A 72,089-nucleotide genomic window follows, 5' to 3' on the forward strand; every position below is an offset into this window, starting at 1 on the left:
CTAGCACTGGGGCCTCGGTTAAATAAGTTTTAGTCGATCGAAACTTTCTTGACACGTTCACCACTTGAACTTAACATCTTTTAGAGTAGTTTCGTCATCGGTGCAACTATCACCGAAAAACCTTTCACAAATCGTCGATAGTATCCGGCAAGCCCCAAAAGCTCCTAACTTCGCAACATTCCTTGGAGGTTTCCAATCGACTATGGCCGAAATTTTGTTCGGGTCCACCCTGACACCCGATGTGGACACCACGTGCCCCAAAAGCTAACCTCCCTCAACCAAAATTCACATTTACTGAACTTTACGTATAACTACTTATCTCGTAAGATTTGCAACACTAGCCTCGGTGTTCAAATGTTCGATTTCATCTCTCGAATAGACCACAATGTCATCGATAAATACAACTACTGAACCGATCCAAGTATGGCCTAAAAATTCTATTCATTAAATCCATAAATACCGCGAGGGCATTAGTGAGCCTAAACGGCATCACTAAGAATTCAGTAGTGACCGTACCTCGTTCTAAAAGCGATTTTGGGCATGTCCGATTCTCGGACCCTCAACCGATAGTACCCGACCTCAAATCTATCTTTGAAAACACCGAGGCTCCCTTTAATTGATCAAACAAATCATCAATTCGTGGCAGCGGATATTTATTCTTTATCGTCACTTTATTCAACGGACGATAGTCGATGCACAATCTCATAGTTCCATCCTTCTTCTTCACAAACAATCTTTGGTGCGCCCATAGAGAAAAAACTCGGTCGAGCGAAACCTCTATCCGTCAATTCTTGCAATTGAACCTTCAATTCCTTTAATTAGTTAATGCCATACGATACGGGGCTATTGAGATTGGCGTAGTACCGGTACAACTTCGATGTCGAATTCCACCTCTCGAACCGGTGGCAATCCGGTAACTCCTCGAAAACACATCCGAATACTCACAAACCACTGGTACCGATCCGAGTTTCCTTTCCGTTTCTTTACTTTCAAGCACATACGCAAGGTATGTTTCACACCCTTTTTCACATATCTCCGGCGGTCATAGAAGATATTATCGCTGCACTCCTTTTAAATCGAGAGACTCGACTCGGACTACCTCATTATTTGCACTCCTCAAATCAATGGTTTTCCTTTTGCGATCCACCAACGCATTATGTACTGATCACCAATCCATACCAAGAATAACATCGAATTCATCAAATGGTAGAAGCATCGATCGGTGGAAAACAGGATTCTCGAATTATTAGGGGCATCTCTTGCGCACTTTATCAATGAGTACGTATTGACCCAAAGGGTTTGACACTCGAATTACGAACTCGAGAGACTCAACAGTGAGAGTCTTCTTTGGATGCTAAGGTTTCACATACATATGAATGAGTAGAGCCGGGTCAATCAATGCAATCACACTAGTATCAAAGAGAGTAAAAGTACCGTGATAATGTCGGGGAGGATGCCTCCTCTCGTGCTGGGTTGGCATATGCTCTAGCAGAGCACGGGTCTCGATCGAACAGCCGTATCGAGGCTCCTCTCGATTACCACCCCTACCTCCAGAAATTCTCGGGGGCCTACCTCTAGCCGTCGTTCCACTAGGTCTTGCACCTTGCGTCTTATTACTCTCATCTAGCTCCGTGCAATCTCTAATGAAGTGGTCCTTGAACCGCATCCATAACAGCCCTATTAATGACTTACCCCAACATTCACCTAGGTGTCGTCTTCCACATTGGGGGCATTCAGGTTTCTCTCGACGATTATTGCCCACACTAGCTACCGAAGTAGCTCGGGAGTCCGTCAATGGTCAGGCTCTGATGGAAATTCCCGCAGTCGCCCTCGACTTATTAGTGTCCTCTCTGAACTTCTTTACAACCGAGAACGGAGCTTTACTCGCCAATCTTTTACGATAATCTCTTGTTTCAAATTCAGCCTTCTTGTTCTCCTTTCCAAGTTCTTCCGCCTTGCAGGCTCGTTCGACTAGTGTTACGAACTCCTTTATCTCCAAAATACCCACTAGCAGCTTTAAATGTTCATTCAATCCTTCTTCAAATCTTTTGCACATAGCAACCTCATCAGCCACACACTGCCGAGCATACCGACTAAGTCTTACGAACTCATGTTCAGTATTCGAGATCTGATCATACGGCCTTGCTTGAGTTCCAAGAATTCCTTACGCTTCGATCGATGAACTGTTGACTAATGTATTTCTTTCAAATTCGATTGAAAGAAATCCCAAGTAACTCGTTCGTTTGGGACTATGGAAATTAAAGTCCTCCACCAATAGTAAGTGAGTCTCATAACAAGGATATAGCACACTTAAGACATTCATCGGTGTGCATGATAGTTCATCTAACACTCGAATAGTGTTATCGAGCGAACTTCGGCCTTTTCGGCATCATTAGTAACTATGGCCTTGAACTCCTCAGCCCGAGCTTCCTAATCAGGTCTCTGGTGGTTTACTCGACCTCACGGGATCGAATCGGAGGCATTGTGGGCTCTTGGGTGCGATATTTAAATTCGAGAATGGTTGGACAATAGGATTGGTTCGGGCATATTATGCGACCCACTCATTCATCATGGTGAAGAAGGCTTGTTTTGCCCTTCATTTTGATTATTCGCGGATGACCGAGGCTCAACAGTGGCGTCCCTTGCGCGGGAGCAGCCGCTACACTTTCAACGTCATCCGCCAAGGGTCTCTACCGGGTTCCATTTGTTAATCAAAACAAAAACTTCAACCGTCAAGTCATCACCTTTTAAGCACTAACAATTTGGCATGTATAGCTAGACTACTTACGCTATGGTAGTCCTAGAACCGACTAAACCATAGCTCGATACCAATAAATGTAATACCCCAAACCCGTGACCGTCCGGATTTGACCACGTGGTGTTATCGGGCTTACTTCCTTATTTCTCTCTTGGAAATATTTAATTTCATCCCAGCGAGACTAGCTAATCTGCGTCCACATGTCCTCTTAAAATCATATCTCGAGTTCCAGAACTCGAAAATTAGTTCGTAAATTTTCCTGAAACTAGACTCATAATCCCATCTACACATTTTTCTAGAATTTTGGTCGAGCCAATTAGTACAGTTTATTAGTTAAAGTCTCCCTGTTTCAGGGTTCGACTACACTGACCTTTGTGCACTACAACTTGGATATCTTCCTGTACAGGGCTCCAACACTTATGTCGTTTGTTTCTAGAGAAACTAGACTCACAAGGAATCTGTACATATAGAGCATGACTTCTAATTCTCTCTGGTTAATTTATAGTAAATTTTCAAAGTCAGAGTAGGGGATCCGAAACCGTTCTGCCCTGTTTCATGAAAACCTGATTATCCTTAAAATACAGCTCATATGGTCGTTTCGTTTCGTCCATATGAAAATAGATTCATCATGGTTCAATTTCATAATTTATTCACTATTTAATTCTACTTCTACTATTTTTAGTGATTTTTCCATCTCACCTCACTTCTTCTGGCAGCATCTGTTACTAAAGCAAACAATGACTATTTCATAATTCTTCCATGGCCAACTATTTCATCATACATAATACAAACTATGGCCACCTTATCAAAATTAAGGTTTCTAAGGCTCGTGCCTATAGGTTTTAGATTCACACTCAACCGACCACATAGGCCATTTTCGCATGGCTTAAAGTTTACAACCGAAATTCAACAAAACAAAATAGCCTATACATGCCAAATGTTCTCCTAGTTCAACTACGAAGACAATACCAAAAGATTCCCAAGGTGTGATGACTTCAACGACGGTTACGAGCACGCAAATGATACGAGTCCAAGAGACCTAAAATGGGTGACAAGAAAACACCGAGTGAGTTTATAACTCAAGAAGTCATAAGCACTTCACAACCATCCGTTACTAAAATTATCATAAAATGAAATAATGAAACAAGGCCCAGTTTCGACCATATCGAACTACCATAGTTCCTTAGACCTTTCGGATCAATGTCATACCAAGTCATACATTTACATTTCATATACTATTCAATAGGATATTTGAAGCAATTTCCATTCATCATTTCATTTCCGCAACAATCATGCAATTGAAATCATCACATAGATTTAAAACTTACCGACTCAACCCCGAGCATGAACATAGTATCTATTAGCCACGAACTCAAGGTACTTACTCTTTCCGCTGTCCATACTCCACTCGATGAAGACACACCCTCCATATAATTGTTCGATCGGAGATATATATATATATAGAGAGTACGCACACACAGTGCTTGATACTCGATTTCGCACACTTAGTGCCATGTGATTTAAGCCCGCACACATAGTGCCATACCCTTCGAGCTCGCACACCCAGTGCCGTAAATTTCCAGCATGCACACTTAGTGCCATATATTTCCAGCATGCACACTTAGTGCCATATATTTCCAGCATGCACACTTAGTGCCAATCTCGTCACCGTACACACGTATTGCACTTCAAGACACTTAGTGCCGAAAGCAAACTTTCTACACATTTCACTATTTCTTTTACATTCAACAATGTCATCATTCCATACACATACATTTTCATTTACATATCATCTCATTAAACACAATTGCATAGATATTATGATCATTTAAAACAATACCAAATATATGCTTAATGACTTACCTTATATTGGATGAACGATTTCCAATCGACTACTCGATTATCTTTGCTTTGCCTTTGTTTGATTCTCCCCTTTTGATGTCTTGATCTCCTAGTATAAATACATTTAGTAGTTAAATTTCTTGCTGGATACTTATGTGTATAATTTAATGGTTTTCACTCCATTCACAACTATCCTTGTTCTAAATATCAAAACCTTAGCCAATATTCAATTAATGCATCAAGGCCGAATGTATTATCACTATTAAGGTAACCTAGTCTCAAGTATTTTCAATTCTAATGTACAACATCTCAAATTCCCATGACCGATCACACCTATTCTTACTTTCCAATATTCGAAATAATCAAAATCACCTCCTAAACACAATAGTCATGGACAATGCCGAATCCTCAAGTGTTTGAACATAAATTATTTTACTAATATAAACATTCACGAATCATATTCATAGGAAGACCGATTCCTTTCCATAGCACATTCATCATCCATACTTAGATGAAACAACCAAAATCCCTTCCTTTATACCTAGCCGAATGCTCCAATCATCCATACAAATCACAAATTTTGCATGGCTAAGTAGGAGCCATTTAACATGCAAGAAAAATAATCATAGGAGAAGAATTTATCATTCTAAGTAAGCTCCTATCTCCAACACTAAATCATTCGGCATTTTGCCTAGACACACACAAGAAATCTCAACTTCCTTGACCTTACCAAGAGTGCATCCACCATTCAACTTAGCATATTACAAAACCAAATCAACAAACTCAAAGCTTACCTCCTAGTAGCCAAAGGTACTTGCCGAATTGACTTGAGTAAATCTCCTTCTTTTCACCCTTTGTTTGGCTATAGCAAAAGAAAGAAAACATGAACACTTTTTTTTCTTCTTCTCAAGCCATGGCAATTGTAACAAAATGAGAAAGGATGAACAACAAAATTTTTTTCTCCTTTCTTTTCCTCAACTCACGGCAACAAGGGGGCATCCACACTCTTTTTTTTTTGTTCATCATTTCCCTTTTTCTCCATTTCTTTATTCTTTCTAACATGATCCATTAACTAGACATGTTTGAAACATGTTCCCTTGCCCATGCTCTTTATTTTATTATTTCTAACATCCACCATTAGCAAAACATGTTCAAGACATGTTTTCTTTTGCCCATCTTCATTACCATGGCCACCACTTCCTATAGTTGGCTAAATTGACATGCAAATCCTCATGTCTTTACTTCATGCATTATTTGGCCACTTAAAATTCACCTATCACATTTTCAAGTCCTAACACATGGGTCCTTTCTTATGAATTAGCACCTAATTAATAAAATCAAGGCACGAAATATTTACGCATACAAATTCCACATACAATAAGCACAGAATATAACACCTAATTATTCTTGTGACTCGGTTTTGTGGTCCCGAAACCACTCTCTGACTAGGGTCACATTAGGGGTGTCACACGAATGGTGGACTCTTGAGGAGCAAGAGTTGGCCGGCCAAGGGGTGCTTTAGGGGGGCAAATTTCGGCTAGGTTAAGTGCCAGTATAAATTCGGCACTAGGGGTAAGTTGTGCCATTTCCTGACTATTCTCCTCTTCTTTTCTTTTTCTCCTCTCTCCATCAGCTTTTTCTTTTTCTTCTTTTCTCTACAGTCGAATCTTTCTATCCTCCTGTTTATCTCCATCTTTTTCTTCAGACGATCCTAAACCTTTATAGCCATTTGCCATAAGAAGAGCCGAAATCCCGAAAGCCATATTTCCTTCTGTGCCAATTTCTCCTAGCCAATTCTCTCATCTTTTTCATCATTCTTGACCGATTCTTTAGTTCTCTAAACCTCAAGTTTCTGTCGACAAGACCACAGCAAAACCCTCCTATTTCATCTTTCGTTACACTGTTGCAAGGAAAAAATACCGAAAACTCCACACTCCTAGGGACTTAGCCGAATATTGAGATCACTGAAGGCTCGACTTTTGCTATCATTTGAGGGCTTAGAACTGCATCAGAATCGAGTGGGGATTAAGAGGTATTGTTGACTGAAGGAATCGGTGGTAAGTCTTTTCAACCTAGTCTTTATTTCGTATTTTAGAAAAAGCCGAAATCCCTAAAGGTTAGGGAGGCTGTCGTTTTGGACTTGTAGCCCTAAGGGGTTGTGATAACTGTTTTATCTTGATGATAGTGTGATCTAGAGGCTGCTGATCAAGGGCATGGACAAGGGGAACAACGGGATCTAAATCTAGTCGTTAATTCCAGCAAAGGTAGGATTGCTAGTGCCTAAGGTGTTATTGGCCGAATAGGGTAAGGGGGTTAATATGTAGTTCGTTTCTGTAGTTAGATTAACGTGGTAGTAATATAATTGTAAGTAGTTCGTAGGTGGATCTCGTCAACGAATCGTTGCAAACAGGTGTGTAACTAACACCCTCTCATAGACTAGATCGGTAAAAGTCGAAAAGCTGAAATGTCGAAAAGTCAGTATTTTGCGAACTTGCGAGTGTGTGAATGCTCGTAAGATAAGTGGGTTAATATTTTTGGTAATCTAAAGTGATAAAAATGCAGTACGTGCAATTTCGTGCATTAATGATATTTTGGGCTTAATAGGCCGAAAACGGGTTAATGGGCCAACGGGCCCAATTCGGTAAGAAAATGCGCTAAGTGTTTTTAGTCTTATGAAAATGGCTATGCTATGCATGAAAACCCTAAGAATAGTTAAATTGCTTGAATACCGCTATATATGGAAATTACTGATACACCCCTAGATGCAAAATTACCATTATACCCCTAGGGTTACTTTTGACTGAAAAGCATGATAATTTAATTCTGTATGATGTATGCCATGATTGTATATCTGTTGCATGGGGACACGGGTTATATTATGGAGGAAGCGTCCTGGTGGCTATGCCACATTTATCTGATCTGGTGTCTCTGCCACATATATCTGTTTTGGTGGCTCTGCCACAATTATCTGTTCTGGTGACTCTGTCACATTATCTGTTCTGGCAGCCATGTTGCATATTTCTGTGGCGTGTAGCGGTTGGGTGGGTCGAGTAGTCTCCCCACATGGTGAAAGGTTGGTATGGGGGTGCATGTGGTTGAATATGGGTTGGGTTTTGCATAGACATGTAATATCTGTTCTGTTCTATTATGGGCCTATGGGTACGTATTCGACTTACATTGCGGGCTAAGGCCAACTTATTCATTCTCGTGGTTTAAACCGATATAGGCTATGGTTGGGTTAATTTACACACTGAGTTTCCCTAAACTTACCCCTTTATTTTTCATCCACGCAGGTAATCCCCAACCATAGTGGGCTTGGAGCTGTGAGGGATTCGGAGTGGCCACACGTTCTGCAAGTTGATTTTATTCTGGTGAATTGGACTTTTTTTTTTATTTACGTTTAAGGTTTTGGGTTTTTAAAATGTAATAAGGCCGCTTAATTATTTTCTTTGATGGGTTTTATATGTTTTATTAAGATAGGTACTACTTATATTTAACTGTTGAATTTGGATAGCATTAGGGCGCGTTTTCAAAAACGGTAATTGATTTCAAAATAACACGACAACAAGCAAAGCTTCCACAATGAGAATATTTTTTTCCAAAATTAATCACTTCTCCTAAAAAGGACTTAATCAAATTGGTTTCTGAAATATACACGACGTTAAGGTGTAGTAGCGGCGTGTGCATGTCTAGGATTGGATCCGAAGGAGCTTGGTACTTAAGCGGTCAGAGGACTCACCTCCTCTTTTCGGTTTCCTACAGTGCGCACTTCCATTCACTTTAACTTTGTATTGAAATTATCTTTTAAAACACTAAGTAAGTTTTTCTAGAACAACAACCTGAAATGTTTTGAACGCTTCGATGTGGCATGTCAGATCCGGCCATAATGTCTGGGCCGGGTTTGGGGTGTTACATTTAGCAGAGGTGGCGTGTGATGACCAAGTGTATACGTCGAACAATTAATAAAGTGATGAGTGATATCATCTCCACAGGGATTACATAGGTGTAACTTGGTCGAGTTATTATAGTTAAGTTTGATTAATGCTAAAGCAAAATAAGAATAAAAATGCTGTCGAAAAATGAGAAAATGATTATGTATAAAATGTGTACAACAAAACAAGAAAACAAATCAAGAATGCCATGTCAAAATCACTATGAAAAAGGGTTAAGGAACTACAATTTTTATTAGGACAGCTAAGATTACTAATTAATCTAACTTCATTACCTATTAATGTCACAGCAAAGTCGTGAATATTCTACTGCTCGATAGGTTTCTACAATAGTCTGCTTCTCTTGAGAGTAAGACCTTGGGTTATCTCCCTTAGGACACTATATGTCTATAGGCCTTAAGTTCGGCTACCACTAATATTTCCTACCTTCTTTCGTACGAGGCAAGGCTCTATGTTTAGAGGTTGCTACGAATAAGTGATTAATTATTCACTCATATTGTCCAACTCCTATCCAGTTAACCTCACCCTATCAGAATTAAGTTTTTCTTGTAAACCTATCGCATATTCGTCAATATATAGCCTGCATATAACATGAAATACCATTCAATAAAATAGTAAAACAAACCAAACTCAAACTTTAAATATTAATAGAATTAAAGGTTTCATCAAAGTAATCTTGAGCCTAAGAGATTTAGCTCATGGTTGGGCAAATCAAGTTTGAGTTTAATACAATAACCAAAATCATCAATAATAAATAAGCTTTTAAAAAAAGCACGATAAGAAACAAGGGAGTAAATTGATATGATAGCTTTTGCCTATCCAACTCTTAATACAGGTAACGCAATTTCTTGCAGTTGCTAAAGATTATTCCAGTCGTTTTCTCCTTCTTCTGAAGCCATTGTTTTGGCCCCTACTTAATTTCTTTTTCATCCAAGGTTGCTATCCCAATCTGTTTCCCTGCTTGGATTTTATAAGTTTCACCTTCTAGGGTAGGTCTATCAATCCATGATCCTTCCTCTATTTGCCAGATAGATATATTTGGTACACGTGCATGTGGGGCCATGAGTGGTAGCGTCTTCCTAGCATTGGCGCAGCATTTGTGTTGGCAAACTATCCATACTTTGCCACGACAAACCATCAACCTTTGATCTACACTCTACACCTGCAAATAACGCCAAACAAATCCCTCCAACAAGTGGCTAAAAGCAACATGTAATCACAATTAAGCGCAATCCAAACTCTTCAATACGATGCTTTAAAAGTGCCAATGCAATATCCTAAAATGCAACTAACAACACTTAAGTACAAGCAATTAACTAAGTTTCAAGGGATGAAATATAACTCTTTTCAAGAGTTATTACTATATAAAATGAATATACAACACTTAGGGCACTAGATCCAACATATATGATGCTTGTTGTATGCGTTATATTCATTTTGAACTCCTTTGTTAGTACATTTCCTTGTTTTCTTAATATGTAAGCAAAACTTGTTGAGCCATGTAACATCTCTTACCTGTATTCATTGCCAAAATAGGGTTACGAAGCATTATAGGACTTATTACACAAATAAACATACATTTCTCATACATTTTTCCATTTCAAATACAAACCATTCACAATCAATCACAATGTCCCTAATATGAGCCTACGAGGCCCAAATCATGTATTAGGAGTGATTCGGGACTAAACAGATATCTCAGGAAATTTTTGGAACACCTAGAAAAAGTTTACAAAATACAGGGGACACATGCCCGTGTGGCCCAGCCATGTGTCTCACACGGCCAAAGACACGCCCGTGTTATAAGCCGTGTGGACATTCGAAATGGGATCACATGGCCATGTCCCAACCCGTGTTTGACCCGTGTAACTCTCTAACATGGGTCACACGCCCGTGTACCCTTCAAAATAGCCTCACACGCCCATGTGCCAGGCCGTGTGCTAGGCCGTGCCAAACTTGTAGGGTATACTGACTTATGCCAAACGGCCAAGTCACACGCTCGTGTGCTGGGCTATGTGGAGCATACTGATTTGATTTTTAATTAAACACCAAGGGACACACAACTGTGTCACTTGACCGTGTGCCACACACGACTGAGGCACACGCCCGTGTCTTTGCCTGTGTGGACAAAAATAGGCTATTTACCAAGCCATCTTTCTCACCCAATCTTTCAATCACCTACATAAACCAAATGGTATGTATAATGGCATAAATAGGCATTCAAATCAATCTCAACCAAGCCTAATTCATGCAATTCCATACCATCATCCACAAAACACACAAATATCCAAATAAGTCATTCAATTCATACCAATTTCACATTTTCAAATCACTTAAATGGTCACTTTCAATTATGCAGTAATTGGCCTAAAACCACAAGAATATCTATCTCAAATTTTAACCATTTGGTATCCATAATGCCAATTCACAACAAGCTTCACATAGCAATTATACACAACATATCAAAAGGCCATTTACACATATATATACACAACCAAATCAACTAAAATAAGCCAAGTCACATGGCTATATACATAACTAACCTTTCATCATTTACAAGCCAACTCAAATGGCCAAATCCATTACCAAACTATATGCTAAAATGACCATAATTCCCATACATGCCATATAACCAAATACATAAGTTCAAAAGTACCAAAGTACCAAAGTGATAGCTTGATAGTGTGATGAGATCTTCGATGACTCCCAATCTGAGCTAGCTTCAATAATCACTATAAAACATGAAAAAGTAAACAGAGTAAGCTATAAAGCTTAGTAAGCTCGTATAGTTAATAAGTAAAGCTTAACATTCAATCACCAATCAAGTAGCATGATCATAATATACAACAAAATCATTAAATCATAAGGTTAACATATATTCAATCACATAAATAATCATGAACTCACAAGTTTCATAGGTTCAATGCTTATATAGTTTTCCTACATACCTATACTGATACATATCTATTTCTCACCATTTCATATCTTCAATATACCCATTGAACCATTTGAAATAATATCAGATACATGGGAATCTCGCACCCTAAATGCCAATACATAGCCGAAGCACGGTGTTGCTCACACAAGCTAGCGAGAATCCACAACACATGTCAGATAACTCAGCCACTGGTAGGACGTACGGACTAGCACCCTAAATCACATAACCCCTAATGACATGTCATTCGTATCCTAATCTATTCCTAAGGTTCAACCAAGATTTCTCATTACCGAATCTTCGTCAAACATTTATGTACAATCATATTCATCAACAATTCAAATATAAAGCATTTAAAACACAATTAAAATAATGCTTATTAACATATAAACTTACCTCAATTGCAAAAATGACAAAATAGATCGATTAGTCTAAAACTTTATTTTTCCCCCGATCTAGATCCAAATTTTACTTTTATTAATCTATATGTAATCAAATTTAGTTTACTAAATTTTCATTCTATTCAATTTAACACATAAATCATATTATGGAAACTTTACACTTTTACCCCTAATATTTCAACATTTTTACAATTTAGTCCTTAGCTCATAAAAACAAAAATTCATGCAATTACGTCCCTACCCATGCTAGTTGAATTTCTCTTGTTATCAAAGCCGCCCATATTTTTCATTTATTTCACATTTCCACCACATAATTTACACATTTCACAATTTAATCCCTAATTGGCAATTTTACCAAAAATCACTTTACAAATGTTGTTTATCTAACAACAACCATACATTTTCTATCATCAAACATCAAAATACATATACATTCATTAATGGCAAAACCCTAAACCTTTAACATTTTTCAAATTAGTCCTTGGGCTAGCTAGATTAAGTTACAACGATCTCAAAAACATAGAAATCATTAAAAACGGGACAAAAACCATACCTAAATGGACAATGGAAGCTTGGCCAAATGAAAATCCCTAAAAATGGCTTCTTCTCTTGTTAAATTCAGCTAAAAGAAGATGATGGACCCCAAAATATGATTTTTTTATTTATTTAACCTTTATTTACTAAACACCAAAATTAACCTTTAAAATCATCACAAATTTCAAAATTACCAAGACATTATCATCCACTAACATATTAATGGGTCAATTACCACATAAGGACCTCCACTTTAAAGTTCTATAGCTATTAGACACCTTTAGATAATAGAACTCAAGTGTACACTTTACGCGATTTAGTCCTTTTTATCAAATTAAGCACGTAAATGATAAAATTTCTTAACGAAATTTTCAAAAAATCATATAATCATAATATAGACTTTAAAATAATAATAAAATAAATATTTTTACCTCAAATTTATGGTCCCAAAATCACTGTTCCGATTTGACTAAAAATAGGCTGTTACAGGCCATGTTAAAGGGAATACCCCTTTTAGGCAAGGGAAGTATAGTGACTTCCAATTGAATTTACTAAGTATTTTATGCTTACGTATTGTCATTTTTTCATGTAGATTCTTTCTTTCACATCCTTAAAGCTAGACTCGACTCAGAATCATCACACTAATAACAAGACCATCAAGAGATGAACTTAGTACATTTGTGACTTGTGCCATGTACCTAGGGGGTCAACATGTATCACTGTGCTAGTTTCATTTGCTACTTAGAATTTTAAGCTACTTCTTATTGAGTTGTTATGTTGGAGGCTCTAATGGTTATCTGTAACCATATTCTGTCGAAATTTTACTTAGCATTCATAGTGCCATTTCTTTACTTGGGCAATATTTTGAATGATATTAAACTTCCTTTATATGAGTCTTTGAAGTATGGTTGAACATGTTTTTGGATGGTTTTTTACTTGTTTTGGGTAAACTTAAAGTAAGTCTTTTATGCATGCCACATTTGGAGGTGATTTTGGGACAATTTGGAGTTTTTTTTAGGTTGCACAAAAAATGACATTGTGACCTTGCTTTTATCACGTCACGACTTCACCCAACTAGTAAGTGATGTCATGACGTCACATGGCCTAACTTTCGACCTCGCGCATTGTTCCAACATTTTGCACCATTGCACTATTTTAACTTGTTCTAGCTTTCAGGGATTCATTCTTAACCCCTTATCACTCCCAATCACCCCCACTATGATTTAAGTAGTTTTAAAATATTTCTAAAGCTCTACAATGATTTTAAATGATATTTTATGATTTTATAGAAATTCTTTAATAATCAAATTTATCAAAGAGTTTCGAGATTTTGTTTTGTACATTTTCTAGTAGCATCTCCTATTCATACTGTCCGTTGGGATGGATAAGGGGTGTTACGTAAGTGGCGGCCCATTGAATAAAGTTGTAAATAATGAATTGGGTATTACATCCATCCAAACATAATATTGTTACTTATTTATGCCATTCCCACCACATAATTATTATATTACTATTAGATTTCATTTAATCGAACCAAACATTTCGCAAGTGAATCTAATGATATAGTTCTAAAACATTAATGTAGATACTTTTGTTTTTAAGTTAAGGAGATGAGATTATTTTGGTTTGCTCACTACTATATCAAATATTTGTTGGTATATCTCCATGTAATTTGTATAACTTTTAAAGGCTTAATATAACATTCAAGTATATGAATTTAACACATTTTCTTAATTTGGTAACTAAACTTTTCAAATGTTCTAAAAAATCAAATACTAACATTGTTAATTTTTTAAGGCATAGAAATAACTAATGTATGATCGACATATGGCAAATGACATGAAATTTAATGATAAGAAAAATTACATTTATTTGGAGTTTCATCTTATTAGTTAAACAACATGCTTATATTTTAGTTTTCATTGGTATTAACATCACTTTACTATTAATAACAAGAATAATTCAAGAAGGATCACATGCTTAAAGCATGATTTGATTTTCACAAAACTCTCGATTTCACAATAATATCATCAAGATGAAAGGAAATTTGTGTTCATAGTTTATGTTTTGAGCTATACTTGAAAAATGAATATTAAAGAAGAAAATAAAGAGTTTTAAAAGCCTTTTAACATATTGAAAAATTCAAACTTTGGAGAGATTTTATTATCATTTAAGAACTAAAGAACATTATTTTTGAATTTTTATATTTTAAAATTATAATTCTTATATTTCTAAGGATTTGAGTAAAAATCAAATAGGTAAAAATTATAAAAATTGAAAATTAAAAAGGTTTTTTTGTAATTACAAAATTAGATGAAAGAAATGTTTTTTTTAATTGGATTGGTGGTCAAATGGGTCAGACCATTGGTTCGTCGTTTCAATTGGTACGATCGGTCCAATTAAAAAAAATTTAAAAATTTAAAAATTTAAAAAATTTAAAAAAAAACCTCGATTCAACTGGTTTTTAACTAATTCGTGCCAGTTCCTGATTTAATCAATTCAAAACCACTCTTCAAACCGATACCTTGATCGTATCTCGACATCAAATGAAAGTATTAAAATTTTTAAATAAAAATAATACAAAGACTGAATGTTAGTACATGAGTTTGTGATTAAATTTTATATTTCAACCAATTAAAAACCAAGCAAAACAAATAAGATTTAGCTAAAGGCTTGAAGGAACCATTAATCTCCCAAAATGCCAAGCTTTAGCTTTTTTTATTGCCAAACTTAAGCTTTGGCTATCACCAAAACCCGACAAAAATAAATATTTTGTAAGCCAAGCCGTGAGCACTGAGCATTGAGCACCCTGCAGTCTTCGTAGCAGCCGCTGTTTGTTTAAGTGTGTTGTAGCCAAAAACCCAAAAGCCAGACACCGAATAAAACCCTAAAAGAACACCATTTTCACTGTAAAAATGAGCATTAAAGCCATGGATTTTTCTCTCAGAATCAACCCATCCATTTGCTTTACACAAAACCTACCAAAACCTTCCTCCAAGCTTAGGTTTCTCACTGTTAGATGCTCTCTCCCTCTCACCTCTGACGATGCCGCCACTGGTGAACACTTTCTTTTTCTTTAAGAAAAACTTTTCCTTGTATTTATTCTTTACTTTTCATCTTTTTAGTCTTTAAACTAATGCGGAAAATCTTTTGTTCTGGGCGGCTTTTAGGGTTGGCGGAGAGGCCATGGAAGGTTGCGGATGCTAGGCTGGTTCTTGAAGATGGTTCTATTTGGAAGGCTAAATCTTTTGGTGCCTCTGGGACCCAAGTTGGTGAAGTGGTTTTCAACACTTCTTTAACAGGGTAAGATGATTAGTAATTTGAATTTTAGTTTCTTTTAGTATTTAAACTAAATTAACGAAGTTTTCACTGTATGTCGATGTGTAATGTGGGGGTATTGAATGATGAAATGCCGAAATAAGGTGAGTTTGGGTAAATCTAAAGTTCTGGTAACATTTTGAAATTGAAATCTTATTCGATAAGATTATGTAGAGTTTGCACAATAAAGGAATAATTGAAGCCACAGATTTTAATTCATTGTTAGTTTTAATTTGTACTTGTTGTCAAAAGATAGTATTAGTTCATATTGTAGGCTTTCTTATCTGTTATGTCTTTGTTTCATTGCCTCATTGTAGAGAAAAATATATGGCCTTTGGGGATAGAAGTTTATTATCTGTATGTGAATTCTAATTCATGGCCAAAATAAATTGTTTTGCAGGTATCAGGAAATTCTAACAGATCCTAGTTATGCTGGTCAGTTTGTCCTGATGACCAATCCACATATTGGCAATACCGGAGTAAATTTTGGTTTGTGAACTTTAACTTTCTAGTCATTGCAATTATGACTTGTTGAAAACCATATGTGATCTGATGTTGATGCCTACCCTATCAGATGATGAAGAATCGAGGCAGTGCTTTCTTGCCGGTCTGGTGATCAGAAGTCTAAGTATCACGTAAATTTTTCTCCTTTTAATATTTTTGGTATGCAATTTACGGATATGGAGCAAAATGTTCGCTCATTTAGTTATCGACTGCTCTTTAAATGCTTTGCAGTACTTCGAATTGGAGATGTGTGGAGACCCTTGGTGATTATTTAGCAGAAAGAGATATTATGGGAATTTGTAAGTTGTATATACGGCACTGAACTGAATAACTAGTTTGTGGATTGCTTAACCTTAGAAGACATGCTAATGACAAATTAGTTTGTTCTTTGGGCATAGTTTCTAACCTCCTTACCTTGATGCTTTCCTGTAATGTGCCAGACGATGTTGACACGCGCGCAATAACCCGCAGATTGAGGCAAGATGGAAGTCTTATTGGGGTTTTGAGCACTGAACAATCTAGAAGTGATGAGGTACTTTTGGAAATGTCACGTTCCTGGGACATTGTAGGTAAGAATAGCTGTATCCTATCTGAAAGATATAAGCATTTTCAAATGAGAAGGTCAGCCGTGTCCCTATGTATCCCTATTCTTCTTTTTATTTTGTAGGAATTGATTTAATAAGTGGTGTTACTTGCAATGCCCCTTATGAGTGGGTTGATAAAACAAAATCAGATTGGGACTTCAACTCCAATGGAAGAGATCAGGAGACTTACAGAGTGAGAAATATTTTTGAAAGTTTATGTCAGTGCATTTAGATCCTTGCCTTGTGACTGCTCATACACTTCTTTATGTTCTTTCAAATTGAAGGTCGTTGCCTATGATTTTGGGATCAAGCATAATATACTTCGGCGCTTAGCATCTTATGGCTGTAAAATCACTGTTGTCCCATCCACATGGCCAGCTGCTGAAACCCTTAAAGTGAAGCCAGATGGAGTTCTTTTCAGCAACGGTCCTGGAGATCCATCTGCAGTTCCTTATGCTGTAGAAACAGTAAAGGAAATACTGGGAAAAGTTCCTGTTTTTGGAATTTGCATGGGCCATCAGTTACTTGGGCAGGCTTTGGGTGGTAAAACCTTTAAGATGAAGTTTGGTCACCATGGAGGAAATCATCCTGTTCGCAACCTTCGCAATGGTCGTGTTGAGATTAGTGCTCAGGTGTGTTCAATCTAGCCAAATGTTTCCATTGAATAATTAGTCCGAAGATGCACGCAAGTATTAAAATTGAAGTTTTGATATATTTGCTGATTATTACTATCCTTTTTGTATATTTATTGTCAAAGTTTTAAATTGTAGTGTCTTTCGGGTTGTCATCACCTTAGGTTTTATGATATGGCAGAACCACAACTATGCAGTTGATCCGGCATCACTCCCGGAGGGAGTAGAAGTGACTCATGTTAATCTTAATGATGGAAGCTGTGCTGGTTTAGCTTATTCTGCTTTAAATGTTATGTCTCTTCAATACCATCCCGAAGCATCCCCAGGGCCTCATGATTCAGATTGTGGTAAGAATTTCTTTCCTACATCTCTTGATTTTTGTCTTTTTACTTGAACAAAGATTACAAATATGTATGATTCTTAAAAAGGATTTCTCTTGCTTAAGACTAGTCGTTTCTTGCTACAGCTTTTAGAGAATTCATAGGGCTTATGAAATCAACAAAACAAGCTGCTTGAAGGAATCTGTAGTATCCCATTGTTCGAAGGATGGCAACATCTTAGAATGGGCTTCTTCTGAGCTATTGTTTGGTCGGTATTTGCTTTATTTTAAAAATGTCAAAATTTATCACTTTTTTAACTTATTAAAAATTTATTTAAAAATATGTGACACACTATATATAAGTGTGGATCCAAATGAATCAATAAATGCATGACAATCATTCAAGAGTTGATGGAAATTCGCTACTTTCTTTCATAATCTCAGTAGTTTAGTAACAGTTAGTGTTTATTAGACTTGTCTATGAGTTGGGCTGAATTGAGTTTGGCGTGTCTACTTGGCTCTAGTCTTGCCTGAATATTTAGTGGCCAAGCTTAACCCGAATTATTAAAAGAGGCCTGACTCACAAAGTCAACATCCTTGCTAGGAGCTATAAACCGAAAATGTTTTGCTATAAAATTTTAGTTTTAGTTTTAGTTTCAGTTTCATATAAGTTTTATGTATGTGGCAGTAAGCTTTATGATGTTTTTAGCCCTTGCCTTTTCTAGTTTTAGTATATACTGGGAATCGACCAGTTCTGAAATAAGAAAAAAATTGGTTGCCTGGATTAAAAAAGCAATTGAACCAATGGTTAAATCGTATTTTATAATTTATAATTATTTTTTATTTTTATAAATTTTTAATAATTTATTTTATTTGAATTAAATGAACCAGAAATAAATAATCTGACTGATTTTCCTAACATTGGTCTGCCAACTCGTAACACAATTACTAAAATCGGGAATCTTTCTATTAGTAATTACAGCTCATTTAAAACAAAGTATTGGTTTTGCCAGCCTGTGCAACCCCACCTTACCGCGTATACCACCTATTCGTAAGCCTTTTTTGTTTTGGTGAAATATTCGTAAGCCTTTTGTGCGCGAGTGTTACATGTTTAAATTTCAACAGCTTCCCGCAATCTACGTGGATATGGTCTAAAAAAATTTTCATAGATAATATTTATTTTTTTAAATAATAATTGAAAGTAAACAACAAATATTTTACATATAAAATTTATATATTAAAAATGTTTATATGGAAAATCATAGTTATTTTTTAAGAAAAAAAAGGATAATGAGAATTTATTTAAATAATAGTGATAATTTAATTCAGAGTTAAATTTGAGCGGGAAAATATGCCAAATAGGTTGTTTATTTTTTTTTAATTAGGTCTTTAGGCCGACTAATTTACTCAAAAAGGCCCATTTTCAAATGAAATTATAGAAATGGGCCAATTAAAACATTATTTACGAAAAAGGGTCAGTTTTGGCAAAACGCGGCAAAACGTGCCTACGTGACCGCGTTTTAGGGGGAAATGCAGCAAAGCGTTTCCCCAGGAGTGCGCTTTGCTTCGTTTTTTTATATTTAGGATATTTACATGTTTAGTCCATAGGGTTTTTAGGGTTAGAGTTTTGCTAAAATAAGTTAGCGTTTAGTGGTTTTTTTAAAAATAGGTTAGGGTTTAAAATTTTAGTAGATTTTTAAAATAAATTAGGATTTAATTTTATTTTATAAAAAATATTTAAATTAGGGTTTATGATTTTTAAATAAATTAAGTAAATTAGGGTTTTAGGGTTTTAAATAAATAAAATTAGGGTTTTAAAGGAATGAAACTAGGGTTTATGGTGTTTAAATAAATTAATTAAATTAGGGTTCTATGGTTTTAAATAAATTAAATTAGGGTTTAGGGTTAAAATTAATTAAATTAGGGTTCAGTTTTTTAAAAATAACATTGTGTTTATTTTTTAACAAGATTGACTATTTTGACCCTGAAAAAATAATATTGAAAAGATGTTCTGAACAAATAGTGTCAAAAACGCTTCAATAAGGATGCACTGTCAGCAAAATTATAGAAAAAAGCTCTCATGTGAACGTTCTTTTTCTACAGTAATTCTTGAAAAAATAATTTTGAGAAAACGTTTCTAAACAAATATTGTCAAAAACGCTTCAAGCAGGATGCATTGTCAGCAAAATTTCTAAAAAAAGCTTCCACGTGAACACTCTTTTCCTACAGTAATTCTTGAAAAAATAATTTTGAGAAGACGTTTTTGAACAAATAGTGTCAAAAACGTTTCAAGCAAGATGCACTGTCAACAAAATTTCTAAAAAAAGCTCCCACATGGATGCTCTTTTTCTACAGTAGTTCATGCTTGGCCTTAGGCTATAAACGAGGCAAATATCATTCTCAGGTTGTATAAGTTACAGTAAGAAAAATAAGAGAGGCTAAGCAGAATAGAAATTGAAGATGAGTGAACATATTAGTGGTATTATTTACTATGATGGTAAGGTCCGTGACACTAAGAACGGTGTTGTTTTTTTATCGGAGAACACAGTGTGAATGGTTTTTAACCAGAGTATAGATTTTACAGAATTTCGTAAAAGAATTAGGCGCAAAATCTTCAAAACGATACCAAGTAGGGTTTCTTCTATTAAGTATCGATTTTGTGCTTCGATTGATCCCCGTGACATATGATGCATTTGATATCAAAGGTGTTCGTAGCTTTGAGGTGATGGTGCAGACTCATCTCGCTAGTGGATCACCCTATATTGAGATATATGTTCAATTTTCATCGCCAAATGAAACATTTGCGACTTCAACATCAACTACTATTTAAGAGGAATACACGACCCCTAGTCGACACTCCGTTAGTGGGAGGCAGAACACGAAAGCGCCCGTGTTTGGTGGCAGTATGGAAAACACAACTCCTGCATGACACTCGATTAGTGGATGGGACATGCACATCAGTGGGTTGATATTCGATGCTGGAAATACGTATTGGGGAATGACATCAACTTTTAGTGGTTGGCAATCCATATCTGATGGGGGAAATTATGAAACATTCACAAGAAGGGATGATGTACTCCCTATAACATCCACCGGCGAGGGGACCTCGTATGTTGTAGATCATGGTGAGTTGGATGATGAGTCTGATGTGGATCCAACTTGAAAGCCCGGCCCTGATAGTGCAGAAGTTGCTTTATTTTCTGAACCGGAGCCTGTTCCATTTGAACTTGAAAATGTTGAAGGGGGTTCAGATGAAGAAGAAAAAGATCCGCGATTCAGGGCGTACTCGCCTCCACCCTACATGCATAATGTCAACATATTGGCAAATGATGCGTTGGAGTTTCTGGAGCTACCACACAGAACCCATGACTGTATAAGTTTGTCATTCGATTCGGGTGATTTGGAAGTTGGTAAGGAGTTTTCCAGTAAAGATAGTTTTCTTGATGCTTTGAAATAATATAGTATTAATTATGGGGTTAACTACAACGTGGTTAAATCCAAATCTAAGAAATTCGAGGCCAAGTGTGCAGTGCAAGATGGTACATGTTCATGGAAAATCATGGCTTCTCTTAGGAAAAAGACAGGCTTGGAGGAGATAAACAAATACAAAGGTCCACATACCTGTGTTGCCGGTACAATATTACTAGTTGTTTAGGGTTTTGAATAATAATGTTATTACTTAATGTTGCATTATTTAACATATTTCATTGATAAGTGTTTTACAAGACCATCCTAAGTGGATTCAAGCATGATAGCTACCTTAATACTACCGATGTTGAAGGCAGATCTCAGGACTTCTGTGTTATGCATAATTGCCAATATTCGTAGCCAATTGAGGTACATGCCCTCTTACCGCAAGGCTTGGATAGCTAAGCAAAAGGCGTTGGAAAAGATGCATAGTGGGTAAGACGCTTCATATAATGAGGTTTGGCAGTGGTGTCAGGTGCTGGAGAGGTACGTCTCAGGTTGCATAACAGACCTTGAAACGGTCCCTGCGTACTCCGTAGATACCAAGTGTTCAAACGTTTGTTCTAGAGCTTTAAGCAATGTTAGGATGCATTTGTGTACTACAAGCCATTGGTACAAATTAACGGTACATTTATGTATGGTAGATATACCTATCGGCTATTGCTAGCTGTGGCACAGGATGGCGGTGGGAGAAGCCTTCCAATTGTGTTTGTAATAACACCAGAGAAGTCAGCTGATGATTGAGATTTCTTTCTTTCTAGGTTAAGGAGGCATGTATGCCCCCAACCTGATATCTTCATTATATCGGATTGGGGCATTGGAATACTAGCCGCAATTGAGCAACATGGAAGCCTATGGGATTGCACACACCATCGGTGTTGTCTAAGGTATGTTGCGTCTAACTACTATGGGTAATATAGGTCTACGACTGAATGAAAACAAGTGACCAACATGGTATTTCATCTCTATTAATATACTTTTGGTTGTAATATTCAATTTATTCTGAATGGAATATTGGTATGTAATTTTCACTATCAACTTATATTGGCAAGGTACGATATCAATAAGGACCGTTTTCAAGAAATGTTGGGGAATTTGCGTTCAGTTAACGATCAATGCGCAGACTACCTCTGTAACATACCTTTTGAACAGTGGACACAAGCATACGACGACAGCCTACGATATGGTCATATAACCACAAACCTGGTTGATTGCATAAATTTTATTCTAAAAGGAACGCGTCATTTGCCCATAACCTCGGTTGTACAAGAGACATATTTTCATTTGGGAGAACTATTTCCAAAGTGAGCAGTGAGATATAAAGGCCAAATGCAATGAGGTCATGTATGGTCCCAGAAAGTATTGCAAGAAATTAACAAGGCGAAGGCGCGGGCCAACATCATGCATACAGTGTGTAACAATCATGACAACCTATGGCTTCGTGTGACGGAGTTTGATATCGTATACACCTGATAAATAGGACTTGCGACTGTGGGACGTTTGACGCACTTCGTTATCCATGTGCTCATGCAATTGTAGCTTGTCAGAATCTCCATTTGGATCCCATGAGATATGTCAACGAAGTGTACAAAATAGAAAACATGTACAGTGTGTGGAGACACGTATTCCCACCAGTCCTAGATAAACGTAAGTGGCCGTCTGTATCGCTTGCTCCATTTAAGCTGTTACCGGATAGAGAATTGCATCGCAAACCGAAAGGTCGACCTTGCTCGAGTAGAATACGTAATAATATGAATATCCGAGAAAGAACGAACCAACGGAATTTGTATGCATGATGTAGGAACCTAGGTCATACAATTCGATCATGTCCAAACCGAAATAGTTGACAATTGTTGTAATGAAACAATGTTGCATTATTTCTATTCTGCCTTATTCAAAAGAACTTATATTTTATTAAAAACATAAAATTAATTTACAATTAAAATATTAAAAAAAACTTTTTTATTAAATGAAATAATATAGAAACAGCATTTACAAATATATTAAAAATAAATTAATATATATGCTGGTCGAAATTAGTGCCACATAGGGGTGGACGACGATTACGCGCTGGATAACTCCTTGGTTGCTCCAGTGGGGGTTGTGGTTGCTGATACAACCACACCTCCCGAGTTGTCGACTGCCAATGAAGATCCTCTCGAATTGCCCGTAGGACTGATCACCCGAGCTCGAGCAAAGAGATTCAAAGACGCAACAACAACCTTAGTTGATAGAGTTTGGGGTGAAACCGTTGCTGGACTTCTTGAAAGCTCTTGGACCAGCAAGCCAAGCAAACCATGCATACTCCTTCAAGCTCAAATCAGCTCAAATCAGCTCAACTTCAACTTAACTTAGCTCAACGAGCTCGTTTCACTCATTTCATTATTGCGTTTATTATCTTGGAATAAATCATTTAAGTTGTTGTTAGTTTTATTAGTTATTTGTTTTAATAATTAATTTGTCATAATCGGACATGTTTTAATTATGTTCTAAATTAAGTACTTAATTAATTAGGACCAATTAAATTTTCTTAACTATTACAAAGATTAATTATGTCCACCTAATTTATGGTGCAAGATTTATTTGTCTATGTTGCGAATTTAATGTGTCTAAAAGGGATTTAATTTGCTGAATTAAATGTTGTAGGTACATTACCCTTGGACGTCATAGGTGCATGGATGATTTAAAATTGGTGTGCTGATCTTTGGTGTTCCCTAAGTGACCATTCAGCCAAACCTTACAACTCTTCAAGAAGACCGATTGGTGCCCAAGACAAATTAAGGCATTCACACCCACCCGATTATTCCTTTCACACCAAGGGCTGTTCGGTTTTGTTTGTTCACACATGTGTGGCTGTTCAAATCGGTTTGTTCACATTCTAAGACTATTGAAGTGCTCTAGACAGCTCCTTAATCACATGAACATTAATTTGAATCAAGCGGCGACATTAATTCCAAATTCAAGCATTTGGCGAACCTATTGATGGCATTTCAGCTCCCAAACAATTCATTCAATTTTTCTATTGAACCAAGGCATCTAGAAGCTGCCCTTACCGTTCTCCATGCACAAGAAACTTCAAGGAAGCTTCATCAAAATTCGGAATTTTCGAAACCATTTAGCTACCTCAAAAGCCTATTCGGCTACCCTTGCATTCACTATAAATTGTGGCTTGTGTTACTTTGTAAAGAACTTTTGGACTTTTGTTAATGTTATCTTGCCGAATTTGTTAGGCAAAACTTTTCTCCAATTTCGTTCAAAGATTCGATTGGCTTCCTAGCGTTCTAGTGTGTCAACCGTTGCTCTTTGTTGAAACTGAACTTATCACTACTCGTAGTGTGCCGTTCAAACATACCGAGGTTCCTATCTTGTTAGATAGTGGGTCGAGGTTTTTCCTTTACCAATTCCAAACCGAACTAAAGAGCTTATAAACAACGAATTGGTACCAAATCGGTATTGGTTCTTGTTTGCACTTTTGTTCAACCCCATTTCTCCATTTACCTAATTGAACCAATTCCTTCATCTATACCTATTCGGACTCCAAACCCGAATTTTCAAACTCTTCTTACCTATTCTAATCCGAACCCAAAACCAATACCCTTCTTTCCTTCATCTGACCTTTTCAATTAAACCTAACGTAACTTCTTGTTGACGATCGGGCACACTAATACGACTCGACTCTTCCGAGGCGGATCGTATCATCTGGTATCAGAGCTACTTAAAATGAGAAGCTTAGACGTTTGAAGCGGAGCATCCTCGAGGTAGGGTCAGAAAAAAAAATAAAAAAATAAAAAAAATAAAAAAAAAAGTATAGAAAAAAAAATTTCGTATACCGAAGTTTTCTCATTTTGATTGGTTTGTTGCTGTTATTATAAAAACAAAAATTCACGCAGCCGGAGAAAAAAAAATCGTGTACAAAAGTGCTTCTATTGTATTTAGTTTGCTGATATAGTACAAAAAAAAAAGTTATACAAGTTTAAAAAGAAAAAAAAATTCCGAAAAAAAAATCAAAAAAAAAAAGTGATTTATGCAATTCAATTGTTAGTTGATCGTCAAGCTTTGAGTTGATATAGTTTCCGATCCATCTTCTATCCTACTCTTCCTAATACGCCACACTTTTAACCCAATTCCTATTCTTTCACCTACCCAAACCGAATACATCAATCACTTGTTACCCTTTTGAACCGACCACCTAGACCAAGGACTAAGCCTTAACGAATCTGCTTACGAAATCACGAGAAAAGGTTAAGAGAGGTAAAAGGCACGAGAGTTGTAAGTGCAATAGAGTGGAGGTAAAAGCCTAATTTCGAGTGTAAACACGAGTGTGAGAGAAACAACTTCTTTTCCTTTCTGAGAGATTGTGAGCTTTTGTGGTGAGGTTTACTTTAACAACGTTTTAATGTCACAAGAGTCAGATCACAACGTGGAAGATCGTCCGGCAAGACAACCCATTCGCAACGTCCCCGACTTAAACATGCAAACCTTATTACAAGAAATGGAGCGACTTCTAGATCGAAGGCTCAATCCCATCGAAGACCGTTTGTTCCAAGTTGAAGTGAATGGCCAACGTGAAAGAGCACCCGAGGGGGTTAGACCAAGACGGGAGAGACCAAATCAGAACCGGGGAAGACGAAGGGTCCAAGACGATGAAGCAAATGACCTTAGTGATCTTGAAAGTGAACAAGAGTCTAATGCTAGTGATCGACGTAGGCAACACCGACAACGAGGTCGAAGACGCGAAGATGATGATCTCAAGAACATTAAACTGACTATTCCACCGTTTCAAGGTAGATCGGATCCGGAGGCCTATCTTGAGTGGGAAAAAAAGATAGAGTTGGTGTTCGATTGTCACAATTACTCCGAGAATAAAAAGGTGAAACTAGCCGCAATAGAGTTTTCGGACTACGCCATGATTTGGTGGGAACAACTAACCACTAGTCGGAGGCGTAACGGTGAACGTCCTATCTCTACATGGACCGAAATGAAGGCGGTGATGAGGCGACGATTTATCCCTGCGTACTACCACCGGGAGTTGCACCAAAAACTCCAAAATCTCACACAAGGGTCCAAAAGTGTCGAGGATTACTACAAAGAGATAGAAATCGCGATGATTCGAGCGGATGTCCAAGAAGATCCCAAAGCAACGATGGCGAGATTCTTGGCTGGTCTAAATCGAGATATAGCAAACGTAGTGGAATTACAACACTACATTGAAGTGGCTGATATGGTCCATATGGCCATCAAGGTGGAAAGACAACTCAAGAGAAAAGGCCCAAGTCGAGGGTTTCCCACTTCCAACCCTGCAAGGTGGAGCCAAGGATCAAGCAAAGGACCTACCAATCCTCAAGGGAAGGAGACCACGGTACCTCCAAAAACCAACAAGCCCATCGCCGAAATGAACAAAGGCAAGGCACCCGAATCGTCATACAATCGAAATCGGGATATTAAATGTTTTAAGTGTCTCGGAAGAGGCCACATAGCAAGCCAATGCCCAAATCGAAGGACCATGGTATTGCGAGCCGATGGCGAGATCGAAACGGAGGATGAGGAGGAGAAAGAATCTGAATCAGGTTCTGAAGTCGAGGAGGACGTGGAACAACCCATGGAAGGAGAACTACTTGTTGTAAAACGAAGTCTAAGTCTCCAAGGCGCGGAGAATGATCTCCAACGAGAGAATATCTTCCACACTCGGTGCCAAGTCGGAGGCAAAGTCTCAGAGCGTCATTATCGACGGAGGCAATTGTACCAATGTAGCAAGTACCATGATGGTTGAAAGACTTGGTTTACCTACTACTAAGCATCCGAGCCCCTACAAACTACAATGGCTCAATGACGGAGGAGAGCTCAAGGTAACGAAGCAAGTACTTGTCTCTTTCAACATCGGCAAGTATTCGGATGAAGTTCTTTGTGACGTTGTACCGATGCATGCGGGCATTTGCTACTTGGCCGACCGTGGCGATTTGATAGACGAGTTCAACACGACGGGTATGCCAACGGTATACATTCAAATTCATGGGAAAGAATGTGGCGTTAGGCGCCATTGACTCCCAAACAAGTGTATGAAGACCAAATTAAGCTAAAAGCTTCTATTGAGCAAATGAGAGAAAAGAAAAGAAAGTTGTAAAAAATAAAAGAAGAAAAATAAAAAAAGAAAACAAAAGAGAGTGACAAGAAAAATATCCAAGAAAAGAAGAAAAGAAAAGAAAATCGAGAAAATGAGTGTTTTTGCAAGAGTTAGTGATGTGAGGAAGGCTTTGGTGATGAATCGAATGTTCTTGTACTTTTGTACAAGGAAGCATTAATTTCTACTAACGATTTACCCGATACCCTACCCCTCCTATTTTGTCTTTGTTGCGAGGATTTCCAAGACGTTTTTGGAAGAAACCCGAGTGGTCTTCCACCACTTCGTGGAATCGAGCATCAAATTGATTTCATGCCGGAGCGGTTATTCCAAATCGACACGCTTAAGAGCCAATCCGGAGGAGACCAAGGAGTTGCAAAGACAAGTCAATGAGCTGATGGAAAAAGGCTACATTCGAGAGCCTAAGTCCTGTCTTTGTTCCGTATTATTGGCACCAAAAAGGACGGAACATGGCGCATGTGCGTGGATTGCCGAGCCGTTAACAAAATAACAATCAAATACCGTCATCCCATTCCTCGCTTAGATGACATGTTAGATGAGCTTAGTGGGGCCAAAGTGTTCTCAAAAATCGATTTGAAGAGTGGCTACCACCAAATTCGGATGCGAGAAGGAGACGAATGGAAAACGACATTCAAGACCAAGCACGGACTATCTGAATGGTTGGTTATGCCTTTTGGCCTTACCAATGCTCCAAATACGTTCATGAGACTAATGAACCATGTCTTAAGGCCTTTCATCGGTAAGTTTTGTGTGGTATATTTCGACGATATATTGATTTACAAAAATCTATGGAAGAACATGTAAGTCATCTCAAATCTGTTTTAGAAGTTTTGCGAAAAGAGACCTTATATGCTAATTTAAAGAAATGTTCATTTTGTTCTAACAAAACTGTTTTTCTAGGATTTGTAGTTAGTGCGGATGGTCTTGAGGTAGACCAAGAGAAGATTAAGGCCATACGAGATTGGCCAAGGCCTACGAGCGTTACGCAAGTTCGAAGTTTCCATGGCCTAGCAAGTTTCTACCGACGATTTGTTTCGAATTTTAGCACAATTACTGCTCCACTTACGAGTGTTATTAAGAAAAATTCTTCTTTTATTTGGAATGATGAACAAGAGAAATCATTTATAAAAATCAAAGATTGTCTCACTAACGCTCCTTTGCTTGCCCTTCCAGATTTCTCGAAGACTTTTGAGATCGAGTGTGATGCTTCGGGCATTGGAATCGGGGCCGTGTTGACACAAGACGGACGTCCTGTGGCTTACTTTAGTGAAAAACTCAATGGAGCCGTACTCAACTATCCAGTGTATGATAAAGAGATGTACGCGCTCATACGAGCCCTTGAGACATGGCAACATTACTTGTGGCCTAAGGAATTCGTTATTCATTCCGATCATGAAGCCTTGAAGCACATTAAAGGCCAACATAAGTTGAACCGACGCCACGCGAAGTGGGTTGAATACCTTGAGTCGTTTCCATATGTCATCAAATATAAGAAAGGTAAAGATAATATTGTGGCTGATGCGCTTTCAAGAAGGTATACTCTGTTATCATATTTGGATTCTAAGATTCTTGGTTTTACATTATTAAAAGATTCCTATGTAAACGATTCCGATTTTGGAGAGATATTTGTTTCTTGCGAGAAAGGTCCTTTTGAAAATTTTTATAGGTACGAGGGCTATCTTTTCCGAGAAGGTAAACTATGTATTCCTTGTGGATCTGTTCGAGACCTATTAGTGCATGAGGCGCATAGTGGCGGGCTTATGGGACACTTTGGAGTCAATAAGACACTAGGCACTCTCCATGAACATTTTTATTGGCATGGATGCGAAAAGATGTGGAGTGAGTTTGCGAAGGTGTATAGCCCGCAAAAGGCTAAATCAAAGGTTCAACCCCATGGCTTGTACACACCATTGCCCATTCTCAAGCACCGTGGATTGACATCTCCATGGATTTTGTTCTCGGACTTCGCGCACAAAAGCGGGAAGGATTCTATTTTGTTGTTGTTGATAGATTTTCAAAATGTCTCATTTTATTGCTCGTACTAAGGCGACGATCTTTGTTCATGTTGCGAACTTGTTTTTAGGGATATCGTTAGACTACATGGCATTCCTCGTCGATCGTGTCGGACCGAGATGCAAAATTTTAAGTCACTTTTGGAAGTCTTTGTGGGGTAAATTAGGGACCAAACTTCATTTTCGACCACCTGCCACCCCCAAACCGATGGCCAAACGGAAGTTGTCAATAGAGTTCTATCTACTTTGCTTCGGGCCATCGTTCGGAAGAATTTGAAGACGTGGGAGGATTGTCTACCCCATATTGAGTTTGCGTATAATCGTTCTGTCCATTCTGCGACTAAATTCTCCCCATTTGAAATTGTTTACGGTTTTAATCCCTTGACTCCTTTAGATCTATTGCCTTTACCTACTGATCAGTTTGTCCATGTAGATCTGAAGAAAAAGCGATTTTTCAAGGATTTACACAAGGTGCGGGCCAATATCGAGGCTAGGATGAGTCCTATGTGCGTAATGCTGAACAAAGGCCGAAAACAGTAGTTTTGAACCGGAGATTGGGTGTGGGTTCATATCGAAAAGAAAGGTTTCCGGCTCGTGAAAGTCGAAGTTATTGCCGAGAGGAGATGGGCGTTTCAAGTTTTGGAGCGAATAAGCGATAATTCTTATAAACTTGATCTCCGGTGAGTACAATGTAAGTGCTACCTTTAATGTAGCTGATCTCTCTTTCTATGATATAGGTGACGATTTGGGGCAAATCGCTCAAGAGAGGGGAATGATACAACCACACCTCCCGAGTTGTCGATCGCCAATGAAGATCCTCTCGAATTGCCCGTAGGACCGATCACCCGAGCTCGAGCAAAGAGATTCAAAGACGCAACAACAACCTTAGTTGATAGAGTTTGGGGTGAAACCGTTCTTGGACTTCTTGAAAGCTCTTGGACCAGCAAGCCAAGCAAACCATGCATACTCCTTCAAGCTCAAATCAGCTCAACTTCAACTTAACTTAGCTCAACGAGCTCGTTTCACTCATTTCATTATTGCGTTTATTATGCTGGAATAAATCATTTAAGTTGCTGTTAGTTTTATTAGTTAATTGTTTTAATAACTAATTTGTCATAATCTGGACATGTTTTAATTATGTTTTAAATTAAGTACTTAATTAATTAGGACCAATTAAATTTGTCTTAACTATTACAAAGATTAATTATGTCCAGCCTAATTAATGGTGCAAGATTTATTTGTCTATGTTGCCGAATTTAATGTGTCTAAAAGGGATTTAATTTGCTGAATTAAATGTTGTAAGTACATTACCCCTTGGACGTCATAGGTGCATGGATGATTTAAAATTGGTGTGCTGATCTTTGGTGTTCCCTAAGTGACCATTCAGCCAAATCTTACAACTCTTCAAGAAGACCAATTGGTGCCCAAGACAAATTAAAATGTTCACACCCACCGATTATTCCTTTCACACCAAGGGCTATTCGGTTTTGTTTGTTCACACATGTGTGGCTGTTCAAATCGGTTTGTTCACATTCTAAGACTATTGAAGTGCTCTAGACAGCTCCTTAATCACATGAACATTCGTTGAATCAAGCAGCGACATTAATTCCAAATTCAAGCATTTGGCGAACCTATTGATGGCATTTCAGCTCCCAAACAATTCATTCAATTTTTCTATTAAACCAAGGCATCTAGAAGCTGCCCTTACCGTTCTCCATGCACAAGAAACTTCAAGGAAGCTTCATCAAAATTCGAATTTTCGAAACCATTTAGCTACCTCAAGAGCCTATTCGGCTACCCCTTGCATTCACTATAAATTGTGGCTTGTGTTACTTTGTAAAGAACTTTTGGACTTTTGTTAATGTTATCTTTGCCGAATTTGTTAGGCAAAACTTTTCTCCAATTTCGTTCAAAGATTCGATTGGCTTCCTAGCGTTCTAGTGTGTCAACCGTTGCTCTTTGTCGAAACCGAACTTATCACTACTTGTAGTGTGGCGTTCAAACATACCGAGGTTCCTATCTTGTTGAATCTTGGGTCGAGGTTTTCCTTTACCAATTCAAACCGAACTAAAGAGCTTATAAACAATGGGTCGATACCAAATCGGTATTGGTTCTTGTTTGCACTTTTTGTTGAACCCCATTTCTCCATTTACCTAATTGAACCAATTCCTTCATCTATACCTATTCGGACTCCAAACCCGAATTTTCAAACTCTTCTTACCTATTCTAATCCGAACCCAAAACCAATACCCTTCTTTCCTTCATCTGACCTTTTCAATTAAACCTAACGTAACTTCTTGTTGACGATCGGGCACACTAATACGACTCGACTCTTCCGAGGCAGATCGTATCAGTTGCTTTGGTTGTAGGTGTTAGGAGGATGACCCACCTTGGTAGAATAAAGAATGTAGATGTGTTTACATTACCCACGGCGGAGATGTTTGAATCCCATAAGGCAATGGGGAATGGTAATGAGATGAGCTCGCCGACGGTGTCTCGTGTGATCCCTCAGACGATGATGGCCTATATATCATCGGTTGAGTCGTCGGAGTCATCGGGAAAGGAGATGCACCGGGCCATACGTTCCAACCTACCATAGGACTAGGAAAAGGAAACATATAAGGGTTAGAATATATATAAGGGTTAGGATACGCACCTGGCATAATTTGAAAGGGCTGTGATGTGGGTGTCATCGATTGAGGCATTGGGCCTAGTGATTGTGTAGATACTTTTGATGGGCCCGATGATTGTGTAGGCACTATTGATGGGCCCGGTGATTGTGTGGGCGCTGTTGATGCGCCCGTCCCATCATCCCTTCTCTTTGGATTTAAAGGGCCTCGTCGTTCCTTTTCTACACGGATTTGCTGACGCCTCTACTCTTCCGACAGCAAATATGGCTTGCCATGGATCCTAAACCATGACATGTAATCGGGGTGCACACTAACTCTGGGACGATGCGATCAGGTATATGATCGTACTAGTTTAGTTTTCCTAAATTTTGATATGTTCCAACCAGAATAATGGCCAATTAATATTCGTTAGCATTAAGTTGATTTTGTGCTGCTCATCGAGTAGCTCAGGTTCCTCAGGAATCGGTTGTTGGAACCCAATTGTCGTAACACTCTATCCGTCTGGTGCATCTCGAAAATAGAATAGTTTACCAATAAGACCTTAACATGCCCAATATTCAGATTTTGAAAGAATTCTTCCAGAATTACTGCCTGTATTGTCGAATCCTCGTATGGTGTCCATTGAAACTATATAAACGGGATTAAAATATTAGTTATATACATAATATTAAATACTAAATACTAAGTACTAAATATGAAACGACTATTTTATGTATATATATTATTTAATACTTACTTGCGCTTCCGGCCATTAGTCTAATAGAAGCCGTATATCTTCAAGAGCAGTAGGTGTTCTAATATAACTCGTCAGATGATTCCACCTAATTAAATAATTTTTTAGCATGCAATTGTATTTTAAATCTATGGAATAATTGTAAAATTAAATAAAAATTTTACTTCGTTATGAGTGTAAATGTATATGGGTGGTTCACTCGAGGTCATAAAAATGGAATGCGAAATCGAGCCCATGATTGTAGTAGTGATAGGCAACCTCCGATTTTGGCTTTATTGTGGTTGCGTCGCCCCTCACATCTCCCGGTACAATGTTGCCAACACGGCAGACGCCCAACTAAGTTTGCCAGCTGATCTAAAATCAATGAGTTTCAACAGCCACCTCAGATGTACGAGGTTTTATAACAAGTCCGACATCAGATAACCTCCAACCATCTCAAGGATGTATGCCCAAGCATATCGTATTCTTTCAACTTCAGTTGAATCATTCCCCGACTCTGGGAATGTGTCTCGTAACCAGCCCATCCTAATCCGACCTCCGTAAATATTATCCAAAATCGCACCCAAAAGATCGTAACATATGGCTCCCCAATCAGCAGATTGAAAGGACCTGCTGAGTGCGGACCCATCCACCGGCAATCCTAACTGTAACTGGACATCCTCCAAAGTGACAGTACACTCTCCGCATAGAAGATGGAATATGTGCGTCTCGAATCTCCTCCTCTCCATTAACGTGCTGATGATTTTCGGGTCCATAGTGGCCGCGTGCCAAAAACTCGCTTCCCTCAAGTAAATTTTTATCAATGGTGATGGCGAACCGGACATATTACGAATATAACATTGTAACACCGATCTACTGATTGTTATAAACAATTATAAAATACAAATTAATTAAAATTACATAAATGAAAAAAAATTAAATAATATTCAAAAATTAAAATTAATTAAAATTACATAAATGAAAAAAAATTAAATAATATTCAACATTTAAAATAAACCGTTACCATTTTCGTTTGTTTGACAGAGATATGTTTATGATCGAGACGAATTAATTTCCCGGCCATTGCGAACATGATCAAATATTTTTGAAATTATAAAAAAATACTATTAATTTAAAAAAATAAAGTAAATAACTAATTATAAAGAGCTTTGAGAAATTTTAGAGATTTTTGGCTAAATTTTGAAGAAATTAAGTGTGAAATATAAGAAGGGGAGTTTTATAGTTTTTTTTTGTTGGACCTCCCCAATGGTCAAAAAAATTCAAAAAAAAATAGTCGTTGGTGCCAGCAAAGCGCGCATGTTTTGCTAACGTAAATAATGTTTTAATTGGCTCATTTCCGTATTTATTTGAAAATGGGCCTTTTTGGATAAATAGGTTCTTTATGCTGTTTTTAATTGGCAATTAAGAAAATAAGTCGTTTTTAGATAGAGTATAAAAGCATGTCTAGTTGGGTGCGCTTTCTCTTTAAGTAATATTTTTGACTTTTTAAATATAATTAATTATTTTGATTAGATAGTTAAATACTAGTAATTTTATCCTTTAAATCTAAGTTTCAATTCTTTCCTCAATCTCAAGTTGAATTCTTTCCTACTCATATTTTTATTTTTATTTCATTTTGTTTAAAGCTTTTATATTTTTCATTAATGTTTTTAACATATTAACTCATTTGGTTAAATGGTTAAATAATAATGATTTCATCTTTTAGACTCAAATTTTATTCCTCTCTTTTAAACACATTTGTAATTTTTATATAATGTTGTTTTAAGTTTTTTTTATAAATAAAACATTCTTTATCATATGTGCTTAAACTAGGTCACTTTTCACCCAAAACTAGATTTTTTTTTTTATATTAGTCGACAAATTATTTATATACGTGGATGCAATTACAATGCAACAATAATATGGAGATTCTATGCTATGAAACAAAACAGGTATATCAGATTTTTTTCTTTTATATTGATCTGATTATTAGAGTTGAAAACCCAATACTCAATCAACACATCACAAAGTTATTATCGATTCCATTCATTTAATTTTTTAGTTTTCTTTTATTATTGTTTCTGTTTTTAATAAGTATATATGTAGAAATATACAGCTCATTCGGTCTATTGAATTTTCAGTCCAAATATGTCATTTTCATTAATCTTTTTCACTTGCAGATATCATACCATAAAATGAAAACATTTCATAATCTTACCAACTCTACTTGTCAGCCCCAAAACAATAGTGATAATAATAACATTAATTAAAAATAAAATAGAGATTAAAACAACCTGAAATAAAAATTACTGTGTTTAAAAGAGGAGAATAGAACCTAGCTTTGAAGAATGAAATCATTATTATTTAACCATTTAACCAAATAAGTTGATATGTTAAAAATATTAATGAAAAATATAAAAAGTTTAAAACAAAATAAAATAAAAATATAAATGTGAGTAGGAGAGGAATTAAACATGAGGCTTATAGGATAAAACTACTAATATTTAGCCATCTAACTAAAGTAATTAATTATATTAAAAAAGTCAAAAAATATAACTTAAAAGGGAAAGCTTACCCAACGAGACGCATTTTTTCACACTCTCTCCAAAAACGACCTAAACGCCCAATTAAAAAGAAGAAACCTATTTAGCCTATTTAGCTTATTTAGCCTATTTGAGCGGATAGTTTGTAGGTTTTAGAAAGACATTAGTAGATATTTATTCTCTAGAGAAATAGATAAATTTTAAATATATTTTTATAAAATTTAAAATAATTAATTGTTACTACTATATTAATGAAAACATTTACGGAATAAATTTATTAAAAATTAATAGAAAAATTAAATGTGACCTTCATTAACATGATAAAGTTGAGATCAAATCTTATCTTTTCCATTATGTTTATCTATTATTATAAATTTATCAAAATAAAATATATATATATATATATATAGATAGATAGATAGATAGATACCCTCTTACTTTGATTTTTGGTAATTTTTTCAATTTCTTGAATTGAAACATGGTTGATGAGTAATGCCCATTCAATCAGCCTCTTGATAATAACGACATATAATTTAACTTTTTTTATTTTAAAATTTTATTAATTTTTCTTTTATACTTTCATCAATTGAGTGGGAATTACCTAACTCGTGATAGCAAACTACACAATTAAAAGATATTTCATACAATACCTGGAATCCAAGTCTTCAGCATATGTGGAACGAACCCAGGCCTTCCAGTGTGGAAAAAGAAACCGATATCTTCATCAAACTATTCAAAACAAACCCATACCTTCTTCCCCAACAAATCCATAATTTCAAATCCTTATACTTCTCTTTCCTAATGATTTCCTACACCACCAAATCCAATTTTATCTCCTATCCACTTAATACAACCCATTTTCTTACCACAGAAGCGTATGTACAACAATTCAGCAAAGATGCCTTTGAAGCTAATCATTATGCATCCACTTCTAATGCTCTCCCATGACACCTGAGCTGATATAATTATCATTCTAAGGCATGCATCGACAGAAACCACGTTCACCACCATTAAATACAAATATTCCAATGGACCCGACGATGAATTCAGATAAAAATGATTCACATTAAGAATTCAAAACCAAGTATTAAATATAATTCCCATCGAATTTTAAAATTTCTCGTACAATAGCTATTGACATTAATGTTTGAAGGGGGGGGGGGGGGGTAGCCTTGAATATGAAATTGAAGAAAAATAGAATAAAGAAGCAACACAATCTCTCCAGCTACATTCTATTCAGCAACATGGTTGAAAGATGCATGGAAAGGATGGAAATAAGCACCCACTGTCTGCCGACCACCAGCTCCAAAGACCCATCATCTCTATCACAGTGACACCAGCGGGCATCACAAATCACAGCAGAATGAAAGGCTAATATTACATCAAGATCAAAGTACAACCCTCTTTCAATAATCCATTTCCCACATCAACCAGACCTTGAGTTCACTTGACACACGACACGAAAAGCCAACTAACAGAAAATGTAACTCACCATTAAATGACTTGTAAATTTAGAAGCACTTCCTGTGGACAATGGATGGACCCGACTCATCATACTCACCCTTGGAAACCCACATCTGATGCGAAAGGTAAAGCAAGAATGTCAGTCTTGGACAAGCAACAACTTAGAATAAAGGAAAGCATGAGCCAAATATGAGCAAAAATATTTCACCTGCTGGAAGGTGCTGAGTGATGCCAAGATAGATCCTCCGATCCAGACACTGTACTTTCTCTCTGGTGGTGCAACAACCTTGATCTTCATGCTGCTTGGGGCAAGAGCAGTGATCTCCTTGCTCATACGGTCTGCAATACCAGGGAACATAGTTGAACCACCACTGAGCACAATGTTACCGTAGAGATCCTTCCTGATATCCACATCACACTTCATGATAGAGTTGTAGGTAGTTTCATGGATTCCAGCAGCTTCCATTCCAATGAGAGATGGCTGGAAGAGGACTTCTGGACAACGGAATCTCTCAGCTCCAATAGTAATTACTTGTCCATCAGGCAATTCATAGTTCTTCTCAACAGAAGAGCTGCTCTTGGCAGTCTCCAGTTCCTGCTCATAGTCCAGGGCAACATAAGCAAGCTTCTCCTTCATGTCACGGACAATTTCCCGTTCAGCAGTGGTGGTGAACATATAACCTCTCTCAGTAAGAATCTTCATCAGAGAATCAGTGAGATCACGACCAGCAAGGTCTAGACGGAGGATGGCATGAGGAAGGGCATACCCTTCATAGATTGGCACAGTGTGAGAAACACCATCACCAGAATCCAGCACAATACCTGTCCCAATGTCTCGGCTTCATTATGAATGATCTATAAAGTGAGAAATTCAAGGACATTTCTATTTTAACAAACCTGTTGTACGACCACTGGCATACAAAGAAAGAACTGCCTGGATGGCAACATACATGGCAGGTACATTGAAGGTCTCAAACATGATCTGAGTCATCTTTTCTCTGTTGGCCTTGGGGTTGAGAGGTGCTTCCGTGAGAAGAACAGGGTGCTCCTCAGGAGCAACACGGAGCTCATTGTAGAATGTATGATGCCAGATCTTTTCCATATCATCCCAGTTGCTGACGATCCCATGCTCAATGGGATATTTCAAAGTAAGAATACCTCTTTTGGATTGTGCTTCATCTCCTACATAGGCATCCTTCTGACCCATCCCAACCATGACACCAGTGTGTCGGGGTCGACCAACAATACTGGGAAAAACAGCCCTGGGAGCATCATCACCAGCAAAACCAGCCTGCATGATCAACAAAATCACTTAAACTGCAATAAAATAGCACAAAAATCTTCATGATGAAATACACAATGATGGAGAATATAACTCAGGTTTACTGATGATCTAACCTTCACCATTCCAGTTCCATTGTCACAGACGAGGGGTTGAATATCCTCAGCATCGGCCATCTTTTACAATACTACAAATAGCAAAATCATTTGTCAAGCGGGATTCTATGCCCCATCAAATAATCTAAACAAGTCAAATTAAAGTCTTCAACAAATAAAGTTCTATTTTCTCTGAATGAAAAAAGAAAAATAGAATACTCAAGTCAGCATTACTTTCTTCAGAAATAGAAAACTACGCAGTTGAAAAACCAATGGCGGCAGTCAGTTCAAATCATAGACACATTAATTTCAGGAATATTTAATCGAGCTACACTATGGCTCGATGGACAACATAATGAATCAATTAGAAATAAAGATCAAGATCCATATCAAAATAATATTAAATTTACACAACGGCAGCATTAATCTTCAATGAGAACAAATTGGAAGAAGATCCATATCAAAATAAAGGCAAAACGAAAATCTCACAAGATCTTTAGAGAAATCTCAAATGAAATAAAGCATATCAAGCTAACTAGCAAAGATCCAGATACAAAGAGAAGCAGAATAAGCTAAATCTAACTCTCTAAAACTCTATAGAAACCTCTAGAATTCTAGATCTCAATTCCACCATCCGCAAAACACCAAAATCCACAGATCGGTGTGGTCAAAGTAAAATATAAACGAAAGAAAAAAGCTTTACCTGAATAAGAAAAGAACGAAAGGAGGAGGTTCAGAGACGTAGAGACAGAGTTGAAGAAGCGAGAACACGACGATGCTTTTATCCTTTTTCCCTCTGCTCCTGCTGCAGTGGATGTGAAGACCGAAATAGAGAGTGATGGAAGCCAAAGGAAAGAGATATTTATAATAGAATCATAAATGAGAGAAGAAAATAAATTAATAAATAGTTTGAATTTATTTTTTTACTACGGCTAGGAAAAAGTATATAATGACTCTTAAATTCATATCATATACATTTTTTATTTTTAAGTAATTCATCAAGTTAGTAAAATAGATAAAATATCCATTATTATTGTATCGTTATGCTTGCTTAATTAGTGTATATACAAGGGTTAAATTACTAACTAGAGCAATAACTCTTATATTGAGGAATTTTTTATTGTTGAAGTTAATTTTAATTTTTACAATTGTTTTTAGATTAAGGTATAAAATTTTAATTTAATCTTTAAATTTGACAATTATTCTCATATTTCAAGTCCTAATGCAAGATTAATTGTCAAATTTAGAAATTAATTTAGATAAAAAAGTTAAATCTCGATTTGAAAATAATTGTTAAATTTAAGCGGAAAAATGATTTAACCTTATATATAATATAAACATCATAATCATTTAACTATTAATTATATTATGGATTGGAATGGGGTAACATAATTGAACATGTGTTAAATAAGTGTACAAAAAACTTTAATTACTGCTTCATTTAAGTCAAGACATAACTGGCACTATATTAAAAATACAATTTTTTTTTGATGTATTGGTGAAAATATTGTTAGTTTATAAATAATGATTTTTTTTAAAATGTCTTTTAAAATATTAATGGGAAAAATTATATTATTATTTTTATAATGATTTAATTAACCTTCAAAATATTTTAAAAACATGTTGAACGAAAAAATTTTAGAAATACTTGTAAAAAAATAATATAATAATAAAAATTAAATTAAAAAGGAGAATTGGAAAATTTTGAAATGCAAATGAAATTGGGAGGAAATTAATATATGCTGTTTTGTTAATTGATTAATACATGCTGTTGGTATCTAAATAAAGGGAAGTGTGGGAAGGAATCATTGCAACCACCACAGTAATTGGAAAAGATAGGGTGAGCTGGCTGACACCTTACCTTTTCTAAGTTTTCCTTTTAATGTCCCTTAGGCCTTACCCCATGACCCATGTTCTTCGCCTTGGGATTTTGATCTACTCCCAACTGTTGGAGTAAACCTCATGTTATTATTATTGTTAGTAATTGTTGTGCTATAATATTTGCTCTCCGTTGTTTTAGGGTCGGGATTTTATTTTATTTATAAATTTATATGATTTTAATTTTGTATTATCATAAAAAATTATTTAATCTTTTGTGTGAGAAATTAATCCAAATAATTAACCATGGTAATAATTCTATTAAAAGTTAAATTATGAATTTAAATCAAATTATCTATACTATCATATATATAAAAGAAAGTCATGGCTAAATTTTAGTTCTAATCCTTTTACATTTTGAAATTATATAAAATTGATAAAATTTAATTTTAATCTTTATATTTTGTTCGGATTTGATATTTAATCTATATATTTTAATTTTGACATAATTTGGTAGTTCAACTTTTATAATGTTTTAGCTAATCTAAATTTTTTTATTTCGATTAAAATGCTGATGTGAATTTTTAAGAATTGTTAACAATGTTAATATTCTCTGTTAAATTGATTCATTATAATATCTTTATTTTTATTACATGAATATCAAGTGAGTGTTTTATTTTATTTCTAAATGTCACACTAGAAAATTTAACATAAAAACTTTAAGAATGTTAACAAATGAACCTAAATTTATAAATTGAAAAGTAGATGAACTAAATTCTTAAAAATATTAGTATGATGATTAAATTCTAAATATCTGAAGAGTATAAGATCTTTGAGCATATTATAACTTTTAAATTTTTACTTTATAGTTTAGCTAAAAAATAGATAATTAACTCAATGTAACTCATTATAAAGCGTGGATAAGAATCATACTAGTAATTTATTTATTATATTTATAATTTTAAAAGTATTGTTCTTAAAATAAAATTTTCTTAATAAACTTTTTGCAAACAAGAACGACAATACGATTTTTTCGAAAGGAATATTATCATTTTAAAATATTATAATTTTCACAATTAAAATAAACTAATACTTTAATTTTGAAAAATAGTTTACAATAAAAAGTAAAATGGTTAAGAATTATCTAAAAGTAAATAATATAAAAGGGATCAAAATAAAAATATTAGAATAAATTGCATTAAAATGATGAAAATTATGCAAGACGTTCTCACTAGAGGTGTTCATGGGCCGGTCTGGGCTCAACTAAAAAATTCAAGCCCATTTACCAGGCCTGGGATTGGCCCGGTCCAAAAGTGGGCCTAAAATTTTGCCCAAGCCTGACTTGGATAAAAATGTTAAAACTCGAGGCCAGGCCAATTCCAGTATTAATTTTTATATTATTTTTATATAACTTTTAAATATATATAATACATCAAAAATACTAAAAACATCAAAATAAATATTTGCCAACAAATTTAAAATAAAATTTAAAAAATATGTAGACTTGAATAACGGCTAATTTACTAAAAAAGTTTATTTCTAAAATTATTTACAGAAATGGGCCAATTTTTTTTTATTTACCAGAAAGGTCCAAATTCCCTGAAAGCGCGTCCATGTCATGTGAAGTCGAAATTGTGTTAACAAAAGCAGCGTCCTTAGGGGAGTATTTGGTCCACATCAGCACAAAGCGCTTCCTTGAAGACACACTTTGTGCTGACGTGGACAAACGCTCCCCTAGGGACGTGTTTTTCCCCGCTTCAATGGCAAAAAAAAAAAAACTATAAAAGACCCCTTTTTATTTTTTCACACAAAAGTCATCTCATAATTCTCTCTAAATTCTCTCCAAATTCTCTCAAATTTCTTTCAAATTTTCTCAAAGCTTTCTTTAATTTTTGCAAAAAAGCTCTGTTTAAATTTTTTTGAATTAGTTTTTTTTTAATTAAAAAATATTCGATTGTGTTAGCAATGGCCAGAGAATTAATTCGTCTCGATAATAGACACATCTCCGTTAATCAAATGACAATGGTAAGTGATAATTTTAATTAATTTTTCAATACTATTTAATATTTTTTTCATTTATGAAATTTTAATTAAATTTTATTTTATAATTACCTGCGGGACACGGGTTTTTGGCACGTGGCCATGATAGGCCAGGGGTGCAAGTTTGACTCGAAACTAATCAGTACGTTGATAGAGAGGTGGAGACCCGAGACGTACACTTCCCATCTTACATGTGAAGAGTGTACTATCACTCTGGAAGACGTGCAATTGAAATTGGGATTGCCGATAGATGGGTACACAGTCACCAGGTCCCTCAATCTGCTGATTGGGAAGCTGTATGCTACGAGCTTTTAGGTGCTATTTCGGATAATATTAACGGAGGTCTGATTGAGATGGGTTGGTTACGAGACACATTCCCGGACCTGGATAATGATTTGACTGAATTAGAAAGAATATGATATGCTCGGGCATACATTCTTAAGATGATTAAAGGTTATCTGATGTCGGACTTGTCACGAAACTGTGTACATCTGAGATGGCTGCTGGAACTTGTTGATTTTAGAGCAGCTGGTAAATTTAGTTAAGGGTCTGCCGTGTTAGCAACATTGTACCGGGAGATGTAGGGGGCGACGCGATCGAATAAAACCAAAATCAGAGGTTGTCTATCACTACTGCAATCATGGGCACGGTTTCGCTTTCCATTTTTACGTCCTCGAGTGAACCACCAATATACATTCCCACTGATAACAAGGTAAATTTTATATTAGATTTTATAATTATTACATAGATTTATAATATAATTGTATGCTAAAAATTTATTTAATTAGGTGGAACCATTTGACGAGTTATGTTGGAATACCCACCTCCCTTGAAGATATACGGCTTCTATTAGACCAACGGTTAGAAGTACAAGTAAGTATTAAATAAAATATATATAGATAATAAAATAGTCGTTTCGTATTTTGTATTTAGTATTATGTATATAACTAATATTTTTATCATGTTCATATAGTTTCAATGAACACCATACAAGGATCCGGCAATTCGGGCAGTAATTCCGGATGAATTTTTTCAAAATCCGAACATTTGGCATGTGAAGGTCTCATTGGTCAACTATGCTATCGTAGAGATGCACCAGTCAGATAAAGTATTACGGCAATTTGGATTCCGACAAACGATTCCCGTGGCACCTAAAGTGCTCGATGATGAGCACAAAGTCGACTTACGGCTATTGAATACGGATTGGCCGAGATACTGGTCAGAATATATCAAAATGTGGGAAAATCAGTATGATTATATACCTACTTGGGAACCGATCATCGTTCCTAAGTTAGTGTGTGTGCCGGAATACATGACATGGTTTAGGATCCATGCTGTCGGAAGAGGAGAGGCGACGGCAAATTCGTGTCCAAAGGGAACAACGGGGCCTTTTAAATCCAAGAAGAAGGGATGACGATGCAGGCCTATCAATAACGCCCACACAATCACCGGGCCCATCAACAGCACCCACACAGTCATCGAGCCCAACACTTCAACCGACGACACCCATATCACAACCTTTTCAGATTATGCCAAGTGCGTATCCTAGCCTTTATATGTATCCTAACCCTTATATGTTTCCTTTTCCTAGTCCTATGGAATGTTAGAATGCATGGCCAGGTTCATCTTCATTCCCAATTACGCCGAGTCAACCACCAATCAATAGGCATTGTCGCATGAGGGATCGCACGAGGCACCATCAGTGAGCTATTCTTTTTACCAATCTCCATCGCCTTATGATATTCAAACACCTCCTCCATGGGTGATGCAAACACCTCCGCATTCATTATTTTATCAAGGTGGGTCATCCTCCTAACACCCACAACCAGATCCCTACCGGAGGAAGCATAATCCCACCGGAGCAACACAACCCCCGCCGAAAGTTGATCCAATGAGGAATCCAGCTCGTAACCGACAACGACCCCCATGTGGCATTGATTCCGACCGGCACCAACATTGATTTTTTTAATATATTTGTACAAAGTTTTTTTATATTATTTCATTTAATAAAATAAAAGTTTTTTTAATATTCTAATTGTAATTTACTTTTTATAATTTTAATAAAATAAATGTTCTTTTGAATAAGGTAATATTTTTAATATTTTTAATAAAATATAAATAATGCAAAATAATTTTATTACAACAACTATCAGCTATTCCAATTTGGACATGATCGAGTTGTGTGGCCTGGGTTCCTACACCATCTGCACAACTTCTGTTGGTTCGTTGTTTCTCAGATATCCATATTGTTACGTTTTGGTTTGCGACACAATTCTCTATCTGGTAATAGCTTAAATGGAGCAAGTGATACAGACGGCCACTTATGTTCATCTGAGACCGGTGGGAATACATGTCTCCACACGTTGTATATGTATTCTATTTTGTACACTTCGTTGACATAGCTTATGGGATCCAGACGGAGATTCTGACAAGCTGCAATTACATGAGCGCATGGATAACGTAGTGCATCAAACGTCCTACAGTCGCAGGTCCTATTTCTCAAGTGTACACGATATTGCCTGCTTATAATACCTTGGTTCAGTCTGTTAAACTCCGTCACACGAAACTATAGGTTGTCGCGGTCATGACATACTGTGTGCATGGTGTTGGCCCGTGCCTTTGCCTTGTTAATTTCTTGCAATACCTTCGCGCACCATACATGGTCTCCCTACATTTGGCCTTTATAACTCGTAGCTCGCTTTGGAAATAGTGCCACTAAATGAAAATATGTCTCTCATACAACTGATGTTATCAGCAAATGATGTGTTCCTTTTAGACCAAAATTTATGCATTTAGACAGGTTTAAGGTTAATGACCATATCGTAGGCTACTGTTGTATGCTTGTGCCCACTGTTCGAAAGGTATGTCACAGAGGTAGTCTGCGCCTTCTTCGTTAACTGAACGCAAAACCGCCAACATCTCATGAAAACGATCATTACTTATCTCATACCCTGCCAATATAAGTTGATAGCGAAAATTAAATACCACTCTTCTATTCAGAATAAATTGAATATTACAAACGAAATTATATTAATAGAGATTAAATACCCATGTTGGTCACTTGCAGTCGTTTAGTTGTAGATCGATATTACCCATAGTAGTTGGATGCAATGTGCCTTAGGTAATACCGATAGTGTGTGTGATGCCATTGGCTTCCCTGTCGCTCAATTACTGCTAGTATTCCAGTGCCCTGATTCAATATATCGCAGGTATCAGGTTGGGGGAAGACATGCCTTCTTAACCTAGAAAGAAAGAAATCCCAGTCATCAGTTAACTCCCCCGGTATTATTGCAAATGCAATTGGAAGGATTCTCTCACTACCATCTTGTACCATAGCTAGTAATAGCCGATGGGTATATTTACCATACATAAAGGTACCGTCAATTTGAACCAATGGCTTGCAGTATAGAAATGTGTCTCGGCATTGCTTAAAGCTCCAGAACATACGCTTGAACACTTGACATCCATGGAGCAATCGGTCCTTGTAGTACGCAGGTGCCGTTTCAAGGTTTGTTATGCAACTTGGGACATATCTCTCCAGCACCTGATGCCACTGCCACACTTTATTATATGAAGCATCCCGCTTACCATGAATCTTTTCCAACGCCTTCTGCTTAGCTATCCAAACATTGCGGTAAGAGGGCATGTACCTCAATTGGCTACAAATATTGGAAATTAAGACCGGCATTGAAGTCTTGGGATCCGTCTTCACCGTCAATAGTATTAAGCTAGCTAATATATCTGAATCCATCTTGGGATGATCTTGTTAAACACCTGTCAACGAAGTACGTTAAATAATGCAACATTACGTAATAACAGTATTATTCAAAAACCCTAAATACCTAATGATATTGTATCGCCAACACATGTATGTGGACCTTTGTACATTTTTATCTCCTACAAGCCTGGCTTTTTCCTCAACGAGGCCATAATTTTCCATGAACATGTACCGTCTTACACTGTACACTTGGCCTTAAACTTATTAGATTTGGAAACCACGTTGTAGTTAACCTCGTTCATGATGCTATGTTGTTTCAATGTACCATATCCTTATTGGAAAACTCCTTACCAACTTCCAATTCACCCGAATCCAAGGACGAACTTGTACGGCCATGCCTTCTGTGTGTAGATCTGGAAACTTCAATCCATCATCTTGAGATAGATCGACATTATGCATGTGGGCTGGAAGCGAGTACGACCTGAATCGCGGATCTTCTTCTTCTTCATCTGAACCCCTTTCAACATCTTCAGGTATGGTTGGAACATGCTCCGGTTCAAAAAATGATACAACTTCTACACCATCGAGGCCGGGCTCTTGAGGTGGATCCACATCAGACTCATCATCCAACCAATCATCATCTGCAATGAATGAGGTCCCTTCATCGGTGGATGTCGTAGGAAGTACATCATCCTTTCTTGTGGACGTTTCATAACGTACCTAATTAAATGTGAATTGCCAACCACTAAAAGTTGATGTCATTCCCTAGTATGTATTTCCAGTATCAAACATCGACCCACTGAGGTGCATGTCCCATCCATCAATGGAGTGTCGTGCAAGGGTTGTGTATTCCATACTGCTACCAAACACGGGCACTTCTATGTTTTGGCACCCACTAACGGAGTGTCGGGCATGGATCGTGTATTCTTCTCGAACAGCAGTAGATGTTGAAGTTGTAAATGCATCATTTGGTGATGAAAATTGTACATATAACTCAAGATAGGGTGATCCACTAGCAAAATGAGTCTGCACCATTGTCTCCAAGTTACGAGGACCTTTGATGTTGAATAAGTCATATCTCAAGGGATCAACCGAAGCACAAAATTGATACTTAATGCACAAAACTTTCATTAGCGTCGTTCCGAAGATTTTACGCCTAATTCTTTTATGAAGTTCTGTCAAATTTATGTTCTGGTTAAAAACCAGTCACGCTGTGCTCTCTGATAAAAAAACAACGCCGTTCTTTGTGTCACGGACCTCACCATCATAGTAAATAACAACACTAATACGTTCACTCATCTTCAGTTTCTATTCTAATTTAGCCTCAATTTCTCTTGCTGTAACTTATGCAACCTGAGAATGAAATTTGACTTATTTAAAGTCTAAGGCCAAATAGGAACTACTGTAGCAAAAGAGCGTCCACGTGGGGCTTCTTTTAGTAATTCTTCTGATAGTGCATCCTGCTTGACGTGTTTTGGACACTATTTGTTCAGAAACGTCTTCTCAAAATTATTTTTTTTGATATTATTGTAGCAAAAGAGCGTCTACGTAGAAGCTTTTTTCAGTAATTTTGCTGATAGTGCATCCTGCTTGAAGTGTTTTGGACACTATTTGTTCAAAAACATCTTTTCAAAATTATTTTTTCAGATACTACTGTAGCAAAAGAGCGTCCACGTGGAAGCTTTTTTCAGTAATTTTACTGACAGTGCATCCTGCTTGAAGCGTTTTGAACACTATTTGTTCAGAAACGTCTTCTCAAAATTATTTTTTTAAATACTACTGTAGCAAAAGAGCATCCACGTGAAAGCTTTTTCAGTAATTTTGCTGACAGTGCATCCTAATTTAATTAATTAACGCTAAAACCCCTAAACACTAATTTAATTGATTTTTTAAATTAATAGTTAATTTAATTAATTAACTATAAACCCTAAACCCTAATTTAATTAATTTTTTCCCTAAACACAATAAAACCATGAAATTTTAAAACCCTAACACTAAACCCTAAACCATAAATCAAGCACAAAAAACCCTAACCCTAAAAAAGAGGGCAAAACGCATCCTTAGGGGAGCGTTTTGTCCACGTCAGCACAAAGTGCGCCCTCAAGGAAGCGCTTTGTGCTGACGTGGACAAAACACTCCCCTAGGGACTTGTTTTTCTAACATAGCCCCTGACTTCGCGCTGACGTGGACGCGCTTTTGGGGAATTCAGCCATTTCCGATAAATAATAAAAAAATTGGCCCATTTCTGTGAATAATTTTGGAAATGGGCATTTTTTAGTAAATTGACCTTAAATAAGACAAAGATAAATACAACTTAATAAGCAAATGCCTCTAAGATAATAACAAAATTAGCAAATGCCTTTAAAATAATAACAAAATTAACAATAAAATAAGTTTTATAAAATAGCCAAACAATAACAATAAAATAATAATAGTAAAATGATAGAAAAATAAGGAGAAAACAACAAGAAACTAACATTCAAAAACAAAACAAACAAAAAAAAAGGTAGATTTTTTTGTCTTTTAGTGAATTTGGGCCGGGCTCGGGCTAAAAATACCTTACTCGAGGCCTGACCCATTTTTTAAATGGGACTTATTTTTTTGCCTAAGCCTATTTTTCAGACCTATATTTTTATCCAAACCCTTCCACATTTCGGGTAGGCTTTCGAGCTGGGCAGAGTTCCCGACCCATGGTCAGGTCTAGTTCTCACCAATTAAGTGAGATGGAATTATTTTTGAAGGTAATGACTTAATTCTGAGTTAGGCCCTTAACAATTTGACATTTATTCCAATTAGGCTTAAGTTCATTTCAAATGAATCCTTATTATTCAATTTCGTTTTGATTTCGTTCAATCGATACTTCATGTTTTATTTGTTTAAATTCATCTATGTTATATATTATATATGTTTATTTATGTTTGAATTTAAATTCTTAATTACATATCATATGGTTTTAATTACTTATTACTTTTTTCATCAAAATTTTAAATGTTTTAAATTTTAAAATACACTTTAAACCCTAGCATCAATAATTATTTTTCCAACCCTTTATTGCATATAAAAGGTTAAATTAAAATGATAGAAATTTTACTACATTTGTATGTATTAACAATTACTTTAAGTTTCTTTTTTTTTGTTTCTATCGTGTTTTCTATTTACTTTTTTTAACTCTCATTTGATTACTTATAAATAGTCTTTTTTTTAATTGGATTTTATTTTTATTTTTATTGAAAAATTAAGGAAATAGGTTATTTCTGAAAAGAGTGTGCAAAATGGCTAGGTGCGCTTTCACTCTCTCTTTTCTTAACTTTTTTTAAGGGTTAGGATGAGGATTTTTTAATTTTGTTAGGGTTAGGGTTAGGATTTTTTAGGAATTAAGGTTACGGTTTTAAAGGTGAAACCACAAAAGTTCATAGGTAGATTTGAGGGGCTGAGGATGCAATAACACACCTTAGAACACATACATTTCATATGCCATGCCGGTATAGGACCATTATTTCAGAAACTCTGTAACACCCCTAACTCGTATCCGTCGTCAGAACAAGGTTTCAAAGTATTACTAAAACTTTCAGAATATTTTACAAATAATTTATGTAAATTACTTTTCATTAACCAAGATCATTCAAAACGTCCCTTAATTGAACCCTCGAGGCCCAATACGAGCATTAGAATTGAGTCGGGACTTAATCGGGAACTCTAAGAATTTTTCGTGACATTTTAAAAATTTTCCAAGTTACAGGGCTCACAAGCCTGTGTGGTCCAAGGGACACGCCCGTGCTACAGGCCGTGTTTGACCCCGTGTAACTCTCTGACTTGTACACACGACCATGCCACATGCTTGTGTGCTAGCCGTGTGGTCAATTAATTCAATTCGAAATTAGGTGCAGGTTTCACACGGCCAAGACACACGCCCGTGTGCTAGGTCGTGTGGCACACACGGCTAAGACACACGCCCGTGTCTCTACCCGTGTGCTCAATTCTGAGCATTCTGTTTTTCAAATTTTAAGGTGCAGAGGACACATGGCCTAACTACATGCCCATGTACCCGGTCGTGTGTCACACAGTCTAAACACACGCCCGTGTGGACAAAATAAGCCATTTCCTAACCTCATTTGTCACCCAAATTTACCATTTTCTTGTACTAAAACATACCGAGTACAATCCAACCATTCCAAGCATTCAATTTAAGCAAATTCTATCATTCAACATGGCATACCATTACATGCATACATGTTCATAACCTTGCCTTAGTTTAGTCCATATGATAGGCATAATTTGATCAACTTCTTAACATTTTGAAACTACCATAGTATGACATTACAAGTACATCAAAACTTGCCATTACTAGCCATCCAATGGCTAGATTACAAGCATCATTTACATTTACATGCCAATATGGCCAATATATCCTATACATGCCATTACAACCATAATTGATTTACCATAATATACCGACATGGGCCGATGGATAGTGTGAGTGATCTCTGCCAAGCTTCCAATCCAACGAGCTTCCGATTTACTTTAAAACAAGGAAATAAAACTAAGTAAGCATAAAATGCTTAGTAAGTTCATATAACATGGTATTTAACTTACCATTCATTCTATTTTGAGGTAACTATGTAAGGCATAATCAATCAATTTGGCTTCCCCTACACACATTCTCATTGCCCTTGTTAGTCATATATTCCATAATAACATCAAATTATATAACGGCTCAACAACAATCAAGTTTCCAAGAAAATATGCTTTCCACAACATGTATTCATTCAACATGTATAATTCATCTCATTATTTCAAGTATAATTTCATAATAGTTCATTTCGAGTTTCGATCATTTTCATATTAGAACTTTACTCATATTACTTGGAATATTAAGGTCACGATTAGTACACTCAAGGTGTAGAAGTATATAATCAAGGATGTACATACTCATCAAATAAATTCCATGTACAAATCATCATTTCATATTTCCATATATCAATTATCACGTATCATCATTTCATGTATTTCAGGCTGATATGTGTAATAACTCATTTCTTATTCATATCTTCTCATGTCAAGAACTTTTACCTGTTGAATTTATTTGAAATATCGATGGATATGCAGGTAGTACACTCAAGGTGTACGAATCAAAATTCGTCAATTCGTGTCCAATGGTACCCATAAGGTGCTATTTCATAGAGTACACTCTTGAGCCACATATATATATATATATATAAAACAACAGGATTACCAGTCCAAGCTAAATCCTTTTTATGACATATGCTTGAGATGACTTATATTAGGATTACCCGTTCAGGCTAAATCCTTTCATAAATGAGATCAGTAGGATTACTTGTCTGAGCTAAATCCCATCAGCAACAAATGTAGGACTTCATTTCGGAAATCACATATCCATCGATTTTTATTTATTCAAACTGGATTTAACATTTTCTAAACATAATTGCTTATATGATTATTTCATCTATTTATCAAAATTGTATACAATAATTCCTTTAATCACATTCAATATTCAAACTAAGTACAAGAATAACATTTTTGTCATTTAGGTCAGGCATTATCATTTATCTGGTATTTCTCGGATATGTTCATAGGACTTAACTTTTGTTAAGTATTCTTGATCATGTAACAAAGCTCATATTTATAGCATTCAAATAATTCACACATATACACATTCAATACAAGCATATAATTATACGTAATTTAGTTACATGAACTTACCTCGACAATGTTCGTGTACGTAAAATCTACTAATCCAACATTTTCCTCTTTCCTCGTTCTAGCTCTGAATTTGGTCTATCCGGATCTATATGAGTAAATTTAACATCAATTTACCATATTTCACATTCAAGTGGACTTAATTTTCATCCTAGGCAAAATTACCATTTTGCCCTTAACTTTTCCATAAATTTCGATTTCATCCCTAGGCGCGTAAAATGAAACTTGTGCAATTTACTCTCTATTCCAAACCTAACCAAAATCCCACTACAAAATTTACAACACATGTATTCATAAAAATTCAGAATTTTTCATCAAATTTCACAACTTTACATTTTAGTTCCTAAATCATGTTTTCATCAAAAATAACTTTGTAAAAGTTGTTTATCTATCAACAATATTCCATTTTCTACCATAAATTTCTAATTTTTAGCATATACATCCATGACCCATTTTCCATACTTTGATAACTTCTCAAATTGATCCCCCAAATAGATAGATTAAGTTATCCCGGTTTCAAAAATATCAAAATTACTAAAAATGGGCCAAGGAAACTTACCCAATTTGGCCATGAAAGTTTCTCCTCTCTCTCCTAGGGTTTTCATGTATTTTTGAGGAAGAAGATGATAAAATAAAATGATATTTCTTTTTTTTTTATCATTTTTTAATTAATTAAATATTTTCACTTTCCAATTTAGTCCTTGCCCTTTTTCTAAAATTACATGGATGAGTCACCAAAATATCTACATACTTTTTATTAATGGTCTAATGACCATATAATGACCTTAAGTTTTGAATTCCATAGCTATTTGATCCTTCTAGCTACTAGAATCCAACTTTTGCATTTTATGCGATTTGGTCCTTCCCGTAATTAAACATTTAATTGATAAAATTTTATTACCAAAATTTTCGCATGACATGTCTATCATAATATAGACCATATAATAAAATAAAAATAAATTTTATTTTTTGGGTCGGATTTGTGGTCCCGAGACCACTGTTCCGATTTCATCGAAATTGGGCCATTACAAACTCATCCAATAGAAGTCAAGTTTCGAGGTGACAATGCTGGATACGGTCATGGGTTAAAGTCTAAGTGAGGCCTCAATCAGCGGTCGTGATGCGATCACGGGTTTGAGTATAATCGGGGGCCAGTTAATGGTCGCTATGCGATCACAAGTTCAAACTCTTTGGATACCCATAAATGATGCCTTATAATACCATACATAATATTGAGGTCATAATCATAAGAAAAAATTGAGGGCTTTCTAGTGTACTCAACATAATTTTTTTCTCTATTTTCAGATAGCCGATATTTTTAACCTTTCATTCTTATCCAAAGGTTGACACCAAGATGGACACAAAAGGCCTCTTAGGCGGAGAACAGATGTTTCGGCATAATAGAGGTCAAACTTGAGTCAGCATAACAACAGTTGTAGTTATTAATGGGTTGTTTAATAATGGTAATCGTTGTCACCTCGAAAGAAGCATCACCTTTATTGCACCACAACAGTTGTTGTCTGCCTAAGAGTTCTCCTGCATCCACGACGATGTTGGCCTTTGGATAAGAAAGAATGATAAAGGTACCGACTGCGTGGAAATGGAGAAAAAATTACGTTAATTATAATGGGAAGCCCCACAAGTTTTCCTTATGATTATGTCTTTAAACTTTTGTATAGTATTTATAAGGAAATATTCTCGGGTATCTGAAAAGTTTAAGCTTGTGGCCGTGTAATGACCTTCAACTGGCTCTTTCATTATATTCCTATCCATGACTGCATAATGACTGTCAATTGAAACCTCTACACAGACTTGCACTTGTGACTATACAAAGTAAAATAACCCTGAAACCCGATGTCCACAGGATAGGTTTCAGAGGTATTGGTCTTATCTTGGTAGGATATATGAAATGTGTGCATCTTGGAGCGATATTGCATCATTGAAAACTTATGTTTGGTGTGAGGATGTTATGAAAGAAATTAGATGAAATACATCGAGAGCAAACACTATGTATTCAGTATGTCACTTGCGTCAAAACCTACAATTTTTGGGTCATGAAGTATGCTAAACCTAACCAAGACTCAGAGGCATCATATCGTGTCGACCTACCAGAAGGGACTTGCAATTGTAGGAGATTCCAAACACTTCAATTTCCATGCGCACATCTAGATACCGTATGTGCGAATGTACGAATTGAATCCATGTCTTATATCAACGATGTGTACAGACTGGAATGTATGCACAATGTATGGGGACCTGAATTTCCACTCATCTCAAATGAGAGTATATGGTCGTTAGTGTCCAGCGTGCTGTTCGAGTTGGCCCTAAACATGAACTTGTGTTGCATCCTGAAAGGTCACCGAATTCCGTTCGGATATGCACCAATATGGATATTTAGAAGAGGGACAATCAACAAATGTTATTCGGATACCATAGAAACCAAAGTCATACAAAGGTAACAAGTTTTGTATTGAGAGGTACATTGGGGCATCAACATTGCTAGAATTCTTTTTTTTTATGATAGAAATTTGATTACAGTGCTTCCTTTTTTCGTGTAAATTTTTTTTCTTTCTTTCTTTTTAACTTGCATTTCAACTGTATTTGCCACCGTATACCAACATTTACGTAGTATAAAAATTGCTACTTGTACATCTTCAAGTACCAATTACAATTTCTCGGGGAATTAAACTTTTTTTATTTTTACGAGTTAGTCCTTGTACCTTTATTAATCATTAGTTCGATAAAGGTGCCTATCCAAAGTTACATATTTCATATCAAATATTAAATATATGGAAATTTACGTATAATTTATGTTAGAATTTAACAACGAAAAATATTAGTTGCAATAGAAATATAAAAAAACATCATAGTTTCTTTATTGATGTCATTTATATTTACATCACTAAATAAAAAAAATCATTAGTGTCATCGGGCAGAATGTGTGCCATAGAGCAGTGGCTGACGAGTACACATAGGTTTCTGCGCACAACTAGTGGTGTTGGCTCCTCCACTTGATCGTGACCATCGTCCTCATCTTATTTGTCTTCACCTCCATTGTTGTGCTTATCTTCATCTCTATTTTCATCTTCAACCTCATCTTTATCTCCACCCTCGGCTTCATCTTCGTCTTCGTCTGCATTACCTTCTTCGTGCTTGAGTGTGATGTCGTTCTAATCTTCCATCGTGTGTTCTCTACTCCACGAGAAAGTGGTTGCGCTGATGACCCACTCGATAAAATAATGATGCGATGGGTGTTTGTCACACTATCGACAAATAATTGTATGACATTGCAAAACCTAGATACGTCGGTATAGACTCGGGCATCGATGACGACATCAATTTTGGTATCCGTGTTGCCATCAGTAACTTTACTAATGTTAGCATTTGGCTTGGTGTTTATATCGGTATCGACATCGGCATGGGGGCGTAGAATACTAGGGACGAAGGTACCCCGAAATATGTACCTGCAAGAGAGGTCGAAGCAGGGTGTTGTGGTGGTGCATAAAGTGATGCTTATGAAAAAATATGGGGTTAGTGAAATGAACATGAATAAGTGGAGTGAACTGATCAGGATGTGGTGTAGACATCAATTGCGCTTGTAACATGCCAAACCTGTCTTGATAGTTGGATTCGAGTATGATGTGTCATAACAAAAAATCAAACTAATTCTTATACAAATTATTCAATGAAAGTGAAATCTTAGAAAACTTTACAAATTTAAGAGTATAAAACATGTGATTGGATTTTACTTTATAAAGATTTCAATGTACATCATTGGCATATCAAAATAACGTTCAAAATGTAGTGATTCAATTCCAAGATTTAATATTTTAATAAAACCTCATAAAAACAAAGTCTTATCAAAATAGTAGTTCTTTATACAAATAATTTCCAAAATACATTTATATGCCACCCCAAGAGTCATGCATGATACAAAACAAATCAAATATCTCACAATAGCAGCAACTCTCTGGCGTAGTCCTTCTAACAAATAGTTTTCCTTCAACTAGCAAGCCTGAAAAGGAAAAGTTAACAGAGCAAGTTCATACGAACTTAGTGAGCTACAAAGAGAAATCATACATATCATTACTTATAACACAACTGAACCTTTCAGAGTGAATTACACATGATATTCATAGTACGCCCAATGGTGTGAACAGAACATAGACATATTTAGTACGCCAATTCACTTAACACATGGGCGTATATTGTACGCCAACTTAACATAACTTAGACAACCCATCTTCACACCAGCCACGTACCCATATTTCAAGACCAAAAGCATATCATACAGTCTCATCCATATACATACTCCCCGTTAACTCCTCATAACATTTTCATTCAGAATAACTGATGTGATCCGGCTCGGGATGATGAGTCGAATTCACTTAGTTGCCCGATCGTCATTCGAGAGAGTCGTTCGTGCTTCGGGTTTTAGAACTAGAAGTGAATAAAAAGATACGAGTAAGCGGAAGGTTTCAAAGTAGGGTGAATTTAGTAATAGATTCGATTTAGTAGCAAAGATGGATGATGGTTAAATGGCTCGGTTTTGAATAACAAGAAAATAATTCGAAGGATGGGAATGGAAAACGAACTTAACGTCAGGAATGATTCAACACTAAGAAGTGTCACCCCGGTTCCTATATTGTTAAGGTGAAAGTATGGATAGATGGATAGGTGAACGCCACACCAAGATTGGTGATAAGTTCAAACAAGACGATTGACGCCACTAGCACAAGCCAGATAAGTCTTTCGAAACTTGTATGAGATATGAGAGGAAGCAACCTCACAAGAACAAATGTTCATTAACAATTTTGGCAAAAGTCCTTTACAGATGAAAGAAAACAAATATTTATAGACACATAGATGACCATTCAAATTCGGCATCTAGGTGTTCACACAATAATAAAAACGTTCACACTAATGTATTAAAATAGTTCATAAATTGCAGATTCATGCACTAGTGAATGGACACTTTCTTCCCTTTGGTTTGTGCATGAATGCTTAGTCATAAAGAAAGGCTTCAAGTGACTTGTATGTGCACCAAAAGGTTGCATTCATCTCCTTGGGACGTTCATGCACTTGTATGGAACATGTATCTTCATAATTAAACACTTTAATGGCATGTAAGTTCATAAATGGCAGCATGAACCTAGTAAATTCGTTCTCCCCTTTGTGCATGCACTTAATTCAATCAATGTGTTGAATTATTGAGTTAATTCCTTCCCTTGGACGTTCTTGAACCCATCCATGCATGTGTAGTAGCCTATAGTTCAATTCAAAGTGTGAACATGTTCAAGGAGCTCTATGATCAGCTTGCCAACATGTCATTGCTCGGCTTGACAGACTTGCTCGATAAAGTTCGCGAGGCGTGCTCGTATCAATAGCTTGTTTTATCGTGATCTGCCTGTTTGGTTTGCAATATAGCTTCCCAATCAAAGGTTACACAAGTAAATCTCCTCTTCTCCATTACCACAGATCATACCTCATATATCACAAATGTAACAGTCTATTTTTAGTCAAATCGGAACAGTGGTTTCGGGGCCACAAATCCAAAGTCAAAATATTTATTTTATTATTTTAATAAGGTCTATAGCACGATTGATTAATTATGTGAAAGTTTCATAAAGAAATTTTACTGTTTGAATGTTTAATTTGATGAAAAGGACTAAATCGCATAAAATGCAAAAGTGTTGTTCTATTAACTAAAGGTGTTTAATAGCTATAGAATCTTAAAGTTAAGGTCCTTAAGTGGTAAATAAACCATTAGTATGATAGTGGATGGTAATGGCATGGCAGTTGGTGTAATTATTAAATGTTTTACAGGTTAAATAAGTAAACTGATTCTTCTTGTGAAAATAGGGTTAGAGATTTGGGAACTACAATCTTGGCATTTAAGTATGTATTTTGTCTGGTTTTTAATGATTTTTATGTTTTTGAGATCATTTCTATGTATTCTAGTTAGCCTGTACCTTGAATTTCGAAACTGTTAAAGAATTATCATGTTGCCATTGTTGAATGCTTGAGTAATTTGATGATTTATGATAGATTTGGAAGGTTTAGTGTTAGATTAATAATTTTTGTAAAGTGATTTTTGATAAAAATGTCAAAAAGGGATTAAATTGAGAAAATGTGAAATGTGGTGGTTAAAAGTGTGAATAAGTTGAAAATATGGGCTGCTGGTAACATGTAGTAAATTTGACTAAGCATGGGTTTGTACTAAATTGCATGAATTTGCAATTTTATATGATAAGGACTAAATTGTAAAAATGTGAAATTTTAGGGGCAAATGTGTGAAATAGCTTTAATGTATGTTTTGGACTAAATTGAATAAATAGTTGACTAAATAAGTTGATTTTGATAATATTTAGATCAAGATAAGTCGAGATTGGGATTAGATCAGGGAAAAGGAAAAGTGGATGAATAGCCGATAATTTCCATCCGAGCAACTCGAGGTAAGTTCGTATAATTAGAATCGAACTTTTAAATACTTGTAATTATTTGAAATAAATGTATATAATGTAGTAATTGATATACTAGAAATACGAATGCCTTATTGATATAGTCTGATGGTTACTGAGCCTTGTCTGAACCGTAGGAATTTTGTATGATACGAGTGACATGTCACTAGGGTTACCGTTTGGGTTGACATCCTGCATGTGTTGTGGATTCACCACAGCTCGTATAAGCTTACTGATATATCAACTCGTAAGAGCTTACTATTTTCAGCTCGTTAGAGCTTACTGTTTCTAGCTCGATAGAGCTTATTGTTCATTAGCTTAGAAGGAGCTTACCAATCAGAGCTCGAAAGAGCGAATACAATGATGATTTGACAGATTATCGATTAATACACTTAGTGTGTATCACCCGTGTATCTATCGATATTCTAATAGGTTCAATGGGCATAATTCTGTTAATGATTATACAGATGAATTCCTGGTTATATAAATGAATTGTCGATTATATGAATGAGAATGAATTGTCACATATGTTATACAAGTTACATGAAATTGGTATGATATAATACACTGATGTATGATAGTGAGATAAAGGTTGATTATATGTACTATGAGACTAACATTTTGATGAATGCTTGTGTATAGGCATTTGACAACTGAATTTGATATACTTTGTTTAATTGTTTGATTATGTATAAATGGTAAGTTAAATTCTGAATTATACGGGCTTACTAAGCTATAAAGCTTACTCTGTTTCTTTTCCGTGTTTTATAGAGGTTCGATAGCTCCTCGGTTCGGATTAAGTCAGAGTTATGGACCACATTATCCAGTTGTCGATTGGTAGCTTTGAACTCATGGATATTTGTAAATATAACATGTATAGGCTAGTTATAGAGGTGATAGTTATGGTTACTTGAGATAGTGATTTTGGTATATGTTGTGGTATAAGTTAAAGCCATGTGATTTGGCTTAACTTGGTATAATGTTTTGGTTGTGTATAAGTATTCAAATATGGTATGTTTTGGCAAGTAGTAGATGAAATAGAAATATGAAAATGTTGTATTGATATGTAGTAGGCATATGAATGAAAGATACATGATATTAATTAGGCATTTGAATACTATGTTGAGTTGGTATAAAATGTGTATGAAATGTTATGGATTGGCTGCTTAATGAGTTATAAAATGTTGCAATTTATGCTTGTGTAGGTATGTAAAACTAGGATGGCAAAATGGCTTTGCAAATAGCCTATTTTTGTCCACACGGGTAGAGATATAGGCGTGTGTCTCAGCCGTGTGTGACATACGATCATGTTACACGGCCGTGGTTCCCCTGGTGTTGAAATTAAAATGAAGTCAATATACTCCACATGGTCTCACACACGAGCGTGTGACTAGCCATGTGGTTCAAGTCAGTATATCCCCTAATTGGTACACGGCCTAGCACATGGGCATGTAACTTGGCCGTGTTACATAAGTCAATATACCCTACAGGTTTGGCACATGGGCGTGGGTGGCCACTTCGAAGGACACACGGGATAGACCCACGGGCGTGTGGTTGGTTGTGTGACCCAAGTCAGTATGTACCCCCTATTTTCACATGGCCAGTGACATGGGCGTGTCTAGTGGTCGTGTGAGACACATGGCCTGCTCACATGGTTGTGTCCTCTGTTTTGAGAAAAGTTTTATAAGTTATCAAATTAGTCCCGAACTATTCTCAAAGCATGTTTAAGGCCTCATAGGCTATTATAAGGAACAAATTGATTGAGATTGAATAAGAATTGTATGAATTGATTGAATGCATGAGAAAAGTACGGTTATATGTGTTATAAGTTCGGTAATGCTCCGTAACCCTATTCCAACATTGAATACGGGTGAGGAGTGTTACAACAAACATATGGTATCGGCTTAAGCATGAAGGGTGATGACTACTTCATAATAAAAATGGACTAAACTCAAACTAACGACACTTGACGACCATCATCCACACATATAACATTCATGCATCACTGAACGAGGTTATTTACCTTATACAAGTTATATAACAATGAAAGTTACTACACATGGACGTAAGAATGAACTCACTAGAAACTCTAGCACAAATCTACAAAGCATGTCATTTACCTTTATCGCTTGGACCTTTGTTAACTTTTTGAGCTAAAAGAAAGATAATTCTACACATCAGATTATTAATCTATGAAATGTTAGCATGCATACAAGAATTGATAATACTTAATCTAGAATCAGGAAAGTTCTTTCCTCACACACTATTCTAACATCTATGCGTGTTGTATAAAAAACACGTAATGAATTCGATAATAACCTAAGGGTTCATCAGTAATTACCTGGGAGTTGGTACTAACGTAGATGTTAGCTAAATACTATGGTACTAATGTGGATGTTAGCTAAATACTACGAACCTTCACTTCGATGAAGTTATTCTAAACTTAGATTTTTTAGAGATTTACAAAGGAATTCAAGAAAGAAGAATATGTAAAGGTGTTTCAGAAAGACCATTGCTATCCTTATATATTTAAGCAACAGAGACAAGAATTAGAGGAAAAATCAAATAATTTCCCTAACACTCTTGATTCACGTGATTAAGTGCGCTTAACAAGTTTTAAGTTTTATCATCTACAGTAGTCTAGTTTAGTTCTAACTAGATCTCAACTTGACTAACCAAATCATCATACACTAATAATCAAATCTAAAAAAATGCAAACTTAACAAGTTCGTCAAAAATATCTAGGGTAGGCAAATAGTTAACAGAAAAGTCTGCCAAACCTTAGAGCTCGCCAAAACTTAAAGTTCGCTAAATGGCGAATTGTACAGAACTCTATAATTAGCCACGACAATTACTTTAATTACATAAATCTATCCTTAATGTACCATTTATACGTCAAACAGTAACCAAATACGGAGACTCTATCAAGTAGGTTGTTACAGCGCTTGTTGAGTTAAAGCTGGTGACAAATCCGTCACACCTCTTTCGAACTTACGCTACTGGGCTACTTGTCGTTGCCTTTTCTAACGAAGTTGCTTACTCCTCGCCTCCACCGATAGCAGATAGACTTGCCAGTGACTTTGAACCACGGCATGTACTCTAAATAGGTCACCATGTTCGATAAGAAAAAGGGTTTGTGGATGGGTATAAATTTCATCCTATGATCCCAAATGTCAATGTACTCCTTGTGGTAATCTTCCCACTTTTCATCAGTCTTCCTCTGCAGATCCAAGTTGTGCAGTGTTTCCATGTCTCACAGTGACAGAAAAATTTTTTGCCTCCACCCAAATTGTCACATCACTCGATCTAATTCGTGCATCTCCACCGTCGCGTACTGTAACACCCCTCACCCGCATCTAGCGCTAGAACAGGGTTTGAGGTGCTACCTAACTTAAATTCAACCAATCTTAAGAAATCGAGCCATAAAATTTTGATCAATTTAAAAATTTTCATTCTATAAGCAACTTGTCCCTTAATTGGGCTTAAGAGGCCCAAAACATATATTCAAGGTGGTTCGGGGTCAAATCGAGGGCTCAAGAAAAATTGGGAAAATTCATGCTTTAAGGCTCCACACGTCTGTATGGGTATGGACCATGTGGTCATGCACGCCTGTGTGGCTTGGGACACGTTCGTACTCTTAGCCCGTGTGTAACACTAACTTTAAAACACAGCCATGGTGCACTCCCGTGTGGCCTACCCGTGTACAACAATGACTTAAAAATTTTAAGTGCAAGGGACGCACGGCCATAACACACAACCATGGGAGTGAGCTGTATGGACAATACAAGGATATTTTCCAAGCCATTTGTCACCCTCACATATACATGTTCGCACAACATCACAGGACACAATATCAAGCATATAAATGCAATTAAGCCAACCTCAATCATGCAATAGCATGTCATCCACCTAACTTTATTTATCATGCATAAGATACATACGTAGCCAACTCTCATGGATGTGAACCACAACCAAGACATTATCATACATAAGAATGATAATAAAGTCAATGTAAGCCATCTCTCATGGCTATGACCACCTCTAATGGTCGAAGAGCATACATCCAACACACATGTCATACTACCAACCATGCATGGCAAACCCACATAATCACATTTTAAGCATTAGACATATTATGAATAAATAGGTTTGAAAGATATAATTAATATGAACCATATAAAATAGCTCAACATAGGCCATTACATTTGACCAGATTATAATGACACAAAACATGAACTAAGTCCCTATACATGCCACTCACTTGATATTCCTAACATATGTATCAATACTTCAAAGGTGTTGACTTGATAGTGTGACGCTGTCTCCGACGATCTCCAACTCTGAGCTGACCTGACAACACTAAAAGAAATGGAAAGTAGGGAGTAAGCTTTACGCTTAGTAAGCTCACATGAAAAATAATAAGCAATGTATTAACATGCTATTTCTAAATTCTTATATTTATTCATGGTCCAGTCATGCTGTTTTCTCTAGTCACAGTCACTAAATCATTTATATATTGAGCTACGGAAATCCAAATCAAGATCCGTAAATTTTCCCAGAAACTAGACTCATATATATTCTTACCATAAAATTTTCAAAATTTTTTACTTAGCCAATTAGTACAGTTTATTCATTAAAGTTACCCATGTTTCACTGCTCAACAGTTCTGGCTTTTCGTCACTTAAGATTTATTATCTCATAGTACAAGACTTGGATAATGTTCCCATCTATTTCTTTTGAAAATAGATTCATTAATTATTTTAAGAATATAAATTATGATCCATAATTATTTATATAAAATTTTTAACAATTTTCCAAAGTTGAGATAGGGGAGCCCAAAATCACTTTAACCCTGTTTTACAAAAATCCGAATATCTCCTAATATGAGATTCCTTTACTTACATCATTTCCTTTATAAGAAACTAGACTCGATAAAATTTAACTCCATATTTTATTCAGCCTTTTATTTGAATTTCGTGATTTTTAGTAGATTTTCAAATTAGGACTACTGATGTTGTACAAGCTGTTTTAGTGCCACAAAATGATAACCATCATAGGATTGCCACAAAAATTATTCACATATATATCACTCATTCATTTACATTCTTACTACATGTCCATTTCATTTTTCATGTCCAACACATACCCATGAGTTTCGAGTACTTACCTGTGCTATCTTTTAGCACAACGCTTGTCCAAACATGATGATTCATATGCATCATAATAGTATCATGTAACATGAATGAGTTCATCATGACAGGAACCTTTTAATTCATTTTTCATATTAATCCCGTTGAACTTCTCAGAATCTCGATGGATATCTCATTTACCATCAAGTCATACAAGTGATCATTTTAAATACGCACTCCCGCAAACCTCGCATAATATGGCGGGATTACCAGTCCAGCCTAAATCCCCCATAGAATAGATTCACAGAGTAAATGTCGGGATTACCAGTCCAGGCTAAATCCCCTACAACGACAATTACTCTAGTGAGCTCGGATCTGAATTACTAGTCTAGGCAAAATTCAGATCCTAATCGGATTACCTGTCCGGGCTAAATCCTTAATACACACATATTCTTCGGGAGGCTTGATCACTCAAGGAACACCCGTCCGGGCTAGATCCTTTTTACCGTCAATTCATTTTCGAGAAATCCATCGAACATCCTTTTTATTCAAACGGGATTTTCTCTTGTTATCAAGTATATCAATATGCATTGATGACCATGAAATGTACATTCAAACCAACTCATTTTCATGTTTATTAAGTATTAAACCATACAATAAAAATAACATATCACAATGTTTCCATACAACTTGCTCATTTTATTTAAAATGTCATGTTCCATCAAACTTCCATTAACATCAATTTAAATGCAATCATAGCAAGATATATTTCATGTATAACAATAATAACATGAATAACCGGCTTATTAAATCACACATACTTACCTCGAATACGAAAACGACAAATTTACTATTTTGTCCATAACTTGGTATTTTCCCAATTTTAGCCCGACTCTTGATTTTCCTTGATCTATCATTTCAAGTATAGCCTATTTAGGAGTCACATTGTTCAAATTGACCCAAAAATCATATTTTGGAAAATTTACAATTTTACCCCTAAATTTTGTTGAAATTACATTTTTTGCCCCTAGGCTCGTAAAATGATTTTTATTCAATTTCTTGATTATCCAAACCTAGTCGAACCATATTCAAGCTTATGGCAGCCCGCATTTCCATCATTTCACACATTTACTACTCATTTAACAAACTTTACAAAATGGTCCATTTAGGGGGGTTTTCATGAAAATCCTTTCACAAAAGTTGTTTATTACACAACCATGACTTATTTTCTTCGATAAAAATGCAGCAAACAACATGAATATTCTCATGGAAAAACCCTAACATGCACCTAATTTTGAGTTTTCAACTCTCTTGTCCCCTTATGGCCGGCCATGCTTTATTTAAGGGTCTTATTGCACCTTAAAGACCCCCAAATTCTGGTTTTCCAAGTATTTAACACATTTGGGTACTAAAACAAAACTTTTACCCTTTATGCGATTTAGCCCCTTTTTCGCAATTAAGCACTCAAACGGCAAAATTAATTCACCAAAATTTTCATGCACTTATATTATCATGCTATGACACCAAAAATATTAATAAAATAATTTCTTAGCTCAGATTTATGGTCCCGAAACCATTTTTCTGACTAGGCCCTATTTCGGGATGTTACACGTACATTATTAATCGCACATTTGCATTCCACATACTTCGAATGGCCAAAAATTTTTCCAGGGTACATTCTATGATATCCGACTTGACGTAGACATCCATTCAAACTAGAGTGCACAATTGTAAATTATGTTATGTATGGAATTTTATTTTACAAATCATTGCGTAATTATTATATGTTTGAGAAAAATAAGTAACTAACCTTAGCTTCCGAGTGTTGATCTAACAGCAGCTGGATATTTTTGAGCTATTCGGGTAGTCCCACGTGACTCAGCCCATGGTTCCACCTATACAAGCGATATGGTAATTCAAACATATAATAAATAAGCAACATTTACTTTACAAACTACATATTTATTAACAAATGATTTTTACCTTGTCTCCAATAGGAACATATATGGGTTGTTCACTCGGTGACGTAGAAATGGTAGCCGCCACTAGGCCCATAATTGCAGCAGGAGCAGGAAACCACCGATTGATATCTTATCTGGTTCGGTTGCCTGACACAACTCCTGATACAATGTGTCTAACACGGGTGATCACCAACTCAGTCGTCTGTTTTCTTTGAAGTCGACTAGGTGTGGTAGCCACCTTATGTGTACCAAATTTTGAGATTTATCGGGCATTAGAATGCCCCTGATTAATCTTAGGATTAATGCTCGAGCGTATTATTCTTTGCAGACATCAGGCATGTCCTTAGGAAGATATTTGAAATGGTTCCCAACCACTCCATATTTATCAGACCACCGTAAAACTTATTCGACACCTTCCCCAAAAATGTCTCGCAAATGTCCTCTCTACCGAGAATGACAGCTAACCCCGTGATGATTGACCCAACAATCGGTAAATTGAATTGTAAAGCTATGTCCTCAAGTGTGATTGTACACTCGCCGCATGGAAGATGGAAAGTGTGTGTTTTTGGCCTCCATCTTTCCACCAATGCGCTGATGATAGTAGGATTGAGTTTGCAAACCCTGAGTATACAAGACGCATGCAAGAATCTCGTTTCTTGTAAGTAACCACAAATTCTGGTATCTAGGCTCTTTAACAAGTTATGTATGAACCCTTCCAAAACACAATCATCCTCATATTTATATCGACAAAAGAAATTAATTTAAAATATTTTAAAATATAAAATATTTTAAATTTAACTTAATTGAAAATAACAAAAATTAAAATTCCGTCTTACATAATCATTTGAGCGGTGGGAATGTGTTTGTCGTCGATATGAATTAGAAAGGTTGCAATTAGTGAAAATTTAATTGAAATGAATAATATACAAAATAGTTACATATATAATAACAAGCGTATTGGAAAAATTTAGAATAAAACTTGAGAAAATTGAGAGAACTGAGAGAGTTGAGAGTTTAGGAAGAATAGAGAGAGTTGGATTTGAGTGAAAAGAATGAAAAATGGCTTGGTATTTATAGAAAAAAAATTACCGTTGGGGCCCTTAAAAAATTTTACCATTGCCAACGCTAAAAAAAATGACCTTTGGTAGAAAACGCGTCCAGCTGGATACACTTTCACACACTCTCTCCAAAAATAATCTATTTCTCTATTTTTTTTTAAAAAAAGAAACGACCTAAAAAGCCAGTTAAATAAAAAAAGGGGGCATATATGCTTTATTTAGCTCCTATAAATTATACTTTACACAAAGCAACAAGCAATTAATCCAAACAGTAATTTCTAATCCTAATGTAAAAGTTGAAATTTATTTTATTTTAAAAATTGTAATATATTACTATTTTTAATACATTCTACAATAACTTAAATAGAAATATAAGAAATCTTGTTGTTGAAACATATTCTACGATAACTTAAAAGAGAAATATAAGAAATAATATTGTTCAAACATACATTTGACATGTGCACCGTACATGATGAAAAGCTAGTATATGCTATAGTAATATAATGTTATTAAAAGGAAACAAACCCTATGTGGGATAGTTTATACGTTGCCATCTGACGTATTAATATGATGGCAATTATAGTTGTATCACAAATTCAATTTTATCATATTAAACTGCAAAAAGTTCAAACATTCCCAAAAAAATGAATTCCATTTCCAATTCCAATTGTAAGAAAGAATTATATGAAATTGGAATATTATATCATTTATATTGATTTTCAATAATTTAATGTCATTTCATCTTTTTTCATCTTAAATTTCAGTATTTTTATCTTGAAAAAAAATCAAATCCAACATGATGTGTTGAAATTTAGAATGAAATTACTAAAATAATGTAACACCCCAAACCCGAGACCATCGCCGGTGTCGGACCCGAGGGTTAACAAACCAAGTTCACATGTTTTTGCCCACCAATTTGACATTTCCAGTCAGGCTGGAAAACTGCGTCACTGTCGCCTTAAAAATCATATCTCGAGTTTCAAAACTCGAAACTGGTTTCGTAAATTTTCCTGAATTTAGACTCATATATACATCCATGGATTTATTTCTAGGATTTTGGTCGGGCCAATTGGTACAGTTTATTAGTTAAAGTTACCCAAGTTACAGGGATCGACTGCTCTGACCTTCGCGCGGTATAACTTGAATATCTCTCTGCACAGGGCTTTAATGCTGGTGTCGTTTGTTTCTAATGAAACTAGACTCAAAATGGAATCTGTACATATAAGGTATATCTCCTAATTCTTTTGGATAATTTATAGTGAATTTTAAAGTTGCGACAGGGAACCCAGAAACCATTCTGGCCCTGTCTCACAATAGCTTTAATATCTCTTAACCTGTAACTCCTATGACCGTTTCGTTTCTTCCATATGAAAATAGACTCATCAAGGTTCATTTACATAGCTTATTCACTATTTTATTCCATTCCTATGAATTATGGTGATTTTTCACATTCACGCCACTGCAGCTGGCAGCATCTGTTTTAAGGTAGGACTTACCTATTTGGTAGTCTCCATGATTCAACTAATCTTGCCATACATAGGTTCATATATGATCATTTTAACCATGCCAATGGCTGATCATATGACCAACATTCCCATTTCCAAACCATAGCCACATCATGACCCCAAATATATATACATACAACCCACAATAAGTCTAAGTTCATGCTCCCTTTTGAGCCATTTTCGCATGGCCATACAAACTTACATTACAACGTATTTAACAAACAAGAGGTAGTCCTATACATGCCATCTCAAGTTCAACCAAAATTTATACCAAAATGGAGGCTTGATAGTGTGGATGACTTCGACTTCAACGATCCCAAATCCGATTGCCTCGGCGAAATCTAGAAAACTAAGAGCCAAAGCAACGGGTAAGCATTTTTATGCTTAGTAAGTCTCAAGGAATATAATGAACTATAATTTACAGCAATACATTCACATAGCCAAATGCATCATTTCATTAATACACATTCTTACTTCATACTTCATCATTGTATAAGTTCGCAAAGCATCAATCAATTCAATAACTGAAATTCATTAGTCGATTGAGCGAATGTTGCTCAAACACGCCGACTTTCCAATGCACATATAACGTACCTTATCCTTTGGGCTGTCCGAGTGTACTAATTAAATTCATTTCAGCAACCAACACTCACCTCCAGCCCAAGATTCTTGAATATAACCGGATATAATCACGTGCACAAATGCCTTGGTCTTAGCCGGATAGAATAACTTCATACGAATGCCTTCGGCCTTAGCCGGATATAACCACTAGCACAATTACCTTGGTCTTAACCGGATATAATTTCCAGCATAATTGTCTTGGGCTTAGCCCGGATATCATTCAATTTCTCATGCACACATACATCAATAATCATTGGACATACATATTTCATTTTCGTTACTAAGGCTCAAACACAATTAATATCATTAGCATATTCGCCTTGGGACTTAGCCCGGTGGAATTCAAATACTCATACACACATAATCAATAATCATACACATCCATATTTCATCTCACATAATTCAAGTAAGGTCACTTCTTGAGGACTTACCTCGGATGTTGTCGAACGGCTTTTTCGGCTATTCGATCACCTTTTCCTTCCCTTGTCCAATTGTGGCCCTCTTAGCTCTTGAGCTAATTCAAACAAATTCAATTTATTAAAACCTCATTGTGCTTGCTTATGGCGAATATGACAAGGATTTTAAATGGTCATATGGCCACTCTTTAGCTTGAATACACAATGGTCATGCACATTTTATACTACATCAAGCAATTCAATACAATTTATTTGAGCATCAAGGAAATGCTAAGGCCTTCAATAGGCTACCCAAGGCCGAATATTCATGTACATGTTGAGGTCAATTTTGCACTTAATACCTCACAAAAACAGCATGCAATCTACTAATTTATGCTTTGCACATTGTGGCCCAAAACTTATAATATAGCATCAAGCACTTATATGTGTGCTAGGCGAATTGTGCTTGCAATTTCACAAGCATTCTTCCACATTTTCTTCTTTAAATCAATATATTCATCACTTAGTTCATAACCAAACATAATGTGCAATCATATATATGCATATATGAGCATGGCCGAATTTTCAAGGTGTCCATAGCCATCCAAAACACAAACTTTTAACTAACATGCAAGAAGCATGAATCATGCTCAAGAATGCATCATGGCCAAGTATGACAATCATGCTCCTTTTCAACTTTAATCATGATAAAACAAAGAGAAACTCAAAATCTTACTCATGAGTAGAAAATCCATCATTGCATGCATCATCATCAAGCTTCACACTTAGCATGCAATGGCTTTATCACTATAACAACTTTGGCCAAATACCATTTCCATGGCATACCAAAGATTTGAGCCATGGCTAACATGCACATCAAGTTAGCAACCAAAACATGCATGAAACTCCCAACACAACCTCATACATACCTTAATCTTGATGCAAACTTAGCCAAATCTCCTTCTAGATCTCTTCCAAACCAAGCATGAAGCAAAAATCCTCCTTCTTCCTTAGTTTTGGCTCAAAGAGAGGATGAACAAAATTTTTTCTTTCCTTCTCTACAACTCACGGCAATGGGGTATGCCACTCTCTCACACACATTTTTTTTCATTCTTTTCTTACCCATGCTTATTTGTTTACTATTTCTCCCTAATGCCCAACAAAACATGTTTCATGACATGTTTGACCCATATTCTTTGTCATGGCCGGCCATTACTTATAGAAAGGGGAATTTGACATGCAAGTCCATTATTTTGCATGCATGCTTTAATTAGTCATCACCTATTTCCCTATCGTACTTTCAAAGTTCACTACTAAGTCCTTTCTTATAATTTAGCACCTAATTAATAAAAATCGAGACACGAAATATTTACGCATACCAATTCCACATACAATAAGTACGGAATATAACACTTAATTATTCTTGTGACTCGGTTTCGTGGTCCCGAAACCACTCTCCGACTAGGGTCACATTCGGGGTGTCACAAATAACATTAAATTATTAGAAAGAGATACAAATGACATGATATCTCAGTTTTATATAATTATTTTTCCTACAATTGTATATATGTTTCATTATTATTGTGGGTTTCATAAAAAATCTAATAAGTTACCATAAATACATATTTATATATTAAAATAGAAATTTTCAATTAAAGATAGTCAAAAGATTACAATAAATTTTATAAAAAGTTACCCCTAACCAGTATTTTGGCCTCAACACATTACTATGTGTTTCAGAAAAAAAATTCAATTTAGAAATAGAAAGATTCGAGATGTTTCGTAAGAAAGGATGCAACTTTGAACTTTCCCTATGAATATTTCCATCATTTTGGTTTGAATTAAAAGAATATCTTTTTTGAATGAAGAATGGTTGGATTTCATTATTAAAACAAAGCCCAAAAATTGAACAAGCCCAAAGCACACAGAAAAATCCAAACAAAACAACAAAATAAAACCAGTCCAAACCTAAAATAGATAAGAACACCCGATAAAGCAAAAAACAAACCAAAGAGAACTACGAAACCCAACCATCTAGGCAGAATTTCCATTTCCCTAAGCATTTGATACAGAGAAACCTTTCAGGTGCTTTCATTGAGGCGTTGAAATCATCCAAAAAATCGTCTTAATCTCCTCGGAGCTTCTAGAAGTGATACGATCCACCTCGGGTGAGTCGAGTCATATTAGTGATTGCCCGATCATCGACAAGAAGTTACGTTAGGTTTAGTTGAATTGCAGGAATGGTCGAAATGGTATGAACGAAATTGTATGAATGAAATGGTATGAACAAAGGGGTATGAATGAATTGGTCGGTTTAGGTACAAATTGGTAAAGAAGAAACGGGTTTGAACTAAAAAGGTGCTTACAAGAACCAATACCGAAATGGTATCGACTCGTTGTTTTTAAACCCTTTAAGTTCGGTTTAGAATTGGAAAAGGAAGCCTCGACCCACTATCTAACAAGATAGGAACCTTAGTATGTTCGAACGCCACATTACGGGTAGTGATAAGTTCGAGTTCGACAAAGAAAACGGTTGACACAACTAGATCGCTAGGAAAGCCAATCGAATCTTTGAACGAAATGGAGAAAAAGTTACCTCACAATTTTGGCAGCATAACATTAACAAAGAGTCAAAAGTTCTTTTACATGGAAAATTAACAAGTATTTATAGGCCTAAAGTCTAGGTAGCCGAATGGCCTTTCATACTTACAAATTAAGTAAAAGAAAATTCTAGAAAATTAACCCTTAATGTGCATGACTAGATTCAGCTATGGAACATGAATTATGAATGCTTCATGCTTAAGAAATAATAAGTGAATGAATGAAGCTCCAAGGGACACTTGCTAGGTTCGGCCTCCCTTGTTTAATGAAGCAATTAAGTGACAACCTTTGGCCAAAAGTGATGAATTAAATGATGTAACTCCAAGGGCCAAAATAGGTGTGAATGCCAAAACCTGAAGAGTCCATATGTGTGAACATGGTGTACCAAAAGGACTTGTTGTGTGAACATAATGTGAACGGAATGTAGAGGTTCATGGAGGAAGACATTCGGCCAACCATCTTATGCATGTATTATGTCCCTTTGATCGAATAGTCACTTGTGTAGATGAAGAGGTAGCACAACATTCATGGCCCTTGGTCATTCATGAACCTTTGGAATCATTGCACCTTGCCATTCATGCATTTAATCGATTCATGCATCTTGAGTGTCCATGCACCTTAGCCGTCCATGCACCCTCCAAGAGTGATGTCTTTTCAAACCTCATGTGCCCATTGGTGTCCCTACACAAGACAAGTGAAAATTTCGGTTAATGTGAACACAAGCAAAAGAATTAAATTCGGTTGTGACTAAATTTAATTAACATCATTTAAGCATTTTAAGACATAATTAAACTACTAATATGAACACTATTTATTTTATAGCATATTAAATAACTTTTAATAGGCTTATTAAATTTAAGTCAATAGAAAATAAATGAAGTCAAAGTTGGACTTCATGAGCTAAAGTTTAGCTCATGAGCTAAAACCGAGCTGGGCTTGGAC

At 35.9% G+C, this 72,089-nt stretch overlaps 3 protein-coding genes across 5 annotated transcripts; 1 reads left to right on the forward strand and 2 right to left on the reverse strand.

Moving 5' to 3' along the window:
• The first annotated feature begins 15,045 nt into the window (after positions 1–15,045).
• LOC108454194 (carbamoyl-phosphate synthase small chain, chloroplastic-like) lies at positions 15,046–18,195 on the forward strand. 2 transcript variants are annotated; one of them, XM_017752569.2, is made up of 10 exons: positions 15,053–15,477; positions 15,591–15,723; positions 16,139–16,227; positions 16,313–16,373; positions 16,474–16,541; positions 16,683–16,811; positions 16,910–17,019; positions 17,111–17,458; positions 17,640–17,805; positions 17,925–18,195. In XM_017752569.2, exons 1-10 carry the CDS (start codon positions 15,336–15,338, stop codon positions 17,972–17,974), a joined length of 1,296 nt encoding a protein of 431 aa, XP_017608058.1. In that variant the 5' UTR covers positions 15,053–15,335; the 3' UTR covers positions 17,975–18,195. The 2 variants fall into 2 exon arrangements, with proteins under 2 accessions (XP_017608059.1, XP_017608058.1); XM_017752570.2 differs by lacking the exon at positions 17,925–18,195 and having other exon boundaries at positions 15,046–15,477; positions 17,623–17,805.
• Positions 18,196–36,326: 18,131 nt separating this feature from the next.
• Positions 36,327–39,013, reverse strand: LOC108456794 (actin-7). 2 transcript variants are annotated; one of them, XM_017755467.2, is made up of 6 exons: positions 38,826–39,013; positions 38,144–38,214; positions 37,643–38,036; positions 36,954–37,567; positions 36,774–36,858; positions 36,327–36,603 (listed from the first exon to the last, which is right to left on the reverse strand). In XM_017755467.2, the coding sequence occupies exons 2-5, from the start codon at positions 38,201–38,203 to the stop codon at positions 36,793–36,795; spliced, it is 1,134 nt and encodes a 377-aa protein (XP_017610956.1). In that variant the 5' UTR covers positions 38,204–38,214; positions 38,826–39,013; the 3' UTR covers positions 36,327–36,603; positions 36,774–36,792. The 2 variants fall into 2 exon arrangements, with proteins under 2 accessions (XP_017610956.1, XP_052877876.1); XM_053021916.1 differs by lacking the exon at positions 38,826–39,013 and adding an exon at positions 38,727–38,791 and having other exon boundaries at positions 36,327–36,858.
• Positions 39,014–45,068: 6,055 nt separating this feature from the next.
• Positions 45,069–45,731, reverse strand: LOC108455427 (uncharacterized). Its single transcript, XM_017753984.1, has one exon. It carries the CDS (start codon positions 45,729–45,731, stop codon positions 45,069–45,071), a length of 663 nt encoding a protein of 220 aa, XP_017609473.1.
• Between the last annotated feature and the right edge of the window lie 26,358 nt (positions 45,732–72,089).

The sequence above is a fragment of the Gossypium arboreum genome, chromosome 11, assembly GCF_025698485.1.
Source record: "Gossypium arboreum isolate Shixiya-1 chromosome 11, ASM2569848v2, whole genome shotgun sequence".
In the NCBI taxonomy this organism is placed as follows: domain Eukaryota; kingdom Viridiplantae; phylum Streptophyta; class Magnoliopsida; order Malvales; family Malvaceae; genus Gossypium; species Gossypium arboreum.

Coding starts and splice junctions, on each gene's coding strand:
- LOC108455427 (XM_017753984.1), bottom strand. CDS start 45,731: ATGGATTCAGATATATTAGCTAGCTTAATACTATTGACGGTGAAGACG.
- LOC108454194 (XM_017752569.2), top strand. CDS start 15,336: ATGAGCATTAAAGCCATGGATTTTTCTCTCAGAATCAACCCATCCATT. Junction 15,478..15,590: donor CTCTGACGATGCCGCCACTG/GTGAACACTTTC, acceptor GGCGGCTTTTAG/GGTTGGCGGAGAGGCCATGG. Junction 17,806..17,924: donor GCCTCATGATTCAGATTGTG/GTAAGAATTTCT, acceptor TTCTTGCTACAG/CTTTTAGAGAATTCATAGGG.
- LOC108456794 (XM_017755467.2), bottom strand. CDS start 38,203: ATGGCCGATGCTGAGGATATTCAACCCCTCGTCTGTGACAATGGAACT. Junction 37,568..37,642: donor TGCCAGTGGTCGTACAACAG/GTTTGTTAAAAT, acceptor ACATTGGGACAG/GTATTGTGCTGGATTCTGGT. Junction 36,859..36,953: donor CACTCAGCACCTTCCAGCAG/GTGAAATATTTT, acceptor CTTTCGCATCAG/ATGTGGGTTTCCAAGGGTGA.